The following is a 72,089-nucleotide window of genomic DNA, read 5'->3' as shown; positions in this document are numbered from 1 at the left end:
AAACCCATGCACATATGGTCACCTTACCTTTGATAAAGGAGGCAGGAATGTACAGTGGAGAAAGGACAGCCTCTTCAATAAGTGGTGCTGGGGAAACTGAACAGGTACATGTAAAAGTATGAGATTAGATCACTCCCTAACTCAGTACACAATAATAAGCTCAAAATGGATTAAAGACCTAAATGTAAGGCCAGAAACTATCAAACTCTTAGAGGAAAACATAGGCAGAACACTCTGTGACATAAATCACAGCAAGATCCTTTTTGACCCACCTCTTAGAGAAATGGAAATAAAAACAAAAATAAACAAATGGGACTTAATGAAACTTCAAAGCTTTTGCATAACAAAGGAAACCATAAACAAGACCAAAAGACAACCCTCAGAATGGGAGAAAATATTTGCAAATGAAGCAACTGACAAAGGATTAATTTCCAAAATTTACAAGCAGCTCATGCAGCTCAATAACAAAAAAACAAACAACCCAATCCAAAAATGGGCAGAAGACCTAAATAGCCATTTCTCCAAAGAAGATATACAGACTGCTAAAAAACACATGAAAGAATGCTCAACATCATTAATCATTAGAGAAATGCAAATCAAAGCTACAATGAGATATCATCTCACACCAGTCAGAATGGCCATCATCAAAAAATCTAGAAACAATAAATGTTGGAGAGGGTGTGGAGAAAAGGGCACACTCTTGCACTGCTGGTGTGAATGTGAATTGGTATAGCCGCTATGGAGAACAGTATGGAGGTTCCTTAAAAAACTACAAATAGAACTCCCATATGACCCAGCAATCCCACTACTGGGCATATACCCTGAGAAAACCATAATTCAAAAAGAGTCATGTACCAAAATGTTCATTGTAGCTCTCTTTATAATAGCCTGGAGATGGAAACAACCTAAGTGTCCATCATCAGATGAATGGATAAAGAAGATGTGGCACATATATACAATGGAATATTACTCAGCCATAAAAAGAAATGAAATTGAGCTATTTGTAATGAGGTGGATAGACCTAAAGTCTGTCATACAGAGTGAAGTACGTGAGAAAGAGAAAGACAAATACTGTATGCTGACACATATATATGGAATTTAAGAAAAAAAAATGTCATGAAGAACCTAGGGGTAAGACAGGAATAAAGACACAGACCTACTAGAGCATGGACTTGAGGATATGGGGAGGGGGAAGGGTGAGCTGTGACAAAGCGAGAGAGAGGCATGGACATATATACACTACCAAACGTAAAGTAGACAGCTAGTGGGAAGCAGCTGCATAGCACAGGGAGATCAACTCAGTGCTTTGTGACCGCCTGGAGGGGTGGGATAGGGAGGGTGGGAGGGAGGGAGATGCAAGAGGGAAGAGATATGGGAACATATGTATACGTATAACTGATTCACTTTGTTATAAATCAGAAACTAACACACAATTATAAAGCAATTATACCCCAATAAAATTGTTTAAAAAAAAAAAAGAATGTGAGGTGTTTATGTGAGTGTGTGTGAGCTAAGAGAGGGAGAAGAGAGAGAAAGAGAAAAAAAATATAAGATATACATCAAAATATTAATGGCAGTTATTTTTAGGTGATGGGATGTAGTAATTTTATTTTCTTCTTAAAAATAAACTTTTTAAAAACAGTCTGTTTTCAGTCCATCTTTGACTTCACAATTTATTTTTTATTTTGCATAACGATAGGGTGAAACTTTGTGTTACACAGGTCAAGCCAATGCTAAGTTCTGAATCCCCCTAGCTTCAGTTCTGACTTTCAGGCTTTCTATAGTCACCTGATTTCTGCATATCCTCACCATCATTATCATCATAATTTGCATTGCTTTATAGTTTACAAAGCTCTTCTTCTGTATTGTTTCATTTTTCCATTGGGAAAACAAAGGAAAAACTTTAATGACTTAACAAAATTTACGCTGTAAAAAACTTCCAACAATATTTAGAGCTTAACTCTTCACACAACATTGGTGTTCAGAGTTATAGTTTCTATAGGCAGTTAAATATATCTTAATGCTTTCCTTTAGTCGATAGTTTTCTATTGGGGGCATAAAATTTTAATTTTTTATTTATAAATTTTTAAAATTTTCTTTTGAACCAGATACATAGTAAACACTCAATAATGCTTGGTTTTGGATGTTGTAGTTTGATGCTCTTGATTACTGGTAGTGATTTTGAATATAATGATATTGACTGCTGTTTGAAATGATGACAGCCTTGATTTCAATTGTTATCTTGTTGCTCAACTTATTATGCTTCACTTTAACATCTTATCCACAATGTCTTTTGTGTAGTGTTTTCACCTCTGTTCTTGAAAAATGTTCTTTCTCACCAGTCTTTTAATGATTAGCTTCTCAAGATTACCTCCCAATGTTAAAAAAAATTCTATTGGAAAGGATGGAAACAAGAAAAATTCACAATAAAGAAGATAAAATAGCAGTTGGATCTACTTTGTTGGATGCTCAGAATTAAAAGATGAAATTAAACAGCTCAACTAGTAGTGTTGCTGTGTCAAATATAGGTCTCCTAGTAGCCATTCTCTCTTTTTTCCTAATAATTACAGAACTTTCTCTCCTGCCAAAAAAATTTCAGCAGGGCAAACGACTATCAAGTTAGAGTTGACATTTCCAAAGATGTAAGTGCAGTAATGTGTTTAATTTCCTTGTCAAATTATTAAAAGGAAATTGCTTGCTTTCACTTTCTCCTTTTCCTGATATTACCTTCTCCTTCTCCCTCTTCTTTCCTATTTCCTTTTTTCAAGACTATGAATGTGAGGATTTGGGCTACATATCCACCTTGGAATAATGAGGGAAAAGTCAAGCTCATCACAGAAACCTCAGTCCTAAGATTCTGGGCCATCAAACCTATGCCAGTATCTGCTTAACTAACACTTCTTGTTACATGAGAAAATTACCATCCAAAATGTGTTTAACCATTATATAGATAAATTTTCTGTTACTCATAGCTAAACACTATTCCTAACTGATTCATGAAAGAGCAAAGAGAAGGTAACTCTCACTGAGGAAAAAGAGACAAGATAAACTTCCTTCAGCAGAAACAGATTTTGCTACCTATTATTTATCTATTGGTATTATAAACATGCTGTATAACAAACGACAATAAAGCCTCAGTGGCATTAAATAGGAAACATTTATTGCTTATGAATCTGGAGCCTACTGGAAGTTGGCTAGGTGGCTCTGCTAATCTTGGTTGGGCTTGCTCACATATCCAAGAATGGGCTGTTTCTTGGCTGATCTAGTATGCCTCATATGGGTTGGCTTCGGTGAGTCTCTACCTGTTTACCATCCTCCAACACAATAGCGCTGGAATGTTCTCATGTTAGTTGCAGAGATACAAGAGCAAGGGTAAACTCAAGTGCTCAAGCACTTTTAAAGTCTCTATTTGCTAACAACTCATGAGCCTAAGCAAATCAAGTGGCCAGACCCAGATTCAAGGACTAAAATAGAATAGCCACGGACTTCCCTGGTGGTCTGGTGGTTAAGACTCCATGCTTTCACTGCAGGCGATGCAGGTTCAATCCCCTGGTCGGGAAACTAAGATCCCGCATGCCATGTGGTGCAGCCAAAATAAAAAAAGAATAGCCAGGACACAAATTACAGCACTATGTTAGGATAAAGAATTTGTTCACTTAGGAAAGAAGGTAGTAACTCAGGTTATCTCTACACTGGTTATTTTGGGGAAGTTAGGGATAGGTACTACTATCCCCCCTGAAGTTACTAACTGCCAGAAATTTTAAAACAGCTGAGATCAAACATCTACAAAGATAGATATGATCACCTTAGGACATGGCGATTAAGTTAAGACACTTTTGATTGCAATTATCAGAAATTCCACTTCCAATATCTTAATTAATAACACATTAAAGAAGTGGAAATATAGTAGAGTAGATAATCTGAAAGATCTTCTACCTAAAAACGTCTAGAAATGCCTAAATTCTAGATTAAAACAACATCTTTCAGATGCGTGACTGAGCTCAAAGAGAGGAAGAGGAAAAAAGCAGAGAAGGCAAAAACTAGGGGAGTGAGTGAATGCTGAAGTCACAGTCACCTTTGGGGCATTTACCAATCTCAGAAGACAAGACACTTGTTTTTTTGTTTGTTTTTTTTTGTGTTTTTTTGCGGTACGCGGGCCTCTCACTGCTGTGGCCTCTCCCGCCGCGGAGCACAGGCTCCGGACATGCAGGCCCAGCAGCCATGGCCCACGGGCCCAGCCGCTCCGCGGCACATGGGATCCTCCTGGACCAGGGCACAAACCCGTGTCCCCTACATCGGCAGGCGGACTCCCAACCACTGCGCCACCAGGGAAGCCCAACACTTGTTTCTAAATGGCTACATGAGACCAGGGAATAAAGCTTTGGGCTCAAATGCCGTATAGTTGAATTTAAGCCTCAGTTTAAAGCCGAGACCCTACATGTCCTATATGTTCAGTGAAAGAGTGGATTAGAAAATAGGTAATTCTGTCAAAAAGAGATAGCAAAGACTATCTGAGTGGAAAGTAGAGTAATCTAAAATTCCTAACCACAGCCTTTCATCAATCATGTGGTAGGTAGAATAATGTCTCCCCCAAACCCCCAAGATAGCCATGTCCTAATCCCTGAAACCTGTGAATATGTTACCTTAAATGGCAAAAGAGACTCTGCCGATGTGGTTAAGTTAAGGATCTTGAGGTGGAAAAATCCTCAATTATCCAGGTGGATCCAATGTAATCACAATTTCCTTATAAGGAGGAGACAGGAAGGAGCATCAGAGAGGTATTTGACATCTGGTTTGTTTCACTTAACATAATGCCCTCCAAGTCCATCCATGTTGTTGCAAATGGCAAAATTTCATTCTTTTTTATGGCTGAGTAATATTCCATTGTATGTGGAATCCACATCTTCTTCACCCATTCATCTGTTGATGGACACTTAGGTTGCTTCCATATCTTGGCAATTGTAAGTAATGCTACTGTGAACATCAGGATGTATGTATCTTTTTGAATTAGTGTTTTTGGTTTCTTTTTGGATACATACCCAGCATTGGAATTGCTGGATCATATGGTAGTTCTACTTTTAGTTTTTTGAGAAACCTCCATACTGCTTTCCATAATGACTCTACAAATTTATATTTCCCACCAACAGTGTGCAGTTTCCTTTTCCTCCACATCCTCATCAATATTTGTTATTTGTGATCTTTTTGATGATAGCCATTCTGACAGATGTGAGGTGATATATTTTTGTGGTTTTAATTTGCATTTATCTGATGATTAATGATGTTGAGCATCTTTTCATGTGCCTTTTGGCCATCTGTATGTCTTCTTTGGAAAAATGTCTATTCAGGTCTTCTGTCCATTTTTTAATCAGGATGTTTTTGTTTTTGTTTTCATTTGAGTTGTATGAACTGCTTATATATTTTGGATATTAACCCCTTATCAGATATAATGTTTGCAAATATCTTGTCCCATTCAGTAGATTGCTTTTTGTTTTGATGATTGCTTCCTTTGTTGTACAGAAGCTTTTTAGTTTGATTAAGTCCCATTTGTTTATTTTTGCTTTTATTTCCTTCACTTTAGGAGACAGATCCAAAGAAATATTGCTACAGTTTATGTCAGAGAGTGTTCTGCCTATGTTTTCTTCCAGGAGTTTTACAGTTTCTGGTTTTACATTTAAGTTTTTAATCCATTTTGTGTTTATTTTTGTACATGGTGTTTGTTAGAGAATGTTCTGATTTCATTCTTTTACATGTAGCTGTCCAGTTTTCCCAGCACCACTTATTGAAGAGACTGTCTTTTCTCCACTGTATATTCTTGCTTCCTGTGTTGTAGATTAATTGACCATAAGTGTGTGGGTTTATTTCTTGGGTCTCTGTTCTTTTCCATTGATATATGTGTCTGTTATTGTGCCAATACCATAATGCTTTGATTACTTTAGCTTTGTAGTATATCAGAAAAGCATGGAATATCTTTCCATTTATTTGTATTTATTTCTTCCATTTCTTTTATCAATTTGTATCTTCTTCCATATCTTCAGTGTAGAGGTCTTTCACTTATTTGGTTAAATTTGTTCCTAGGTATTTTATTCCTTTGATGCAAGTATAAATGGGATTGTTTTCTTATTTCCTCTTTGCAATAGTTCTTTTTAGTGTATAGACAAGCAACTTTTTTTTGTAAATTGATTTCATATCCTTCAATTTTACTGAATTTATTTATTAGTTCTAACAGGTTTTTTGTTTTGTTTTGTGTAGTGTCTTTAACGTTTTCTACCTATAATATCATGTCATCTGCAAACAGGGACAGTTTTACTTCTTCCTTTCAAATTTGGATGTCTTTTTTTTTTTTTCCCTTTTTGCCTAATTGCTCAGTCTAGGACTTCCAGTACTATGTTTAATAAAAGAGGCAAGAATGGGTATCCTTGCCAGGTTCCTTATCTTAGAGGAAAAACTTTTAGGTTTTCACTACTGAGCATGGTATTAGCTGTGGGCTTCTCATATATGGCCTTAATATGCTTAGTTACATTCCCGCTATACCCAGTTTTTTGGGAGTTTTTTTTTTTAATCAGGAGTGGATGTTGAATTTTGACAAATGCTTTTTCTGCATCTATTAAGACAACCATATAAATTTTATCTTTCATTTTGTTAATGTGGTATATCACGTTAATTGATTTGTGGATGTTGAACCATCCTTGCATCTCTGGAATAAATCCCACTTGATCATGGTATATGGTTCTTTTAAGTATTGTTTAGTTTAGTTTGTTAATATTTTAATAAATTTTTGCATCTAGGTTGATCAGAGATATTGGCCTGTAATTAAATTTTCTTGTACCGTCCTTGTCTGGCTTTGTTATCAAGTAATACTGGCCTTGTAAAATGAGATTGGAAGTGTTTCCTGGTCTTCATTTTTTTTGGAAGGGTTTGAAAATGATTAATATTAATTGTTCTTTAAATGTTTGGTAGAATTCACCAGTGAAGTCATCTGGTCATGGACTTCTATTTTCTGAGAGGTTTTGATTACTAACTCAATCTCCTTATTAGTAATTGGACTTTTAGATTTTCTACTTCTTTATGGTTTAATCTTGATATGTTGTACGTCTCTAGGAATTTGTTAATTTCTTCTAGGCTGTTCAATTTGTTTGTATATGATTGTTCAGAGTAATCTCTATAATCTTCAAACTTGTGGGGATCAATTATATTAATTTTCATTTATAATTTTATTTATTTGAGTTTTTCTTCTTTTTCTTGGTAAATCTATCAAAAGTTTGTCTACATTTTTAATCTTTTTTAAAAAATAACACTTAGTTTCCTTGATCTTTTCTATTATCTGTTTAGTCTCTATTTCCACTCTGATCTTTGTTATTTCCCTCCTGCTACTACTAACTTTGGGTTTAGTTTGTTCTTTTTCTAGTTCCTTGAGGTAGAATGGTAGTTTGTTTATTTAGGTTTTTTTTGTTAATGTAGGCATTTATTGCTATAAACTTCCCTCTTAGAACTTCTTTCATTGCATCCTAAAGTTTTGGTATGCTGTATTTTCATTTTCATATGCCTCAAGATAGTTTTAGCTTCTCTTTTATTTCTTCTTTGACTCATTGGTTATTCAGGAGCATGTTGTTTAATCTCTGCATATTTGTGAATTTTACAGTTTTCCTCTTGTAATTGATTTCTAGTTGCATACTGTTTTGGTCAGAAAAGGTGCTGGATATGACATCAATCTTAAATTTATTAAGATTTATTTTGTGGCCTAAAATATAATCTATCCTGGAAAATATTCCTTGTGTGCTTGTGAAGAATGTATATTCTGTTGCTGTTAGATATGATGGTCTGTAAATATCTTTTGGTCCATCTGATCTAAAGTGTAGTTTACTTATTTTAAATAAATTTATTTATTTATTTATTTTTGGCTGTGTTGAGTCTTCATTGCTTCACACGGACTTTCTCTAGTTGCAGTGAGCAGGGGCTACTCTTTGTTGCGGTGTGCATGCTTCTCACTGCAGTGGCTTACCTTGTTGTGGGGCATGGGTCCTAGGTGCATGGGCTTCAATAGTTGTGGCTCAGGGGATCTAGAGCACAGGCTCAGTAGTTGTGGTGCATGGGCTTAGTTGCTCCATGGCATGTGGGATCTTCCCAGACCAGGGCTTAAACCCGTGTTCCCTGCATTGGCAGGTGGATTCTTAACCACTGTGCCACGAGGGAAGTCCCTAAAATGTAGTTTAAACTCAATGTTTCCTTATTGATTTTTCTGTCTGGAAAAATTGATTTTTCTGTCTCTATTGTTGATAGCTACCTTCACTTTTTAAAATTCTTTTTTCTTTTTTCTCCTCTGATTGGATAATTCAACTGTCCTGTCTTCGAGTTTACTGATCCTTTCTTCTGCTTGATCTAGTCTTCTAGATCTAGTCTTCTATTGAACTCCTCTATTTAAATTTTCAATTCAGTTATCATATATTTCAGTTCTGTGATTTCTGTTTTGGTACTTTTAAATATTTTCTATCTCTTCATCAAAATTCTCACTTTGTTCATGTATTACTCTCCTGACCTAAGTGAGCAACTTTACAACTATTATTTTGAACTCTCTATCAGGTAAATTGCTTATCTCTGTTTCATTAAGATATATTTTTGTAGATTTATCTTGTTCTTTTATTTGGGATATATTTCTTTTTTTCCTTCATTTTCCTCAACTCTCTGTGTTGGTTTCTATACATCAGATAAAAACGCCACCTCTCCCCATCTCGACAGAGTGGTCCTGTGTAGGAGATGAACTTTGTCTATCAGTCCAGCCAAATCTCCTGATTACCTCTCAAATCTTTGATTGTCCAAGCTTATTCTTAGTACCTCCCCATACCCGAGGGTGTACCAAGACCCATTAGCATCCCAAAGGAAAGATTACATTCAGCACCTAGACGCAGGCTGATTGGAAATCACATCCTCTGACAGCAACTGAGAAAGTATATAGTTAAGCTCCTTCCAAGGAAGAAGAAATTGGGAGATAGTTGATTTTGTCTGTTTTCTCTGTGCTGGGTCCAAGTGTATAGCTGCAGAGGGGTTCTCCTGCACCTGTTAAGAACTGCTTCTTTGCTATAGTACTATGGGACTTGTGAATTCAAACCCCATTGGCTATGAGAGCCAGGCAATCCAGAGGCTCATCCCTCAGGCAGCAGCCACAAGATTTGAGGTGCCAGATATGTGTACAAGCTCTTTCCAGGGAGATACTTGTGACTTTGGAGTGGGATGGAGGGAAAAGTGTCCAGCATCTTCCACAGAAACTGGAGAGGACCATAGCCAGCTCCCAGATGCATGCTATATTAGAAGCCTGACCCATAGCCTCATGAGCTGCTTCTTTTTCCGGTAGTGGATCTTGGCCTTCTCCTTTCTCTTCTCCTCCAGTGTAGCCGTTACTGCCTGGTACTTCCAGCCAACCTCATGAGCCAGGCACCCTAGGTAGGCAAACTTCCGTGTAGGCTTCAGACGCACAACCTTGAGGGCGGCAGGAACCACCATCCACTTTTTCTTGTCATAGGGTGGCGGGATCCCATCAAACACTTTGAGGCAGTCCAGAGCGGCCTGGCCTCGCTTGGTCTTGTGGGGCAGCATGCCTCGCACTGTCCGCCAGAAGATGCGGCTGGGGGCTCGGAAGTGGTAGGGGCCACGGGAGGGGTTGGTGTTCATCCGCCTGCAGAGGAATGCCAGGTACTTCAACTTGTTTCTATAGAAATTGCCAGAAATGTTGATGCCCTCACAGCGCACAACCACCACTTTTCGACCCAGAAGCACCTGCTTAGCCACGATGGCCGCCAGGCGGCCCAGGAGATGGCCTCGGCCATCGAGAACCAGGACCTGCCCCTCCGCCATCTTCGGCAGCCGCCTGGGAAAAGTATTCAGATAGAACTTTCTCAGGGAAAGACTAGAAGCAATTTTGCCTGCTTCCTCTCTGTTGAACCCTGGGGAGACAGCCATGATGTGTGCCTGCACCTGCTAACAACTCTTTCTTTGCTATAGTTTTGTGGGTCTTGCAGATGCAAACCTTGTTGGCTTTCAGAGCTAGGTGTTTTGGGAGCCTGTCATTCAAGTTGGAGTCTTAAAAGTTGGGGCCCTAAATATGGGGTCCAAACTTTAATTCCTCAGGTAGAAGTTTGGAATTGGGCATTTCCTCCCAATTGTATGACACTGTGTTGAGCATGGGGCTTATGACAAACATGTCTCACTCTGCTTTCCTACCTGTTTTGCTATGGGTATTTTCTTATTCACCCAATATGTAGGAGTCACACAGCTTGCTTCTGGATTTCTTTCAGAGGTAGTTGCTCTCTGTGTAGTAGCAGAACATTCATTGTGTCCATGGGAGAAGTGGGATTAGGAGCCTCCTTTGTCATCATCTCGGCTGACCCCTCTTTCCCTCAGTCTTCTTTTAAAGTAGTTTTACTTATATCTCATTTTATTGACATTATCTGTTTGTACTCAACCTCCCTAACTGGACTCTAAATAACATGAAGGCAAGGAGTGTACCTTCATAATTTCCAGTCTGCATTACCAAATTAGCACAGAATACATAGTCAATAAATGAACAAAGACATAAACCAAATGGAACCAGGAAGCCTAGTAATTATGTAGGTAAATAGGTCCCTTCCTTCTGAACCTTCAGGCATGATATCTGGAAAACAGTTTGAGCAACACAAATTTGGAATGAGTGAATTAGAGCCATGGTTGCCAAGAAAGCCTTTTATGATTGGAAGGGAACCACCAAACAATTTATGTAGGCTCAAGGAGTCACTCTGAGAAATAGTTCTGTTTCTTCTTCCATTTTATAAGAAAAATAGTAGGAAATAAAGATGAAGAGGAACTTTGAAATAAAACCTTATAAAGCAAAAAGCGATGCCCCTCCCATCTTTTAACTATTGTTCACAAGTCACTTAAAAGTCCTAAGAAGGTAAATTAATATCTTCTCTTCTCACAGGTTATGAACAGGGAAGTAAGACTGGACTAGAGCCACCTATCAACAGACCCTGAAGCCCAGGTTCTGGAGCAGTCCACATTCCCCACAGTGCTTCTGGCCTTAAGCAAAAATTCACCTTGATATGAGGCTCAGACAATAAATAAAATAACCTATGAGGAACTGGAGCTGGAGTTTATATATATTTTTAAAATCTTTATCTTCACTTAAATTTTATTCAATGCAAGTAATTTATTTCTTTACTATTCACGTGTCTATTTTAAAATATGGCTAAGGAGTAGGATTGTGTGGTCAACATTTCCTCTGTCTGTGGTCTGCATGTGAAGAATCTTGACTGGTTAGTCATTGTTGAGAGTTTTGCTAGACTACTCGATAATATTGCTGCCTCACCATCCATTTTGTGTGGCCAAGCAGCCTGCAGGGGGCTTGAACGGACTGGCCCCCGTCCTGTGAGTGCATGCCCTAGATAACACCATTACAGTCATAAGTAAATGTAAGATCCTGATATGACTACCTCAGCCACCTTTGGATAATTACTCTCCCCTGCCTGCCAAGGCCTTCTCCTTGCACACCCCTTAAATAAGATGCCCCACAAAGCTCACCAAAATCCCACTCTTTTTGGTTTGAATTAACCAATCTGGACTTAGCCAGGGAACACCAACGTATTCCACCTGTAGACCCTAATAAAGGCATATGTCCCAGGTCCTGCCATGCTCTCTCTGCCTGTACCCTGCCTTGACCTCCTCTCATGGCCCCATGAGGCATGCAGTGCACCTCCTCCAGGACCTGTGAGTAATAAACTTCTCTATTTCAATTCCTTTTCTTGAACTATGGCTCAGCAACCAGATACGCAGGGCTCTACTTAACAAATGCTCACTTAACAAAGTCACAATAGTCACACAAATACCATTTTTCCCCTGAGGGCAAAGTCCCTAAAGAAAATAACCAGTCCCTAAAGGGGCTGAAAATCCAATCACTTAGAATAACTGCAAACTTCATGGTAACACTATAGATTTTTGTTTTCATTATTTCCTGCAAATAGTTATTATCTACTATGTGCCAGTTATTATCTACTGTGTAGAGACACACAGAGTATCTGCACTGGATATAGTAGCAGACAAGATAGAAACATCCCTGCTCTTGTAGGATTATAGTCTTAAGGGGGAGATGGTCAACAACCAAGTAAACAAGTAAAATGAAATAAAATAGTGATACCTGACACAAAGAAATAAAAACAGGGCATAGTCTAGACAGAGGCAACAATTACAAAGTCTCTGAGATAGAAGGCGGCTTGAGGTTCTTAAGGGCTGGGGACAAGGGAGTAAAAGAGAAGATGTAATAGGCAAACATACAGTGAACTTTCCATTATATCCACAAAGTCACCTTCCCAATCGTCTTGAATAACTGAACTTAACACATTAGGCTCAAACATGCTATTATTTTAACACTTTTTATTTTCTTTTTAGAAATTTTCATGTTTTTAGACTTACAGTATGTAGACATTATAATTTAAATTCTTCTTGAAGCCAAAGGAACAGAGTTATAATTGCTTGTTGCACTGTGGTATATGGCTTGAGAGTCCAAAGTGTTTAGCTGGACTATGTACCAGCTGCAGAACATATCTGAAGCTTGTATTCTTAAATAAATTTGCATCAGTGACTTGGTTTCCAAAAAATAAATATCTTTTCTTTTTAAGAGTAGAAAATGGTTTCACAACCTCTTAGAAATTGAGAAGTAGCCTTTCTGAAAAATAACTAATTGGCTTAATTACTGAATCAGGCTTCTCCTAAATGACTTTGCTCTAAATAAAATAATCTTTGCTTTTTTTTTTTAGGTATAATTTGCCATTAAAATTTTTTTAGCATCAGTAACTGCTTCCATTACCTAGTCAGCCTCAATTCAGGTTTTAGAGCCCTTCCTTTAACTTAACAGGGCTACAGTATCATTTTGTGAAGGTTGGAGGAAAGGGCTTGATAAAACAGCAAGAACACTTTATATGAAGTCAGATATTTGCTCACATATTTATTCATTCATTGATTTATAAATATTATTAGAAATCTTACTATGTGCCAGGCTCTGAGGTAGATAGAGTAATGGCTGAAATAGACATGCTCTGTCTTCATGGAGCTTTTAGTCCATTTCCAGTTCCCTCACATTCTTCTGGCTGGGTAATTCTGAACAAGTCATATCACCTCTAAAAGCCTCATGAGTAAAATAAGCAATATGTAAGAAGGGTTGTGAGGAATATAGATAATAGCGTAGGCTTAGCACAATGTCTGGCATATGGTGGTTACTTAGTAGATTTCAATAAGGACATCCTACCCAGAGGCCTCATGTTTTCAGATAGTTTTCAGATAGTTCATTAGAGGAAAATATTTCAGTTCTAAAGAACAAATGAGGTAGTTTCAATTCATTGATTATTTTATTACTGTTTCATTTGTTACACTTATTGGATAGCGGTATTAATATGTTAGTTTGAGCTAATAGCTCTCCAGTTTGTTAATGTCTATCAGTAAATGATAACTTTAATTCCATAAGGTTTCCACTCACAAATGTACACTTCCCAGAACAGGACTAGCCTTGCTTACTATTTTTAATCAATAACAAGAATCCAAGACGACACAAATTCTTTAGAATCCTAATTAATGGCTTTGGTGATAAATGTTTACTATCACAGATACTTGCTTCAGTTTCCACCAAATCTACACAATAAAGATGTACACAGTAATTTTTCTTCCTGAGGATAGAAAAAAATTGAATATTTCCTTCAAAATGTTACTTTAATCCATTCTACCAAAACATAACATAATGATACATTTTCAATAGCTCTTTACAAAAGTCATATAAATACAGAGTCATTATTAAAGTAGAAGCTTAACACAAAGCAAGGGGAAAAATATATTTCCTCTAAGGTAACTTGGTTTCATATTATTTCCAAAATAACAACAATTCCCCACAAATGTCACTTGGGAAATGCCCATGAGCACCAATATCAGAGGAGGTTATGGCTTTGCCCACAGAGGGACGTAAGTTTACACAGAGGAAGGAGGTTGAAAGATGGGGCCAAAAGTCAACTGGCCTCCTAAGGTTCATGTGGAAAGACATCTCCAACTTTGTTTTTGTCAATTGCACAGGGAGGTGTATTTTTGGATAAAAGCAGGATTCCAGCTGTCTAGCCCAGTTCTATGAATCAAGGGGAGATTTACATGCATTGTCTCTGTGGCCTGACTCCCCAGATTTGATGTGGACCCCTCTGAGGCACTGACAGGTAGAGCTTATCTATTCTGCTGGTGTATACTTCAGTTTTCCCTGTTTTAAATCTGTCCTTTACGAGATGAGGTCAGAGATACAATTCCCTGGCATACTAAATCAGTTATCAGTTTAGTGAGAAAAATCAAATTATTTGTCTGTCTGGTAGACCAACTGTTCAGCTGAATTAACCAGCAGCTGGCAAGAGACAACAGCCCTTATCAATAAGCCAAATGTTGGCTGACTTGATTGGTTAATTTATTGACCACTGAATTCAGCTAAGAGAATGGCTCCTTTTCAGATAGCACCTGAGTCATTTCATGTCTTTCCTTGATTTTTTTTAATGGAAGATATAAAACCTCTGATTATTTACTGAGTATTTGTGTTTTTACTTTGCTTTGTGATAAGTCTCTTCTCTTTCCCACAAGCTTGCTTTATGTGTGTGTCCTGAGGGAATGGAATGTGTCCCAATTAGGAAAAACATTCAAGTTTGGAAGGGATGTTAAAAATCATCAAATCCAAATAACTCTCCAGTGCTTTAGTCTCTTTGTCTTTATAATTTGTCCTCTCAATATCTCCAATGAAGGGAAGAGATGCTTTTCTTTTAGCATGAGAGCTCATCTACCTATAGATAGCACTAAATGGGCTGGCATACTTGGGAGGAAGGAGGGAGTGGAAGAGAAAGAGATGAAGAAGCGAGGAGGGGTGGAATGCGCTACAATTTATTGAGCCCTTATTCTGGACCCAGCTCTGTGCAGACATGAATCACAGACATATCATGTGATTTGGGGTTGTGGCTCTAGAGTCCAGCAGTGTTCATGAGCAGAGTTAATACAGGAGCGTGTTAGCAGAGTCCACATCTCTACCTTTTTTAATAATATCCTTTTTTGATTTCCTCGCTTCTGTGAGGGAGATAGAGGGAGAGATAGTAGTTGTATATTAGGGTCAGAGGTGGGGGATTAGTATCATCAACCTCTCTGCTGCCCTTAAAAGCTTCATCTTCTCAGACCTAGAGGCAGCAGAGTTGCTCTTCCCTTAAAGGTTATAAAATGGTTTCGCTCACATATATTCGTGGTTGAGCAGGAATTTGAATCTAGGCCAGTTTAATTTTAGAGGCTGTGCTCTTAACCAGGCTCCACTGCCTTTCTAGTCAGTTATCTCTTTCCTTTCACCTGCTTTCTATTCTCTATCATGCCTTCCTGTACTGCATCAAGATAGGGCAGCAGCCCTATAATTGCCTGGTAGAGGGAAAGTAGTAATTTCCCATGCACATATCCAAACAATGTTAGATTTATTTTTAAGGTAATAAGGAAAGGACATAAAAGTAGTAGTGTGAAAGCAAGTACAGGAGACAGGTAGAGAAGGATGTCAGAGTTTGTAACCCTTTATGGAATTGTTCCCTCACCAACTGACAAAGCAAGTCTCACCTTCCCTGAAGTTAAAACTTGGATGAGAGGCTTCCTTGTGGAACCATTCCCCTTCCCACTTCTGTGAGATAATGCAAACTAGCCATGTACCCAAGCCCCGTGAGAGGCAGTGTTCATGGTTAGGAGTGAGGGATCCAGAGCAAGTCTGAATCTCGCCTCTTCCACTTTCTAGCTGATGACCATGGTTAAGTTATTCAGCCTCTCTGTGACTCCATCTGGAAAGTAAAGATAATAAGAATACTCACTACATAGGGTTGTTGTGACGATTAAGTGGGTTACGTATTTTCAGCACTTAGGACCGTACCTGGGATCGAGTCCTATCATCATCATTAGCAGCAACAAGCAGTAACATCCTGGAGTTTGGCTGTATTCTGTCAGACCGAAGCCTTCTCTCTGAGATCTCAGGTTGTTATTTGCACTTTGCAGGGGATTGAGAGAAGTTCTCTCTTTGTGCCTTCTCCATGCTCCACTGAATGGGCTCAGTCTGAATCGTCAGTTGCTGGACATCTTCTGGGCACCAGGAATTTTGGTCAGCACAGATTCCAGGTTAGTTCTGTGAGCCCCTTTGAAAAGCTGGAACCAGATCTCCACAAAATGGTACCTAGGACACTGGGTCAATTTTAAAATGGGATTAATGTATTGTATGATACATTTTGTATCATATGCTTTTGTATGATAAGAGATAGCAGGACGAGCTTAACTACTCACACGATTACATGCTCACACACTGCAGGATGTGGCAAAAGAAATGGCCACATTTCTCTGCTGCTTCCTTCTCACAGCAATCACGATGGTCCTACTGTCTAGACTAACCTTCTGTGAACCCAATGAAATTGATCACTTCTTTTGTGACTTCACCCCTCTGGTCCATCTCTCCTGCATGGACACTTCACTGACCGAGACCATGGCCTATGCCACCTCTTCTGCAGTGACTCTGATCCCATTTCCTCTCATCACAACCTCCTACTCCTTCATTCTTGCTGCTGTCCTAAGAATTCCATCTGGCACAGGCTGGCAAAAGGCCTTCTCCACCTGCTCCTCTCACCTCACCATGATCATGGTGTTCTATGGGACACTGATTGCCACATACCTCATGCCCTCAGCCAACTCTTCCCAACTCTTGCACAAAGGATTTTCTCTACTTTATACCATCCTAGCACCCATGTTCAACCCCATCATCTATAGCCGAGAAACAGAGACATCCATGAAGCCCTGAAGAAGTGTTTGAGTAAGAAGCCAGGTTTCCTTAGATGATGCAAAAAGGAAAAAAACTATATTTGTTCAATGGTTCATAAACTGGATTGAGTAATTTAGAGTCAACATAAAAGGCAATTACCTAAACTATTAGCTACCAAAGACTGATGACCAGATGCCTATGAGTATGGCTGTGGACACTGCTGAATTCTGACAGTGAATTGGTGTCCCAGGAATGGTCTAAGCAGGTCAGATTCTGCTCCATTCTGCTCCAGAATCCTTGTGTAGAAGCTCATCTCCAAAATGAACTGGTAATGCTGGCCACTCATTTGCTCTAATACTCATTGAGGGTCTACTATGTCCAAGGCATTGTACAAAATATAAGTGAAAAATAAACAAAAACAGAGGAAGTCCCTGCTCTCACTAAATTCACAGTCATGGGGGAAGACAAATGTTAATCAAATAACTAGTGTAAAACTACACATATAAAATTACACTTGTGATTCAAAATTAAAAATAAGATGACTACTACACACCTATTAGAATGGCCAAAGTCCAGAATACTGACAACACCAAATGCTGGTGAGGATACGGAGCAACAGAAACTCATTCATTGCTAGTGGGAATGCAAAACAGTACAAATGCTTTGGAAGACATTTTGGGCATTTCTTACAAAATTGAACATACTTTTACCATATGTTTGAGCAATCACACCCCTTAGTATTTACCCAAATGAGTTGAGAACGTATGTTCACACAAAAAACTGCACCTATTTATAGCAATTGTATTTATAATTGCCAAAACTTGGAAGCAACCAAGATGTCCTTCAGCTGATGAATGGAAAAATAAAATGTGATACACAGACAATGGGATGTTATTCAGCATTAAAAAGAAATGAGCTATCAAGCCATAAAAATACATGGAGGAAACTTACATGCATATTACTAAGTGAAAGAAGTCAATCTGAAAATGATATATAGTGTTTTATCCCAATTATATGATGTTCTGGAAAAGGCAAAACTTTGGAGTCAGTAAAAAGATCAGTGGTTGTCAGTCTTGCACTCAAGACTTAGAAGTGGGAAACAAAGATTTGGGGAAATGAGGGCTAGGCAGAGGACCCATGATGAATCTATGATGCTCTATCTCCCCTGCTATTATGGTAGCAGGCTCAGTTGGAAGCTGGGACATCGTATTTATTGAGTTCCACCTCTTCCTGCCAGGCCCTCTACCAGGCTCTTGCCTGCACTTGCTCCCTCTCCTACTGGCACATGTTCTTAGTAAGTTAGAGCATAGGGTGTGGTGGGCATGTGTTTTTTGCTCTTTGCAACTCTAAAGAGCTGAGTTGACTTCTGAGTAGAAAAGCTGAGGTCAGCATTGCACACTCAGATGCTGCCTGACTTCTTTTCTGGCTCCTACAAATTATGCGCCCCTAGTGCTGAGGTTAGGATTATCTCTTGCCTAAACTTTCTTCTGAAACATTCTTCTTTTTTTGAGTTAAGCAAAGAGATTATGTTCACCATGCGTGGGGGTTACTCAGAACCTTGGATTGGAAACAGCACATACGAGACTATGCTGGGTATCTGAAAACATTCTTAGACCTTGCTTTATGAAGAGAGAATTGCCCTCTTCTTGCTCCTCTTGTAAACTAGGAAAATATTGTGTGATCATCTTAGGGTACTCCCAGTAAAAGTAAAACTTGTCAGCTTTCATTTATCCACGGGTGGCTCATTGGGAGCCAGGGTTAATGTCAGACTAGCTCTGCAGGAAACTGGATAGAAGAGCAGGCTTTTGTGTCATGGGAAAGTTTTTAATTTTAGCTCTGCCACTTTCTTGTAATATGCTTTGGGAAAGTTACCTAAACTCACCAATTTTAGTCTTTCTCATCTGTAAAGGAGGACATGCCATGCCCATCTCACACTGTCCCTAAGTGAGAACATGCACTGTCTGTCTGGCCCATAGCAAGTGCTCAGTAAATGGTAGCTCTTGTACTTCTTCTTCTAGGTTCCACCTTCTGTACCAAATCCCAGCTAAAACTATTATGTAGTCAAATTTCATTTTGACATTACAAAGTAATAAATATTCAGAATGTTTAAGGCCCAGAGAGAATGTATGGATTACACAACATCTTCTTTACAAGAAGTGATCCCCTAAGGGATTAAGTGGACTTTCCCCAGGTAACACAGACTAGAATCCAGAAATTCTATATATGAGTCCTGTCCTCTCTCCCCTATACCACACCACCTACCAACTCAGTAAATTTTCTCCTTGCCTAGGGACACATAAGGAACATTCCTGTATATGCCTGCATCACTGTTTGGTTATACTTGGCTAGGAGAGAGTGTAGTGTATCACAGCACATGCCGGAGCCATGGAACTCTCCCTCCAGCCCCAAGTCTTACATTCCATCTCCTACAAGCCTGCAGCTCCACTCAGGTAACAAAGCCTCAGAATGTTTGTGGCCAGCACAATTGCCATCAACTGGGAGAAACTTCTCCACTACTCCTTCTGCAGAAAGCCACAGCTCTCAACCTCTCAAATGGGGAAGGGGACATGTTGCGGTTAGAACTGGCTTCCTATTTCCACTGAGACATGGTAATGAAACATGAAGGCTGGGGAGTCTCTTCCAAGTTAGTGAGGGCTGCAGGAATGGAGCAGCCACAGCCCTGCTCCCACAACTGAAAATAAGCCCCAATACTGCCAAAGAACCCAGGAGTCTCATCTCACCCAAACCAGTGGTTTTCTGACCTTAGAGTTGGGCAAATGTGCTTGAGAAGCCACCAAAGGTGAGGAAGAGGTTGAGCAGTCTCTGAGCCCCATCCCTGCACTCACTGAGCAATTCTGTTTTGATGTATCTTATTTATTCCATTTAAAACTTCATTTGAATAAAGACTTTTGCTGCCAAATATGTGTACACACACACACACACACACACAAACACACACTTTTTTTTTTTTACTAGACCTTTCCTTCCATTATAGCTTCCCTTATTTTCCCTGCTGAAAACATACAAAAACATGAAGGTCATGTTTGGATTAGTTTATGTCCCATAAAGTCAAGGACAGTTGGTGTACCCTGACTAAGAGGACAAGACAGAGAAAGTATTTAGAGAAGACCACAGCTTCTAGGATGATGATTTCTGCAGGAAATTTTGTATGTCAATTACCTGCACTGTATTTTTTAAGCCTCTGAATCTCTGTAACTGACTTCTACCAGGTTGAAGCAACACTTGTCAGTGACTTTCCCAGGTTTATCAGGGATGCCTGTCCTTGGGGGACACTGGACACCTCCAGGTAGCATGACCACACCCTGACATATTTGTGCCTTTAGGCTCAGGAGTGGGTTGGTCTGCAAAAAAGCCTTTTGTCACTCACAGACTTAGATTCCTTCTGAGGAGAAGTGAAAGGAAGGTTACACGATGACCTGTAAACTTCTGATTCTTGTCCCAGGGCTGTGCAGGCCTTTACTGGTAGGTGAGAGGGATATAGATGTACAACCAACTAGATGGAGTCAGAAGAGAAGGTCATAGCCACTCCTGCCATCATAAGGAGTAGCTGTGTTTCCACAGAGACCTGCCACCCTGCTCTCTCTGATCTCAGGCAGGAGGGCAAGAAAGCCCACATACAATCTTGGTGGTTTCTCACTGGTCCACACCTGCTCAAGCTCAAAGAATTTGGGACCTTAGTAAGAGAGAGTCACAAATTTCAGGCAGAAATCAAGAGTCTTCAGAACAAGAGGTCTACTCCTTGTGCATGCTCCTGGGGTCTGACCACACCCCTAACCACTGAAAGAGTAGAGGGTTGTGGTATCTGCTTAGTTCTTTCTTAGCTGAGGGACCTGAGGCAAGTCTCTTCAGCACTTTAGGTTTTAGGCTCTGAATCTGAAAAATTGGGAAGATTGGCTAAATGTTTTCTAAGGAATATGCTGAGGATAACAAGTAACATTCATATCATACTTTAAATTTTATAAAGCTCTTTCACATAGTTTCTCATTTGGTCCTCATTTAGCTATAAAGTAGAAACAATCCCCACAGCACAGATGAAGAAACTAAGATTCAAAGATGTTGAATGACTTCCTTAAAGTATCTCTCTGAATGCCTTTTGGTTTCCAACCCTCTGTTATTTCGTTTACAGTGTACTCCTAGCTCTGAGTTCCATAATTCAGTTCTTCTCTTCTGGGTATGTGCTATAAACTGAAAGTGTTCCCCAAATTTATATGTTGAAACCTAATCCTCAATGTGATGGTATTAGTAGGTGGGGCCTTTGGGAAATAATTAGGTCATAAGGGTGGAGCACTCATGAATGGAATCAGTGCCCTTATAAAAGAGACCCCAGAGCTCTCCATCTCTCCTCTGTGCCTTGTGAGGACACAGCAAGAAAACGACCTTCTATCAACCAGGAAGCAAGCTGTCACCAGACACCAAACCTGCTGGCACCTTGATCTCAGACTTCCCAGTCTCCAGAACCACAAGAAATTAATTTCTGTTGTTTATAATCTACCTAATCTATGGTATTTTTGTCATAGCAGACTGAACATACTAAGACAGTACTTTTTAATTTTTTTAAATTTATTTTTTATTGAGATAACATTGGTTTATAACACTATAAGTTTCAGTGTACAGCACTGTATTTCTACTTCTACAGCCCGTATCACTCCTAGGCCCTAAATCAGGTAGGCATAATATATCATAGACATTATGTTAAAAAGTGCCAGGCACTTCCCTGGTGGCACAGTGGTTAAAAATCCTCCTGCCAACACAGGGGACACGGGTTTGAGCCTTGGTCTGTGAAGATCCCATATGCCGTGGGGCAACTAAGCCCGTGGGTAACTGAGCCTGCGCTCTAGAGCCCACAAGCCACAGCTACTGAGCCTGCATGCCACAACCACTGAAGCCCACGTGCCTAAAGCCCATGCTCTGCAACAAGAGAAGTCACCACAATGAGCAGCCTGTGCACCGCAATGAAGAGTAATCTCCGCTCGCCACAACTAGAGAAAGCCCGCATGCAGCAACGAAGACTCAACGCAGCCAAAAAAAAAAAAGTGCCTAAATTTTTGGCAGTATGGCATCTGGGACAATGATGCGAGTAGGGAGCTGCTTTGGATGCAGGTTTCCCAATCCCAATGTCACATTGGATTATGCCTTAAAAGCAAGGCAGTATCATTGTTGGTTATTATAGCTGGAATTTAAAAAAAAAATGCTCTCTACCCTCAGCTTGGAATTTTATTTGTATTCTTCTCATATTTCAATATTTTCCAATAATAAAAACAGACTCACTCATCTTAAAAAAAAAAAAAAAAAAAAAAAAGAAGGCCTAAATGGGAACCCAGTGATTTCTCCATGTCTATGTGAGGTTTTGTCCATTCAGGAGGCATTTTGGCAGGTACTACTGCATGATAATGCAGCATCAATATTCTGTGTTCCCATTCCTTATCTGGCCAACTTCAGGTCTCCTAAACACCCAGATTCTGTTATCACCTACCATGCTTGATCAATAACATGCACTGAGAAAACCAAACCATGGGTCTGACCTTCTGCTATATCCTTTTTCTAATTTAGTTTTTCTCATAGTTTTTGAGCTTTCTTCTGGATTATTCAACAACATGGGCTGCCCTGACATTGTCTTATTCTCCATTTTTTTTCTTGTTCCTCCAAATGGATTGTAAATATCTAATGGTCAGAAACAACATTAAGTTCTCAATGAAATCTTGTAGGTTTGGGTCTGAATGGGTACAGAGTTCTCTACCCTTCCCTGACTCCCAGGACACAGCTGCCTCTGGTTGTCAAGCACTTGGATCAGCACTTGGGATGAAGGAGAGGAGTACATTAAATAAAACATTTTCTCCATCAAAATGATCATTCACTTCTGCTATGAGGAACTCTTGTCTTGAGATATTCTTCCTGATATTCCTAAAATCCTCTCTCTAATAACCACTTCTCTCTCCACAGATGTTCACTCTACTTATCTCTCTATCCTTCTCTTATTTTCTCCTCCCTTCCCAAATCTCCAGTTCTCCTAAGTTTCAGGCCTGAAGTTATTCAAACATTTATAGAGCACCTCTTATGTTCCAGACACAATTGTTCAACATACACATAGCAACACAGAGGTTTACAGAGCTTTGAGTCTACAGGTGAGAGAATATTCCAAAGACAAGAGGGGAGGGAAGGAGGGAGAGTGAGAGAGAGAGAGAGAGAAAGAGAGAGAACTAGAGTGATTTGTTCAAGCAATTAAAAGGAATTCAATAACCAGTATGGCAGTACAGTGGGGGTGGGTGTGGGGAAGGACTGGCCAGCTGAGTGTGAGGAGTTAATAGGACCTGCTTAAAACCTATGGGAAGCCATTGAAGAGTTTGATTTTTTTTTTAACATCTTTATTGGAGTATAATTGCTTTACAATGGTGTGTTAGTTTCTGCTTTACAACAAAGTGAATCAGTTATACATATACATATGTTCCCATATCTCTTCCCTCTTGCGTCTCCCTCCTTCCCACCCTCCCTATCCCACCCCTCTAGATGGTCACAAACAATGTAGCTGATCTCCCTGTGCCATGCAGCTGCTTCCCACTAGCTATCCTCCCTATGTTTGGTAGTGTATATATGTGCATACCACTCTCTCACTTTGTCACAGCTTACCCTTCCCCTTCCCCATATCCTCAAGTCCATGCTCTAGTAGGTCTGTGTCTTTATCCCCATCTTGCCCCTAGGTTCTTCATGACATTTTTTTTCTTAGATTCCATATATATGTGTTAGCGTACGGTATTTGTGTTTCTCCTTCTGACTTACTTCACTCTGTATGACAGACTCCAGGTCCATCCACCTCACTACAAATAACTCAATTTCGTTTCTTTTTATGGCTGAATAATATTCCATTGTATATATGTGCCACATCTTCTTTATCCATTCATCTGTTGATGGACACTTAGGTTGCTTCCATGTCCTGGCTATTGTAAACAGAGCTGCAATGAACATTTTGGTACATGACTCTTTTTGAACTATGGTTTTCTCAGGGTATATGCCCAGTAGTGAGATTGCTGGGTCGTATGGTAGTTCTATTTGTAGTTTTTTAAGGAACCTCCATACAGTTCTCCATAGTGGCTGTATCAATTTACATTCCCAGCAACAGTGCAAGAGTGTTCCCTTTTCTTCACACCCTCTCCAGCATTTATTGTTTGTAGATTTTTTGATGATGGCCATTCTGACCAGTGTGAGGTGATATCTCATTGTAGCTTTGATTTGCCTTTCTCTAATGATTAATGATGTTGAGCATTCTTTTTCTGTTTGTTTTTATGTTTTTTATTCTTTATTTTTAAAATATGGGTGAAAATATATATTTAGAATTAGTCATCTGGACTCAGTTTAGATGATCCCAATTTTGTTGGCAATATTCAAGGCACCATAGTCAGGAGCCAGTGGAACCTATGCCTTCTTCTTTCTTTTAGGCCTGATGAGAGTGTTGACCTTGGCCACATCAGTGTCACAGAGCTTCTTCACAGCCTGTTTGATCTGGTGCTTGTTGACCTTGACATCCACAATGAACACAAGTGTGTGTTATCTTCTATCTTCTTTATAGCTGACTCAGTGGTCAGGGTGACCTTGATGATGGTGTAATGGTGGAGCTTGTTTCTCCTGAGTGTGGTCATCTGAGGGTATTTGGGAGCTTTTTTTTTTTTAAGTATTTATTTATTTATTTATTTTTACATCTTTATTGGAGTATAATTCCTTTACAATGGTGTGTTAGTTTCTGCTTTATAACAAAGTAAATCACACATATACATATGTTCCCATATCTCTTCCCTCTTGTGTCTCCCTCCCTCCCACCCTCCCTATCCCACCCCTCCAGGCTCACAAAGCACCGAGCTGATCATCCTGTGAAATGCAGTTGCTTCCCACTAGCTATCTACGTTACGTTTGGTAGTGTATATATGTCCATGCCTCTCTCTCGCTTTGTCACAGCTTGCCCTTCCCCCTCTCCATATCCTCAAGTCCATTCTCTAGTGGGTCTGTGTCTTTATTCCTGTCTTACCCCTATGTTCTTCATGACATTTTTTTTCTTAAATTCCATATATATGTGTTAGCATACAGTATTTGTCTTTCTCTTTGTGAATTACTTCACTCTGTATGACAGACTCTAGGTCTATCCACCTCATTACAAATAGCTCAATTCTATTGATTTGAGGCCTCTCCCTTTTTTTCTTCATGAGTCTGGCTAATGGTTTATCTATTTTGTTTATCTTCCCAAAGAACCAGCTTTCAGTTTCATTGATCTTTGCTATCGTTTCCTTCATTTCTTTTTCATTTATTTCTGATCTGATTTTTATGATTTCTTTCCTTCCGCTAACTTTGGGGGTTTTTTGTGCTTCTTTCTCTAATTTCTTTAGGTGCAAGGTTAGGTTGTTTATTCATGTTTCCTGTTTCTTAAGGTGGGCTTGTATTGCTATAAACTTCCCTCTTAGAACTGCTTTTGCTGCATCCCATAGGTTTTGGGTCATCGTGTCTCCATTGTCATTTGTTTCTAGGTATTTTTTTATTTCCTCTTTGATTTCTTCAGTGGTCACTTTGTTATTAAGTAGTGTATTGTTTACTCTCCATGTGTTTGTATTTTTTATAGATCTTTTCCTGTAATTGATATCTAGTCTCATAGTGTTTTTGTCGGACAGATACTTGATATGATTTCAATTTTCTTAAATTTACCAAGGCTAGATTTGTGACCTAAGATATGATCTATCCTAGAGACTGTTCCAGGAGCACTTGAGAAAAATATGTATTCTGTTGTTTTTGGATGGAATGTCCTATAAATATCAATTAAGTCCATCTTGTTTAATGTATCATTTAAAGCTTGTTTTCCCTTGTTTATTTTCATTTTGGATGATCTGTCCATTGGTGAAAGTGGTTTGTTAAAGTCCCCTACTATGAATGTGTTACTGTCGATTTCCCCTTTTATGGCTGTTAGTATTTGCCTTATGTATTGAGGTGCTCCTATGTTGGGTGCATAAATATTTGCAATTGTTATATTTCTTCTTGGATCGATCTCTTGATCATTATGTAATGTCTTTTTTGTCTCTTGTCATAGTCTTTTTTTTAAAGTCTATTTTGTCTGATATGAGAATTGCTACTCCAGCTTTCTTTTGGTTTCCATTTACATGGAATATCTTTTTCCATCCCCTCACTTTCAGTCTGTATGTGTCCCTAGGTCTGAAGTGGGTCTCTTGTAGACAGCATATATGTGGGTCTTGTTTTTGTATCCATTCAGCCAGTCTGTGTTTTTTGGTGGGAGCATTTAATCCATTTACATTTAAGGTAATTATTGATATGTATGTTCCTATTCCCATTTACTTAATTGTTTTGGGTTTGTTATTGAAGGTCTTTTCCTTCTCTTGTGTTTCTTGCCTAGTGAAGTTCCTTTAGCATTTCTTGTAAAGCTGGTTTGGTGGTGCTGAACTCTCTCAGCTTTTGCTTGACTATAAAGGTTTTAATTTCTCCATTAGATCTGAATGAGATCCTTGCTGGGTACAATAATCTTGGTTGTAGGTTTTTCTGCTTCATCACTTTAAATATGTCCTGCCAATCCCTTCTGGCTTGCAGAGTTTCTGCTGAGAGATCAGCTGTTAACCTTATGGGGATTCCCTTGTGTGTTATTTGTTGTTTTTCCCTTGCTGCTTTTAATGTGCTTTCTTTGTATTTAATTTTTGATAGTTTGATTAATATGTGTCTTGGCATGTTTCTCGTCGGATTTATACTGTATGGGACTCTCTGTGCTTCCTGGACTTGATTAACTATTTCCTTTCCTATATTAGGGAAGTTTTCAACTATAATCTCTTCAAATATTTTCTCAGGCCCTTTCTTTTTCTCTTCTTTTCTGGGACCCCTATAATTCGAATGTTGGTGTGTTTAATGTTGTCCCAGAAGTCTCTGAGATTGTCCTCAGTTCTTTTCATTCTTTTCTCTTTATTCTGCTCTGCAGTAGTTATTTCCACTATTTTATCTTCCAGGTCACTTATCCGTTCTTCTGCCTCAGTTATTCTGCTATTGATCCCTTTTAGAGTATTTTTAATTTCATTTATTGTGTTGTTCGTCATTGCTTGTTTCATCTTTATTTCTTCTAGGCCCTTGTTAAATGTTTCTTGCATTTTCTCTATTTTATTTCCAATATTTTGGATCATCTTCACTATCATTATTCTGAATTATTTTTCAGGTAGACTGCCTATTTTCTCTTCATTTGTTAGGTCTGGTGGGTTTTTAACTTACTCCTTCATCAGCTGTGTGTTTTTCTGTCTTTTCATTTTGCTTAACTTACTGTGTTTGGGGTCTCCTTTTTTCAGGTTGCAGTTTCTTAGTTCCCTTTGTTTTTGGTGTCTGTCCCAAGTGGCTAAGGTTGGTTCAGTTGGTTGTGTAGGTTTCCTGGTGGAGGGGACTAGTGCCTGTGTTCTCATGGATGAGGCTGAATATTGTCTTTCTGGTGGGCCAGTCCACGTCTGGTGGTGTGTTTTGGGGTGTCTGCAGCCTTATTATGATTTTAGGCAGCCTCTCTGCTAATGGATGGGGCTGTGTTCCTGTCTTGCTAGTTGTTTGGCATAGGGTGTCCAGCACTGTAGCTTGCTGGTCATTGAGTGAAGCTGGGTCTTGGCGTTGAAATGGAGATATCTGGGAGATTTTAGCCATTTGATATTATGTGGAGCTGGGATGTTTCTTGTGGACCGATGTCCTGAAGTTGGCTCTCCCACCTCAGAGACACAGCACTGACTTCTGGCTGGAGCACCAAGAGCCTTTCATCTACACTGTGTTCTTTAGGATTTCTTGGGTATATTTTTCTTTGCTTTCTTTCTTTCAGGTATCTTTTTTTCCTTACTTAGTTGCAGTGAAATTTCCAGGAATGAAGCAATAGGCAGGCGAATGGTCTCCAATTCAAAGCCAGGCGTTTGTCAAGCTCTTGTTAGTTCTTTTCCTTGTTTCTCTGGAGGGAGAACCAGGAGGTGGTTCCAGGCTCTGTCCCTACTGCTTCCCCATGCGGACCGGTGCACACACGTCCTCTCGCTGCCTCTGCTCTTGGAGGGGCAGCTTTCTGAGAGATAAGAAGTGCTTGCAGACACCAGAACTCCAGGCTAAGATCAGAGGAACAGGACAGATTGCTTACATTTCTCCTGAAATGGCTGCTAGTGTTGGAGGGTCTCCTGCAGAGGCCGGGAGTGGCTCTGTTTCACTGTAGGGACAAGGACACTGGCAGCAGAAGTTCTGGGATGTACTCCTTGGTGTGAGCCCTCCCAGAGTCTGTCCCATTGAAGAGTTTTAAAGTGGGGAGTGACATGATTAAATATGCATTTTTAAAAGCGCTCTTCAGGACTGAGGCAGAAAACATCCAAGCTGATCTTGAAGGAGGCTGGTAGCCAGTGACCCAGGAGAGAGATAAGGATTAGTGTAATGGCCATGGAGTGATAAGAAGTAGCCTGATTTGAAAAACATTTAGGCAAAGGTATAATTTAAAACACTTTTTGGTTGATAACATTGACATAACTCTTTAGGCCCAGGATGGAGCTGCTCCTGCCCCAGGTGCCATGTCAGCAAACTGAAATTTTTTATAACTTTTGTGTCCTTGTAAATGCTTTGCTTGACTGGTCAACACATCAACTCTAGGCTCTATACTTATTTCCTTGTTCCTTCTCACCCCAAGCAAGTTTGACTATGTGGCCCCAGTCAACCAGATATTTTTCTCTTTTTCTCTTCTTTGCTCTTTATTTTCTATTCTATAAAAGCTTCCTGCTTTCTGCCCCACTTTGCAGTTCTCTGAATGGAGACCGTCTACTTCAAGAAGTGTTAAATAAAATTTGCTCCTGTCACCAAAATTGTCTTCTTTAATCATTTTTTAGCAATAATATGTGGTAGTGTGGGAGAAAGAGTAGCCTAAAAGGATGCTTTGAATCTGACTTGGGCAACTGAGAGTTTAGTCAATCTTTCCCTGAGATGGTAATGGGGGTGAGGGGGTGGAAATCAGGCTGAGTGGGAGGAAGCTGAGTTTACTAAGCTGAATTTTGGATACTGTACTTGAGGTGCCTGTGTGGCGCTCAAGTGAGAGATCAGGTTGCGCATAGAGATGTGAATCTTTGACACAGAGAGATAGTAATCAAACTCGTCAAGAAGTCTTTCCTCAATTACTCCACTTCAGCAGCCTGTCAGTGTGACAGCAGCCTCGGTGAGGGGCAATGATTTCTCAGATGTGATGGCAGCTGAAGAGAGGAGAGTTTATAACAGCATTTCCTGAAGTATAGTTACACTGAAAAATTGTTCCCTGAGAAATACCTCACACACACACACACACACACACACACACATTGTTCTATGATCTAACAAGTTTGGGAAACGCTACATATTTAGGGAATGTAAGAGAATATTAAGGACTGACACAGCACAGTCTGCAGTAAAGAACATTTTCTTCTTTGTTTAACTCAGCTTTCCCCACGAGCCAACCCTGGCCAGAAGTTATTCCAGAATCTTAATGTCTCAGGGCAAAGGAAGATAGTAGAATTATTATTGGATGTTACTATTAATAAACTGAAGCTGAGAGGTTGAGAGTTTCTCAGTATCTCACAGCTAACAGAAATAAAGCTGAGACGGAAACCCAGATGTTGGGACTCTAAACCTGGAGCTCCCTCTACTAACCAAATCATTTCTACTAGTGCCCGCTGGATTGTGCCTTGGAGTTTGCTCCTGACAGTACCCTTACATAAGGACAGTCCAGCTTTTGAGACATGGAAATCTGAAAATAGTGACCTAATCAAACTGGAGACTACAGATCTTCTGGAAGATAGTTGGAGGGAGGGTGGAGAGAAGGTGGAGTGGCTTAAGAGACATTCCTAAGTCTCAGTCCTAGAAAACTTCTTAAAATATTGATTCTTGGGTTCCACTCCAGTCTGTCTACCTGAATGGGACTGGAGAAGTATGGTGGGGTCAGGCCTACTTATCCTTGAACAGATCCACAGGTAATTCTGAGATGTCACCTTGATTGAGAAGCACTGCCCTTTTCTAGACAAAAAACAATATCAAAATCTCCCCAGAACTCACCAGTTCTTACAGATTCCTGCCTGAACCAACTTGGTCGTTGAGATTTTCCTGAGTTGCAGAGAAACTGGTTTAGACATTTGGGTGGGTTGTGGAGTAAGCTTCTAAAAAGCCTCGGGGGAAGGATTATATCTTTGAGGCTAAAGAGGGCGGGCCCAGCCCCACTTCCTCTGTCTCCTCATCTGGGCTTCCTGTCATCACAGTGTGATCACATTTATTCCCCCTTCACTTCTCCTTTTACACAAATAGCCCCAACATCCGTGTTACCAGCCTTGTCTTGGCGCCTCATTGATAATCACCAATTCTGCCTAAAGGACTGAGGAAAAGAGCCTGCAAAAGGTAAGATTGGTGATATTTTAATCTTGTTTGAGAGCAGAGACCTGAACCATATTATGTGGGCTAGGGTATCTTCTTAGGAGTCTCTATATACCTCTCTAGTAACTACAATTTCCTGAAACTTTTGCAAATATTTACTGCAGGTAGTAAAATTATGAACAAGATTCTAGTGACCCTCAAAAGGCAATCAGGATGGAAGGAGTTTCAATTAACTGGATTCCCATTATCTGATATCTCTTTGGGTCAGGGCATTTGCTTAAATTGCTTCAGAACTTGAATTTGGGTCTGGTCATTTCTGTTGACCAGAGCCATCTGTACAAGATGAAGCTGGGGAGATTTCCTACATGTGCTGATCTTCAGAAGATTTGTCTTGTGATTTTAAAGTGAGCAGAGAACCAACAGTCATAGTTATTTTAAAAGGTAGCTGGGAGACGCAGATCTTCTTCATCTGAGAAATTTTCAAAAGTAAAGTTAGTGACTCCCACTGTGATTCCTCAGAGACACTAAACAGAAGGACTGATATAAATCACAATACCCAACTCAGAGTCAAGGACACAGGACATGCTCAGAACCTGTATTTCGAGAAGTAAAAGCTAGACACCACTAAGAGATGCTTAGATTTGTTGTTTTTAAAGGGCAGGAAGACCACTGTGATCCTCAGGTTTCCCCCAAATAAAATTATCCTTAGTATTCAAAACAAGAATATTGATAAATATAATATGACGTGCACCAACTCTGCATGACTTGCAAAACAAACTTGATATTGCAATGATTTCTAATTCAGGTCCTATAACTAATAACTGAGGTCTTATGGACTCAGAAAGTGATAGCTAAGCTTTGGTCCTGGCTTTCTGTAACCACTATAGTCACTGGGGGTAAGGTTACCACAGGGAACTCTAGATGAAAGCTTTCTCCTTCCAATATTTGCAAGGATCTTACTGGGAATGGAGAGTAAAGTCCCCTAGAACCACACTCACCCACCTAACAATGAGGCATGGGAATGGGGAAAAGGGCTCTAGATTCCCAAAGCACCTCAGGGACTATTGTGCTTTGAATTTAAAAAATAATCAGATGTTAAGTACCTCCTAGGGCCAGGCACTGTGCCTGGGAGGAAGGGGCAAAGTAGAAGGAAGATATTTGTCCAAAAAACAATCTTGCCCTTAAGGAACTCCCTTGGGAGATAAGAAATATCAGATATGTATGCAAAGGCTTTGGAAGAGAACTGAACAAAAGCAGAATCTTAGCTGCTGGCTAAACAAAGAAGTTTTGCTTTCTCAATCTCTACCAGAATCTGCACTATTTTGAAATTGTGGTTGAATTAGAGCAAAGGCTGAACTGAAACATGATTTCCTGTGATGTTTCCTGTGTAGGCCAGTTAGAGTATTTAACCTTTAAATGAAAGGAGTGGACACCTTTATACCAGCAAGGAATGATTCAAAGCCCAGCCTTTTACATCTACTACTATCTAAGTGACCTTGTGTTTGGTAATTGACAAGAGACACTCGCTGGAAACCTCAAACTCTGTTGGTCTTTAGTTTCTTATGTCCTCAGGTTGACTTCTGACCGTGCAGAGGGCTTCAGACTAGGACCTGAGGTCTGTTTAAACTTCCTCACTCCTACTTTGCAACATGCCAGCAGCTAGACATATGCTAAACACCGGAGACCCAAGGATAACTGATGTGGTTATCAATTTCAAAGCATTTGTAGAGTAACATGAAGGACAGACACAGCAATACAAAAATATGACACAATGTGAACTTTTCTATAATGGAGCAAGTGTGTGCACAAAATGTAGGAGTTCAGGAGTGTGCCAAAGACTCCCTGGGAGAGGTGACTGCTTGGGTTCATTTTCAGGGAAGGATGAGTTTGCTATGGAGACTGGGGGTAATGGCATTTCAGACAAGACACAGTATATGCAAACTCAAAGAAATGTGAACACCCAGGCATGCTAGAAATGAGAGTAAGAAAATGAGATTGGACTATAACAAACCATGGTTGCACTGAAAGTGGAAGGCAAGATCTCTAACCAGGAGGGTCCCAAGCCCAGCCCTGGATGGAGCTATGCCTGAAAACTCCACTTGACAGGCTTGATGGAATGTGGCTTGAAATGAGGGTGAGAGTCAGATTTCTTCTTCTTCAACCTAGGTTTTCCCCCTAGATTTAAGTGAAAGGTGGAGCTTTTTGCAAGGTTACAGACATTCTCTTTCTCTCAGCTTCTGTTTCCGGAAATGCTGTGTTGATTTAGTCATGGTGGTTTGGTTTATGTTCCTGAAATAGTCAGCCTACAGTACTTCCTGTACCGAGTGAGCATCCAATGTGTGCAGATCACCATGGGCCTAGAGACTGGACACTTGCCTTCAGGAACCTCCAGGACCCAGCTGCCACTGCAGGTGCAGAGCACTGAACGTCTAATGCAGAGACATTAGACAGCTCTGCAGAGTGGGTCTCCAGGGTGGCTGCTGGGACAGAGGAGGAGAGGATTGCAACTGGTGCTTGGGTGGTCAGTTTGGGAAGGCCGTCTGGAAGTAGGCCTTCTGAAAGAGGAAGATAACATTTTTCCAAAGCCAGTGGGTGAGCCCTCAGGCCACCCATCTCTGTGTTGGGATATAGAGGCAATTCCTCTATTCATTTCCCATTTCACAGTAGAGTTCCTACCCAAGCAGTAGCAACAATACATCCTAGCTATGGCCAAAAGTTGTTCAGCCACAAGGATATATTTCCACAAACATTTAAAATAAATGCACTATATTCCAAGTGTTAGAATGTTGACACTTAAAGGGAACTTAGAGATTATTTAAGCTTAAATAAATTGTCCAACTCATAGTGGGAGCCCTGTTTTGCTATTATAACATTCTAATCTGTATATTTTTAGGTCAGGTGACTTGTCCAAAGTCATAAAATTACTTAACTAGTTATCTAGAATGTTTCCTGAGTCTCTGTGAAATGTTCTTTTCTCCACACTACACTATACACCTTTTCTTATAGACTTCTTTTTAAGTAGGCATCATTAAACTGTGTTATTTGTTCACATAAAGAAGTTTCCAGTGCTTTTTAACATAGGTACACATGAAAATACAACTTAACTATAAATCCAGATGATCTGAAATCAATATGCTAACAAATCAAGTATTTAGTATTTATTTAATTTGTCAAACTTTTGTTTGACATTTTATATTTCAGGAGAACTAAAGAATAAAGGTGAGAAATGATTTTGATAACTCACATCTTTTAAAATTTGTTCAAGTAAATTTGAACTCATGGCTTAATATTTACTCTATATTAGGAACAAATAGAGGCCTTAAAGAATTATCCCATGGTTTATTCTTCTAAACATAGTTATTGTAGAATCACAGTATTTATACCATGAGGGACTTAAATCGTAATGATTTCAAGATAGGTATCCTTCAGATCATTTACTTATGTTCAACTTTTTTTTTTTTTTACTTTTTATTTTGACAAAAATTTGTACTTACAGAAAAGTTACAAAAACAATACCAAGAATTTCTGAACCCCCTTCATTTGGATTTCTCAAATATTAACATTTTATCACGTTTTCTTTATCCTTCTCCAGCTTTCTCATTTGAGAGTAATTGCTGACGTGATATCTTTTCCCCTTAAGTGTTTTAGTGTGTATTTTCTACAAACGAAAACATCCTTTTATATATCCACTTTACAATGATCAAAATCAAGATTTTAACACTGATACAATACTATTACCACTCTATAGATTTTATTCAGATTCCACCAATTGCCTACTAATATATTTTACACCCAAGAGAAATCTCTGATCATACATTGTTTTACACCATCGTCTCTCTAGTCTCCTATCTGGAACCGTTCCTGAGTCTTTCTTTGTGTTTCATGATGCTGATATTCTTGAAGAGTACAGGCAAGTATTTTCTAGACTGTCTCTCCATTTTGGTATTTTTGATGTTTCCTTGTGACTAGATTCAGGCTATTCCAACTTTTGTTAGGAATATCACAGAAACGGCTTTCATTATCCCACAGAGAGCCTTGTCCACTGTGGGCATAGCTTGCCTGAACACACCATGGACAGGTCTCTAGGACAGGGACCCTCAACAGCAAAATTCTACATATTTTATGCTAAGGAAAGAGAACCACTAGTCCACTGACTCTGGAACAATGGTAACTGTTTTATGTAACTGTTCCTGATTTACAGAGAGCCCTTGTTATATAAGTCCCTGTCTCAGCTCAGCTGCTAGGAGCATCTATGATTTTTCTGTTGAGTGATGATCTTCCTAAGCTCCCAAATGGAGGAAAATGAGACCCCCAAGATCATCTGGATTTGTTTTTCCTCATTTCTTCTCTTCTCTTTGCTTCTTCCTTCTTTCTCTCTTTTATAAATCACCAATTCCTCTCCCTTGAGGACAGCCTTGAAAGGAAATTTTCACCTGAACACAATTTCAGGGAAGAATAAGATGACAGACACATTCCTTTGACAAAGTGATGGAGAGGTGAGAGGAAACTAATACATGAAAGTTGATGGTTTGATTTGGTTTAATTTTAGTATCACCCTTTCCCCTGTAACTACTTATTACTCCATGAATAGACAGAAATGCAAAACCCACATCCTACCTCAGCCACTGCTCACAGGGGTTCAGACTGAAAGATGGAAGGAGTCCTCCTGGAGGCTCATCACATTGTAGTGGGGGGAGTTGAGTTGGGAAGTGGGAGGTAAGAACTCAGAACCTGGGACAATGAAAGGAATGCAGGCTTGGGAGACTGAAAGACCTTGGCCTGTGCCCTGTCGTTGTTGATTATTAGCTGGGTGATCTTGTGCCAGTTACATAGGCTGTCTGAGTCTTGGACTTCCTGTTTGAAAAGTGGGGCTATTGACACCTAAGTTACGAGGTTGATATGAGGATTATAAATAAAATTTATTTATGAAGAGCTTGGCATTTTGAAGAGTTCAGTGAACTATATCATTTATCTAAATTTATTTTGTCAAGACGGCCATAATTTGGGAGCCCTCATGGAGAGCAGATTTCCTTTCCTATTTAGAAAAAAACTTATGTTAATAATGGCCCCAATATTGTTCAGTGATGAATTAAAGACCTCCACAGACTCTGTGTAGGAATAAATGGGAAGCCAATACTTACCTTGCTGGATGTAAGAACATTACATGTTCTTCTATATAAATTAGCAAATAGATCTGTATATGAAGAAATGTCTGGAAAGATGTTCACCAAAAATGTTAATGGTGGTTATCTCTGGGATGTGGAGTTTCAGAAGATTTTATGCTTTCTTCTTTGTACTCTCTTTATGGTTTAAATTTTTTCACAAGAACACACAAAACTTTTTTAAAAAGATATTTACAAAAAATGAAACAAGCAAAGGATTACTAAAAAGGTGTTCTGGCACCTAAAGTATTTTATTCCTGAAAATCTAGCAGAAATTTCAGAGTCACCCTTAAGAATTGACTGTTAGGGAAGCTCTGAACTTGATCTTTTCCTCAGTTTTCACTGAACCAGGCACTCTGATACTGAACCATTCAGGAAATATTATCTCATTTAACTCTCAGAACAACCTATGAGGTATGTATTAACGTATCACCATTTTAAAGATGAGGAAATTGGAAAAGTTAGAGAGATTAAGGAAGTTGCCTAGGGCTATACTTCTGGTATGTACCACTGCTAGAATTCAGAACTAAACTTGCCCGCATCCATTACTAGTGTTTGTCAAACTGTGTTCCGTGGAACACTATGTTCTCTGAGCTGTTAATAAGTAACCTGTAATATATGAATAGGTTTGTAGTTATATAAGTAGACTTTTCTCTTAAACACCCACAATGTACATTAGTACATATCAGTTTTCACAGAAGTCACTCATTAAAAAAACTGTTCATTATTTTATGTTTTATTTTTATTTAATCTCACTTCCAAAATTGTTGACCATGGATTCCTCTCATTCCCTATGGTTTTGTTTGTTTTTGTTTGTTTGTTTGAGGAATATTTATTAACATCTCATAAATCTAATAGTCCGTGTAACACCAAAGCTGTCTTGCTATGGCTCCAAATCTAAAATTGGATCAGATAAGGCTGGAGAGCAAGAATTGATAGTTTCTTGAAAGTTCTGTCCAACTTTAGCCACTTCTAAGCTTGATTACCTTCAAGACTGTATTAGATGACCTGCAAGTATGGGTTAAAGAAAAGAAAGAGATTGAACTAGAAATCCATGAGACAGCTTATCAGCCTGAGCTCTTTGCTTGGAGGAAGATTAGTAAAGGGTGAACTTCCTCCCTGGCCTCCACATTGGGTGTGGGAGGTGCTGCAATTAACTGCAGTTCAGTCACGGAGGTTTCCTGGAAACTGACGTCAGGGGCTTTCTTCACAGGGCCACATCAGTCACAGATTTTGACTGCAGAGGGGTGTCAGTTTTTCCAGTGGGGTTGGAAGGGGTGGAAACTCAATAACTGACCAGCTACAGTGAAGAAAGGAAAGGGGAATTCTCTCTTGATTTATGTAAAAACTGGGTTCATTGTTGCATATGGTAAAAGTAGTAATGATCTTCACAAAATGGGCGGCTTTTCTCCTTCCGTTTGGTGCAAGTCTAAGTGGAAAATCAGGAAGGAGAAAGAGGTTCTTTTTCCTGTCTGTGAAGGAAAGAATCAGTGGGGATATCCGCAGGTTTGTGGGCACCTCATTAGTTGGTGCTCTGTGGACAATTATATTACAGGGTACTGAAGCAGCTGTCACAGGATCTGAAGATATTGGACATGAGATGACTCTAGGAGGCATCTGGCCCAGTCTTCTTCTGGGTCGGTTATTTTCAATGTCTAAAAGATTAGATTAATGGCACAATAAATCTCAAGCCCAAAGCTCCTCACTCTGCAGTGTCATGTTCATTCCACTACACAAGATAATTTAGAGTTAATGAACAAATTTCCAGTCATTTGTTCATTCAACCATCTTACTTTTTTAGTGTAATTAGGTACTGTGTTAGGCCTTGAGGATTCAAAGATGAATCCCTCAAGGAGCTGACAGTCTAGTGAGCTGAGACTCAGGATGATTAGTAGCTAACCTAATTAAGGGGTCACAGGGAAAGAAAGGGGCAAATTCCAGCAAAGGACTGCTGAGCAAAGGTAAGGAAGGAAGAATGGAGAAAAGTATTCAATGTTACTTGCTAGATTTTAAAGTATAAGACCAAGAACGTTGCTATGAATTTGGAGAGATGGACAGGAGCAAATTAGGAAGGACCTTTTAACATATGTATACATGCATAAAACCATAACTACAAACACTGTAAATTAACAATACTTTAATACAAAAAATAAATAAATAAATAAATAAAGTTGTAAATTTTCCTCTAAAAAAAAAAACTGAAGAGGAACAGTCAGCTCTACCCACCACCAGTACCTCCCATCAGGAAACCTACACAAGCTTCTTAGATAGACTCATCTACCAGAGGGAAGAAGCAGAAGGAAGAATAACTACAATCCTGCAGCCTGTGAAACAAAAACCACATTCAGAGAAAGATAGACAAGATGAAAAGGCACAGGTCTATGTACCAGATGAAGGAACAAGATAAAACCCCAGAAAAACAACCAAATGAAGCAGAGATAGGCAACCTTCCAGAAAAAGAATTCAGAATAATGATAGTTAAGATGATCCAGGACCTCGGAAAAAGAATGGAGGCAAAGATCGAGAAGATGCAAGAAATGTTTAACAAAGACATAGAAGAATTAAAGAACAAACAAACAGAGATGAATAATAAAATAACTGAAATGAAAACTACACTAGAAGGAATCAATAGCAGAATAACTGAGGCAGAAGAATGGAAAAGTGACCTGGAAGATAGAATGGTGGAATTCACTGCTGAGAAACAGAATAAAGAAAAAAGAATGAAAAGAAATGAAGACAGCATAAGAGACCTCTGGGACAGCATTAAATGCAACATTTGCATTATAGGGGCCCCAGAAGGAGAAGAGAGAGAGAAAGGATCAGAGAAAACATTTGCAGAGATTATAGTCGTAAACTTCCCTAACATAGGAAAGGAAATAGCCACCCAAGTCCAGGAGGCACAGCAAGTCCAATACAGGATAAACCCAAGGAGAAACACGCTGACACACATAGTAATCAACTTGGCAAAAATTAAAAACAAAGAAAAATGATTGAAAGCAGCAATAGATAAATGACAAATAACATACAAGGGAACTCCTATAAGGTTAACAGCTTATTTCTCAGCAGAAACTCTACAAGCCAGAAGGGGGTGACATGATATACTTAGTGATGAAAGGGAAAAGCCTACAACCAAGATTACTCTACCTGGCAAGGATCTCATTCAGATTCGATGGAGAAATCAAAAGCTTTACAGACAAGCAACAGCTAAGAGAATTCAGCACCACCAAACCAGCTCTACAACAAATGCTAAAGGAACTTCTGTAAGTGGGAAACACAAGAGAAGAAAAAGACCTACAAAAACAAACCCAAAACAATTAAGCAAATGGTCATAGGAACATACATATTGATAATTACCTTAAACGTGAATGGATTAAATGCTCCAACCAAAAGACACAGGCTTGCTGAATGGATACAAAAACGAGACCCATATATATGCTGTCTACAAGAGACCCACTTCAGACCTAGGGACACATACAGACTGAAAGTGAGGGGATGGAAAAAAGATATTCCATGCAAACGGAAATCAAAAGAGAGCTGGAGTAGCAATACTCATATCAGATAAAATAGACTTTAAAATAATGAATGTTACAAGAGACAAGGAAGGACACTACATATTGATCAAGGGATCAATCCAAGAAGAAGATATAACAATTATAAATATATATGCACCCAACATAGGAGCACCTTAATACATAAGACAACTGCTAACAACTGTTAGAGGAAATCGACAGTAACACAATAATAGTGGGGCACTTTAACACCTCACTTACACCAATGGACAGATCACCCAAAATGAAAATAAATAAGGAAACAGAAGCTTTAAATGACACAATAGACCAGATAGATTTAATTGATATTTATAGGACATTCCATCCAAAAACAGCAGATTACACTTTCTTCTCAAGTGTGCACAGAATATTCTCCAGGATAGATCACATCTTGGGTCACAAATCCAGCCTCAGTAAATTTAAGAAAATAGAAATCATATCAAGCATCTTTTCTGACCACAATGCTATGAAATTGAAAATGAATTACAGGGGGAAAAAACATAAAAAACACAAACAGATGGATGCTAAAAACTCTGCTACTAAATAACAAGGATATCACTGAAGAAATCAAAGAGGAAATCAAAAAATACCTAGAGACAACTGACAATGAAAACATGACAATCCAAAACCTATGGGATGCAGCAAAAGCAGTTCTAAGAGGGAAGTTTATAGCTATACAAACCAGCTCAAGGAAAAAGAAAAATCTCAAACAAACAGTCCAACCTTACACATAAAGGAACTAGAGAAAGAAGAAAAAACAAAACCCAAAGTTAGCAGAAGGAAAGAAATCATAAAGATCAAAGCAGAAATAAATGAAATAGAAACAAAGAAAACAATAGCAAAGATCAATAAAACTAAAAGGTGGTTCTTTGAAAAGATAAACAAAATTGATAAACCATTAGCAAGACTCATCAAGAAAAAGAGGGAGAGGACTCAAATCAATAAAATCAGAAATGAAAAAGAAGTTACAACAAACACTGGAGAAATACAAAGCATCCTAAGAGACTACTACAAGCAAATCTATGCCAATAAAATGGACAACCTGGAAGAAATGGACAAATTCTTAGAAAGTTATAACCTTCCAAGACTGAACCAGGAAGAAAGAGAAAATATGAACAGACCAATCACAAGTAATGAAATTGAAACTGTGATTAAAAATCTTCCAACAAACAAAAGTCCAGGACAAGATGGCTTCACAGGTGAATTCTATCAAACATATAGAGAAGAGCTAACACCCATCCTTCTCAAACTCTTCCAAAAAATTGCAGAGGAAGGCACACTCCCAAACTCATTCTATGAGGCCACCATCACCCTGATACCAAAACCAGACAAAGATACTACAAAAAAGAAAATTACAGACCAATATCAGTGATGAATATAGATGCAAAAATCCTCAACAAAATTATAGCAAGCAGAATCCAACAACACATTAAAAGGATGATACACCATGATCAAGTGGGATTTATCCCAGAGATGCAAGGATTCTTCAATATACACAAATCAGTCAATGTGATACACCACATTAACAAATTGAAGAATAAAAATATATGATCATCTCAATAGATGCAGAAAAAGCTTTTGACAAAATTCAACACCCATTTATGATAAAAACTCTCCAGAAAGTGGGCATAGAGGGAACCTACTTCAACATAATAAAGGCCATATATGACAAACCCACAGCAAACATCTTTCTGAATGGTGAAAAACTGAAAGCATTTCTTCTAAGATCAGGAAATAGACAAGGATGTCCACTCTCACCACTATTATTCAACATAGTTTTGGAAGTCCTAGCCATGGCAATCAGAGAAGAAAAAGAAATAAAAGGAATACAAATTGGAAAAGAAGAAGTAAAACTGTCACTGTTTGCAGATGACATGATACTATACATATAGAATCCTAAAGATGCCACCAGAAAACTACTAGAGGTAATCAATGAATTTGGTAAAGTTGCAGGATACAAAATTAATGCACAGAAGTCTCTTGCATTCCTATACACTAATGCTGACAAATCTAAAAAGGAAATTAAGGAAACACTTCCATTTACCATTGTGACAAAAAGAATAAAATATCTAGGAATAAACCTTCCTAGGGAGAAAATAGACCTGTATGCAGAAAACTATAAGACACTGATGAAAGAAATTAAAGATGATACCAACAGATGGAGAGATGTACCATGTCCTTGGATTGGAAGAATCAATATTGTGAAAATGACTATACTACCCAAAGCAATCTACAGATTCAGTGCAATCCCTATCAAATTACCAATGGCATTTTTTAGGAACTAGAACAAAAAATCTTAAAATGTGTATGGAGACACAAAAGACTCTGAATAGCCAAAGCAGTCTTGAGGGAAAAAAATGGAGCTGGAGGAATCGGACTCCCTGACTTCAGACTATACTACAAAGCTACAGTAATCAATACAATAGGGTACTGGCACAAAAACAGAAATATAGATCAATGGAACAAGATAGAAAGCCTAGATTTAAACCCACGCACCTATGGTCAACTAATCTATGACAAAGGATGCAAGGATAGACAATGGAGAAAAAACAGTCTCTTCAACAAGTGGTGCTGGGAAAACTGGACAGCTACATTAAAAGAATGAAGTTAGAACACTCCCTAACACCATACACAAAAATAAACTCAAAATGGATTAGAAACCTAAACGTAAGACCGGACACTATAAAACCCTTAGAGGAAAACATAGGAAGAACACTCTGACATAAATCACAGCAAGATCTTTTTTGATCCACCTCTTACAGTAATGGAAATAAAAACAAAACTAAACAAATGGGACCTAATGAAACTTAAAAGCTTTTGCACAGCAAAGGAAACCACAAACAAGATGAGAAGACAACCATCAGTATGGGAGAAAATATTTGCAAATGAATCAATGGACAAAGGATTAATTTCCAAAATATATAACCAGCTCATGCAGCTCAATATTAAAAAAAACAAACAACCCAATCCAAAAATGGGCAGAAGAACTAAATAGACATTTCTCCAAAGAAAACATACAGATGGCCAAGAAGCACATGAAAATCTGCTCAACATCACTAATTATTACAGAAATGCAAATCAAAACTGCAATGAGGTATCACCTCACACCAGTTAGAATTGGCTTCATCAGAAAATCTACAACCAACAAATGCTGGAGAGGGTGTGGAGAAAAGGGAACCCTCTTGCACTGTTGGTGGGAATGTGAATTGATACAGCCACTATGGAGAACAGTATGGAGGCTCCTTAAACAACTAAAAATAGAATTACCATAGCAATCCCACTACTGGGCATATACCCAGAGAAAACCACAATTCAAAAAGACACATGCACCCCAATGTTCACTGCAGCACTAGTTACAATAACCAGGTCATGGAAGCAACCTAAATGCCCATCAACAGACGAATGGGTAAAGAAATGTGGTACATATATACAATGGAATATTACTCAGCCATAAAAATGAACAAAATTGGGTCATTTGTTGAGACATGGATGGATCTAGAGACTGTCATACAGAGTGAAGTAAGTCAGAAAGAGAAAAACAAATATTGTATATTAATGCATATATGTGGAACCTAGAAAAAATGGTACAGATGAACCAGTTTTCAGGGCAGAAATTGAGACACAGATATAGAGAACAAACAGATGGACACCAAGGGGGAAAGCCACGGGTGGGTGGGTGTGGTGGTGTGATGAATTGGGCAATTGGGATTGACATGTATACACTGATGTGTATAAAATTGATCACTAATAAGAACCTGCTGTATAAAAAGATAAAATAAAAATTAAAAGAAAGATGCTAAGCTGTGACAGCAATAGGAAAAGAATACCAACCGCACGCAGTAGCTACCTAAAAAAATAAAATAAAATAACCGTCACTACAGTCAAAGTAACAAACATATTCATCACTCACAAAATATTGTTCATGGTCTTTTGTGATCTCCTCTTCTTGTCCTTCCCTGCTACCCCTCTATTTACCCCATGCCATACTCCTCTACCCCAGTCCCCAGGCAATCATCCATCTGCTTTCTTTTGCTATAGTTTTCATTTTCTAAAATGTTATATAACTGTAATCACACATTAGGTACTCCTGTTTTGTCTCACTTCTTTCACTCACCTTAATCATTTGGAGATTCATCTATGCTCTAGAGTGTACCAACAGTTCATTCCTTTTTATCCCTGAGTAGTATACCATTATATATTTATACCACTGTTTATTTATCCATTCACCTGTTGTTAGAGCTCTAGGTTGTAAATTAGCTTCCTGGACCTAATTCCAACATATGTGTGTGAGGCGGCTTCCCCACACTAACAAGCAATTCTTGGAGACAAGCAGAGTGTCCAAGAATTCAACTCAATTCTGACACTGTCTACCCAGAGATAGAATCATATTCTATGAGTAAAGGGCTCAGTCCCACAAGACTTCCTTCCATTTAAGATACCAGTCCCAAGCCCAGGTTGTAACCTGTGCTTCTGACCTACTTCCTATAGGTCAGAGGTTCCCATAACTTCTTTTTGGAATCTGGATAGAAACCCTTTATCTCATATGTGATTTGGAAATATTTTCTCCTCATCTGTGGCTTGTCTTTTCTTTCTCTTAACAGTATCTTTTGAAGACCAGAATTTTTAAAAAATTTTATAGAAGTCTAATTTATCAGTTATTTTATGGATTGTGCTTTTGGTGACTTATCGGAGAATTCTTTGCCTATCGAGGTTGCAAATATTTTCTCCTATATTTTCTTCTGGAGTATTATAGTTGTAGGTTTTATATTTAGGTCTATGACCTATTTTTTACTTAATTTTTGAGATATATGTATCCAAATTCATTTTTTTGCATATTTGCAATATCCAATTTTTCCAGTATCATGTTGAAAAAAATATCCTTTCTCTGTTGTATTAACTTTTTATCTTTGTTGCAAATCAATTGTTCACATATGTCTAGTTCTCTATTCTGTTCCATTAATCTATTTGTTTATTTTTATGCCAATACTGTGCCTTCTTTATTGTTGTAACTTCATAGAAAGTAGCAAAATCAGGTAGTGCTTGTCCTCCACCTTTGTTCTTTATCAAATTTGTTTTTGCTATTCTAAGACCTTTGCATTCCCAAGTGAATTTTAGAATCAATATTCAAATGTCTACAAAGAAATCTGCTGTGACATTGATTGCAATTACAATGAATCTACTGATAAATTTGGGAAGAATTGACATTTTAACAGCACTGTCTCTTAGCCCATGTACATGGTATATCTCTCCATTTATTTATATCTTTTTCAATTTCTCTCAGCAATATTTTTTTGTTTATTTATGTTTGGTTTTTAGTTTTCAGTGTGTAGATGTTTCACATCTTTTGTAAGATTAATTCTTAAATATTTCATAGTTTGATGCTATTGTAAATGTATTTTTTAAAAATTGAGTTCTGAATATTTGTTGCTAATATGCAGAAGAACTATGGATTTTCTTTCTTTATTTAAGTATAGTTGGTTTATAATATTGTGTTATTTCAGGTGTACAGCATAGTGATTCAGTATTTTTGCAGATTATACTCATTATAGGTTATTACAAGATGATGCATATAATTCCCTGTGCTATGCAGTATATCCTTGCTGCTTATGTATTTTATATATAGTCATTTGTATCTGTTATCCCATACCTTTAATTTGTTCCTCCATCTTCCCTCTCCCATTTGGTAAACACAAGTTTATTTTCTATATCTATGAATCTGTTTCTGTTCTGCATATTCATTTATTTTTATTATATTTTAGATTCCACATGTAAGCGATATCATATAGTATTTGACTTTCTCTGACTTATTTAACTATGCACAATATTCTCTAGGTCCATGCACATTGTTGCAAATGGCAGTATTTCATTCTTTTTATGGCTAATATATATATTATATATATATATATTTCTTTATTCAATTCAATATCTTCTTTATTCAATTGTCTGTTGATAGGCACTTGGGTTGCTTCCATGTCTTGGCTATTTTCAATAGCCAATAGGCTATGAACTTTAGGGTGCAATTATCTTTTTGGATTAGAGTTTTTGGTTTTTCTCAGTATATAATCATGAGTAGAACTGCTAGATAATATGGTAGTTCTATTTTTAGTTTTTTGAGGAAACTCCATAGTTCCTTAGTGGTTGCACCAATTTACATTCCCACCAACAGTGTACAAGGATTCCCTTTTCTCCACATCCTCACCAACATTTGTTATTTGTAGACTTTTTGATGACAGCCATTCTGACAGATGTGAGGTGATACCTCACTGTGGTTTTGATTTGCATTTCTCTAATAATTAATGATGCTGAGTATCTTTTCATGTGCCTGTTAGCCATCTATCTGCATGTCTTCTTTGGAAAAATGTCTGTTCAAGTCTTCTGCCCGTTTTTGATTGGATTATCTGGTTTTTTGATATTGAGTTGTATGAGCTGTTTATATATTTTGGATACTAACCCCTTGTTGGTTGCATAATTTGCAAATATTTTCTCCCATCCCATAGGTTGTTTTTTTATTTTGTTGATGGTTTCCTTTGCTGTGCAAAAACTTTTAACTTTAATTAGGTCTCATTTGTTTATCTTTGCTTTTATTTCTTTTGCCTTAGGAGACTGATGCAAGAAAATATTGCTATGATTTATGTTGAGAGTGTTCAGCCTATGTTCTCCTCTAGGAGTTTTATAGTTTCTGGTCTTACATTTAGGTATTTAAACCATTTTGCATTTATTTTTGTATATGGTGTGAGAGAATGTTCTAACCTCTCTGTTTTACATGTGGCTGTCCAGTTTTCCCAGCACAACTTTTTGAAGAGACTGTCTTTTCTCCATTGTGTATTCTTGCCTCTTTTGCCATAGATTAATTGATCATAGGTGCATAGATTTATTTCTGGGCTCTCTATTCAGTTCCATTGATCTATGTATCTGTTTTGGGGCTGATACCATGTTGTTTTGATTACTGTAACTTTGTATTGATCTTATGGATAAAATCTTATAGAAAAGCCCGCAAGAACTTTTTGGCCAACGCAATAGTACGTGTGAAGTCTGGGAGGGTTATAATCCCAGCTTTGTTCTTTTTTCTCTGTACATTGACCAAATATCTCCCAGACTAAGATATATCTATAGATAAATTATTGTTTAACTAGAATTTTAATTAATTTAACTCTTAAGATGTAAAATTTACCAGTCCTTATCTCCAAATTTTTGAGATTCCTTACAATAGCCCTTTGCACAGGCAATAACAGGTAATGAAATAGAATGAAATAGACTTGAATATGTCAAGTCCCAAAGAACAGTACTAACTGCCATGGAAATACAAAGATTTTCAGCTGGATTGACGAAGGAGGTGACATTCAAATAAACACATTCAAATGAGTGTAGTCTTTTTGAGCAGCTAACTCTTGACTATGAGGCCTGGGAAATACTCAAATCCATCTAACTAAACATGGGTTCCATTTATTGAGTACTGGTCATACATCAGTCTCTTTGGTAAGATGATTTAACCTTTACTTCTACCCTATAATGTATAAGTATTACCTCATTTTACACAGGGATAAATTGTAACTGGAAATGTTAAGTAGGTTTACAAATCTCACACACCTGTTCAGTGACGTAGGTGAAACTTGACTTCAACTTTGACTTCAAAGCCTATGTAATAAATCATTATACTTTTATTTTTTTACCTCTTGAGCATTTCCAAATAAAATTAAAATCTACCTTTATTTTAACTTGGTTAAAGTAATTATTAACAATTAAGAATAATTCTGAAGGTCAAGATAAGAAGGAAGGGAAAAGAGAAGGACAAAATAAAGAAATAGGAAAATGGTATGAGATAGATATAAGTATTTGACCTTTTTAACAGAGAAGATTACTCTATTATGTAACATAAGTAGCTCATCAGGCTTATTTATAGCCTGAATGAACTATCACTTAAGACCATCTGATTTCTGGGTATCTTGACACTGCAATGAGGGTATGATGGATTATAAAAGCAATCTATGCACTAGAAAAAGCATAGTTCTAATGGGAGAAAAAACAAAAATTGACTTTATTGCTTTGTATATCAGTCTTATGTGCAGTTTTAAAATATGAGTCACTATACAGAAACTCATTACTTCTGAGAGAAAATTCAAAACTGTGTATCTGGATCTCTAGAATTGAGGACCAGACTGTGGATACTGATGTCCTCACTGAAAAATGAAATTATATTTTTAAAAATTTCAAGCTCTCATTGTAATCTCTTTTTGTTTCTTCACTGGATATTTGTTGCTCAATGTTATCTCTGCTGTAAGGTTGACATTTTCTGGAGGGTTGCTATTGCTTAGTCATGTTTATATCTCCCACAGCACTTAGAACAGAAAACACCATATATGTTTCTTCAGTAGAAGGATGAATGAGGCATAGATATGTTCCCCACATTTTCATGTGGAGAAGTTCATAGACCAAATGTAGAGTGTATATGCATCTCAGAGTATATAAGAAACTGGTGGATCAAGTCACTGACCTTCTCCACAGCTGATTGACCAGCCTATTCCTGATCCCAGGGCTTCCTTCAGTCCCTGAGCACTGACATGGTATGTGTCACTGACTCAGCCTCCTCTAAGAATGGCTCTATTGCTTACTTCTAGAGTGCTTAATTTAATGTTAAGCATCTTTAGCTTGCTGAATTGAAACAAACATGGTGTCCAAGATGAACCAATTGGTTCCTCAGTTCAGAGACTAAAAGAGCAAGAAGTTTGGGGAAACTTTCCAGAAAAGATTCACAGCTCAAACCCAAGGTGATGCTGGAGATCCTTGAACCCTGGACATATGTGTCCTCTGATCTCTGGTGCCACTTTGCAGAGCCAGGTCACTTATGTCCTCTTTTTTTCCTTCTACATTTTAGGGCAAGAATATCTCAGCATGGGCATGAGTAGCTTGAAATTGCTGAAGTATGTCCTGTTTTTCTTCAATTTGATCTTCTGGGTAAGTCTGTCTCTTCTGAGCATGGTTGAACTCACCTCTTCCTAGCTACACTCTACTTCTCTCTCCTCTCCTGAAGAGCCTGGTGTGGAGTGGAACCCACACATGCCCAGGTCAGGTGCAGTATACACAGCCTAATAAGAAGGGGATGATAATTTTCTCCCCTCTTTCCATCCTGCCATAATATAAGCCTGCAAAATTGAAAGATACCAGTGCAGTAGAGGATACTGTTTCTCTGGGAGCTTTAGGCTATTACTGCTCACTGCTGACATCTATGGGTCAGAAACCTAAGACTCTACATTCCCTGTATTTAATGGCTCTTTTCTTCTTGCTCCCCCGATGCCCAAACCTAACCCCTTGGAAAGAATAGATGATTGAAAAGGAAGTCACCTTTTCTGGCGAGGTGTCACTATACCAGATTAAGCAATTGAATTTCAGACATAGGATAGGTTGGTACTCATGTTTCTATGAGAAGATCCTTAAGAGTTTGGCTTCTCTAGTTTTCTGCCAAGAAAGATGAACTTCTCAACCAGGGTATTCCCTTTACATGGTTGTGGTTTCCAAAGGGAAGACCATATATAAGTAGTTGAGGGAACAAGGAGTAGGGATCTGAATCATGAAGATCTGGAAGCAAGAGTGGGAATCTGAAGCATGAAGATACTGTGTTACCCATAGGAATGAGCTTTCCCTGGTATCTGATATGGGTAGGATGAGGCATGAGTGGGACAGCACAGGAGATGATAACTTTTTTTCTAAGGGCATGGGGAAATCTGGGTAAAGAGTTTGTTGTGTAGAACCAATAGAAAAAGGTGATTATAATCTCATGTAAGTGAGTATGAGGAGATATTCAAGGACCACATTTTATTTCAGAATGTTATGTGATTCTTCCTTTCAGCTCTGTGGCTGTTGCATTTTGGGCTTTGGGATCTACCTCCTGATCCATAACAACTTTGGAGTGCTCTTCCATAACCTCCCCTCTCTCACGCTGGGCAATGTGCTTGTCATCGTGGGTTCCATTATCATGGTGGTTGCCTTCCTGGGCTGCATGGGATCCATCAAGGAGAATAAGTGCCTGCTTATGTCGGTGAGTTACTCTCACAGTTGATGTGGTGCCCTAAGTGGGGCGACATGATGCCTTGGCTTAAGCCACAAGCAAGATATTTTCTGGCAACTCACCTATTAGTGCAGGGAAATCATAGGAACATAAAATTGGCACCTCAGGTCAGTCCACTCTGTCTAGACCAGTAGTATTTTGTTCTTGACTGTGGTCCTAGGGATAGATAAGAGAGGGCATCGCTATCCTCCTTGACATCCATTTTACACTGTTAATGACGACCTTATCATAATAATTTGCCTTCATAACTTTTATTTCTTCTTTCTTTTTCCTATAGATTTCATCATTTATTTTATTTTTAAAATTTTTATTGGAGTATAGTTGATTAACAATGTTGTGTTGGTTTCCAGTGTACAGCAAAGTGAATCTATTATACATAAACATATATCCACTCTTTTTTTGTTTTTAGCTTCTTTTCCCATGTAGGCCATTACAGAGTATTGAGTAGAGTTCCCTGTGCTATACAGCAGGTTCTTATTAGCTATCTATTTTATATATAGTAGGGTTTCTATGTCAATCCCAATTTCCCAATTTATCTCCCCCCATTTCTTATTTATATCTGGTTGAAATCAACTGTCATCCATCTGCCTAAATCCTCCTCACATTAGTATATATTTCCAGGATCTGACTCAGAGTCACTAACTGATGGAAAATATAGTCTCTAGATTCTTCTGAGTGCTGTAACCCTCCTAAAATGGCAGAGGATGCTTACCTATCTGATATCTGCACTAGATACACCATAGTTTGAGTGACCCAAATGGGTGAAGGCCTAGGCTGCAGCTGTTGAGGTCTAACATGAGAGATGCTAGAGCTTTTCACTTGCTCCCTGTCAGTTACCTATCCTAAGGAACACCTTTAGACTTAGGTTTTTCCTCTAAGATCTATGGAGGAAGAGCTCTTCATTCCTCTGGTGTGCTCAGAACAGAGCTCGGTATAACAGTGCCACTCTATCCATAAATATGGGTTCCCAGTCACCTTTCTTTTTCCTCAAGTCATGTGGTTAATCTTCTTTCCATTATGGGTGGACTGTTAAACTGGAGTCAAGAGATAGAATAAGAGGGCTTCCCTGGTGACACAGTGGTTAAGAATCCACCTGCCAATGCAGGCGACATGGCTTCGAGCCCTGCTCCAGGAAGGTCCCACATGTCGCAGAGCAACTAAGCCCATGTGCCACAACTACGGAGCCTGCACTGTAGAGCCCTGTGAACCACGACTACTGAAGCCCATGTGCCTAGAGCCCATGCTCTGCAACAAGAGAAGCCACCGCAATGAGAAGCCGGCGCACAGCAACGAAGACCCAACACAGCCAAAAATAAATTAATTAATTAAAAAAGAAAAAAAAAAGGGGGATAGAATAAGAAAGTCCTTGTTCTCAGATAGTTCCCAGACTAGTGGCAAAAGATGGAAGATTATAGACTTGGGAAAAAGGTTTTAAGTAGTCAAAATTTGTGTTGGGGTAAAAAATGAAGGAAAGTGAATAAGTGAAAATGTGTTTTCTGTTAATTGTGATTGGCATAAGCACCTAGAGTTGGAGATAAATATGAGTTAAGATCATGATTAGAGCGCCTTTTCTCCCCATCTGTACAGGGCTCCTCTCAACCTCTACCATTACCTTCCTCCACCCTAAAATAGCCCTTTGCTTGCAGAAAGGACCAGGCCCCAAATTCTAAAGACACATGGTTCAGTTTACTAGTTTTTGCTCAGTTGTTTCAATAGGCTGATGCTAAAACTTCTTCATTGATTCAACAAATGGTGTTGCCTATTCATTATGCACATGGAGCTCAGTGGGCACAATGGGTAGAAGCACAATGGGAAGAAGAGAACAAAGTTAAAAGACAGCTGATCTGCCCTCTAGAGTCTTAGAATATAGTTGTAGGAAAAGAACAAATATTCCTCACAAAACAAGAGAAAGCTTATGAAGGCTCAAACAGGCAGGAGCAGAACCTCCTGCACATGTGCAGAGACATGCCTGGATGCTCCCAGGGTGGAGTAGAGGTGGGGGAGGAATGAGGATCAGTGCTGTGAGCATCTCTCTTCTTTGCCCCAGTTCTTTGTCCTGCTGCTGATTATCCTCCTTGCTGAGGTGACCTTGGCCATCCTGCTCTTCGTGTATGAACAGAAGGTACGTTATAGAGAATCAGACTCATTGTTGTATTGCTAAGAGTGGGTAGTGTGCAGTGGAGAAGAAATTGGCACAAAATAAGTCCTATAATAGAGTTAGAATCAAAGTAGAAGGACGAAGGAAAGAGGGATTAATTGCAATTGGGGAGAGAAAAAAAATCATGAAGGAGATTGCATTTGAGTGGTGTTTTGAAGGATGAATAGGAAGAACGGTAAAAAAGCAAGTTTATCTTCCTCCTATTTACCTATTTACTTTTCTCCATGTGTTTGGCAGTACAGAATATCTGTCTCAGTGCCTAAGAGAACTCATGCTTTGATTGTCCGTTTTCCTCCTTTGTAAAACCAGAGTTCTGGAAGGACAAGAGACCACTGTGTACTTCTTCCTTCAATGCCATCTCATCCTCAGCATTTCTTCCTATATATAAGCTCCCTCCCCTCACTTCCTAGTTCTGAGGAGACCATTTGGAAGGGAGGAGCAGATGGAACCATTTTATTAGCCTACATTAGAAATTCCTTGTTCCTTGAACTCACTTGCTTTTTACAATGTCTTCTCTGCTGGAATGTGCCCCACCCAGCTGAATGACTATGTGGCTGAGGGTCTGACTGACAGCATCCAGCAATATTACTCAGACAACAGCACCAAGGCGGCATGGGACTCCATCCAGTCATTTGTGAGTACAAGTGGAATTCTCCTCAGCTCAGCCCAGACATAATTTTCCAACCTCAGTCCCTGGGGACTAGACGGGTCTTCCTTTCATGAAAGTTTCAGAATCTAAGGTCCACAGCTCCTAGGTTAAGAATAATGTTTGGCTATCACAAACAGGAGAGCACAGGAATCAGCTTGATTGGTACAAAGTTGTCTACATTCTCTTTTACCCTTCATCCACTCGGGCTCATTTTTTAAGCCCTACTGAGATGTAAGAAAGACCCAGACATGTTATACTGGATTCGTTTATGTATTTTCCAAAATTTTTCTGAAAACAGAAATTGTTTAATGCAAGAAATCTCTTTTGAAGTCCTGAGTAGCCCAAATCATTCTTGTTATCTAGCTCACCAGCACCCCATTCCTCATACCCTAACCCACCAACAAACATACATATTAACTCCTGCCTTGGTGTGTTGGGGTCGGGGGCCAGCATGACACTGGCACAGCTTGTGTCTCAGACAATACCATTATGACCACATGGAGCCGCCTGTGGCCCTGCTATGCCTGCTTAGTGTGGAGTAAAAGAAATAGCACAGGGCTCCCCTGGTGGCGCAGTGGTTGAGAGTCCGCCTGCCGATGCAGGGGACACGGGTTCGTGCCCCAGTCTGGAAAGATCCCACATGTTGCAGAGCGGCTGGGCCCGTGAGCCATGGCCGCTGAGCCTGCGCGTCCGGAGCCTGTGCTCCGCAACGGGAGAGGCCACAACAGTGAAAGGCCCGCGTGCCGCAAAAAAAAAAGAAAAAGAAATAGCACAGGAATTAAAGCCCAGAGACCAGGATTGGGTAGTCTTGGAAAAGTCACTTAACCTTTCTGGATCCCCAATTCTTTCTTTTTCTTTCTTTTTTTTTTTTTTTTTAAATCCTGTTTAGAAGCCTTCTTATTATAGAATTTCTAAACTTATACAAAAGAAAAGAGAATAATAGAAAAATGTATCTCTGGGTACATATCACCCAGCTTCAATAGTCAACATTTTGCCAATATTGTTTTAGCTAACCCTCTATACTTTTTTTGTTAGTATTTATTAAAGCAAATAATAGATATTATATCATTTAAAATTAAATATAAAGATAATAACTTCCTTTTTAACAAACACTTTATTTATTTGTTTATTATTATTATTTTTGTTTGTGGTACGTGGGCCTCTCACCGCTGCGGCCTCTCCCACTGCGGAGCACAGGCTCCGGACGCGCAGACTCAGCGGCCATGGCTCATGGGCCCAGCCGCTCCGCGGCATGTGGGATATTCCTGGACTGGGACACGAACCCGCGTCCCCTGCATCGGCAGGCGGACTCTCAACCACCGATCCACCAGGGGAGCCCCAAACACTTTATATTTTTAGAGCAGTCTTAGGTTTACAACAGAACTGAGAGGGAGGTACAGAGATTTCTCATATACTCCCACAAATGCATAGCCTCCCCCATTATCAACATCACTCACTAGAATGGTACATTTTTTTAGATGAAGGATGAGCCTACATTGACACATAATTATCATCCAAAGTCCATAGTTAACATTAGGGTTCACTCTTGGTGTTGCACATTCTATGCATTTGAACAAACTTATAATGACATATGTGCATCATTATAATATCATACAGAGTAGTTTCCCTGCCCTAAAAATCCTCTGTGCTCTGCCTATTTATACCTCCTCCTACCCTCATCCTTGGCAACCACTGATCTTTTTATTGTCTCCATAGTTTTGCCTTTTCCAGAATGTCGTATAGTTGAAGTCATACTGTATATAATCATTTCAAGCTGGCTTCTTCCACTTACTAATATACTTTTAAGATCCCTCCATGTCTTTTCATGGCTTGATAGCTCATTTACTTTTAATGTTAATATTCCATTTTCTGGATATACCACAGTTTACTTATTTATTCACCTATTGAAGGACATCTTGGTTGCTTCCAAGTTTTGGCAATTATGAATAAAGCTGCTATAATCATCCATGAGCAGTTTTTTTTCTGTGGACATAACTTTTCAACTCCTTTGGATAAATACTGAGGAACATGATTGCTGGTTCATTTGGTGAAAGTATGTATAATTTGTAAAAAGCCTCCAAATGGTCTTCCAAAGCATCTGTACCATTTCTCATTCCCACCAGCAATGTATGGGTGTTCCTGTTGCTCCACATCTCATGAGTATTTAGTGTCAGTGTTCCAGATTTTGACCACCTTCATAGGTGTGTACTGGTAGCTCATTGTTTTAATTTTCATTTCCTTGATGACGTATAATGCGGATTTTCATATGTTTATTTGCCATCTGTATATCTTCTGTGGTGAGGTGTCTGTTAAGGTCATTGGTTCATTTTTTAATCAGGTTGGTTGTTTTCTTATTGTTGAGTTTTAAGAGGTTTTTTTTTTTAAATATTTAGGCAAAAATCCTTTATCAGATGTGTCTTTTGCAAATATTTTCTCCCAGTCTGTGGCTTGTCTTCTAATTCTCCTGATATTGTCTTTTGCAGAATATAAGTTTTTAATTTTAACTGAGTCCAGCTTATCAATTATTTCTTTCATGGGTCATACCTTTGGTGTTTCTTCTAAAAATATATCTTCATAATCAAGGTCATGTAGGTTTTCTCCTGTATTATCTTCTAAGATTTTTATAGTTTTGTGTTTTACTTTTAGGTCTATGATCTATTTGGAGTTAATTTTTGTGAAGGGTGTAAGGTCTCAGTCTAGATATTTTCTTTCTTTCTTTCTTTCTTTCTTTTTTTTTTTTTTGCATGTGAATATCCAGTTGTTCCAGCACCATTTGTTAAACAGACTATCTTTTTTCCATTGTATCACCTTTGCTCCTTTGTCAAAGATCATTTGACTACATTTTTGCAGGCCTGTTTCTGGGCTCTCTAAATCTATTTGTCTATTCTTTCACCAATACCGTACTGTCTTGATTACTGTAGCTTTATAGTAAGCCTTGAAGCTGGGTAGCATCAGTCCTCCAACTTTGTTCATGTTCTTCAATATTGTATTGACTATTCTCAGTCTTTTGCCTCTCTATATAAACTTTAGAATCAGTTGGTTCATATTCATAAAATAACTGGCTGGGATTTTGATTGGGGTAGCACTGAATCTATAGATCAAGTTGGGAAGAACTGATACCTTAACATTGAGTCTTCCTATCCACGAACATGGCATATCTCCCCACTTACTTGGTTCTTCTTCGATTTTGTTCATCAGGGTTTTATGAGTTTTTTCCTCATACAGATCTTGTACATATTTTGTTAGATTTATATTGAATACCTAAGTATTTCATTTTGGGGGATGCTAGTGTAAATGGTATTGTGTTTTTAATTTCAAATTCCACTTATTCATTGTTGTAATATAGGAAATCAATTGACTTTTGTATATTAACTTTATATTCTGCAACCTTGTTATAATTGCTTGTTAGTCCCAGGATTTTTTTATGTCAATTCTTTCAGATTCTCTTCATAGATGATCATATCACCTGTGAACAAAAACAGTTTTATGTCTTCCTTCCCACTCCGTATACTCTTTCTTTCTTTCTTTTTTATATTTTTGTGTTCCCCTCTAAAGTTTTCACTGTGTACATCTCTTATTTTCCCTAATTCAGTTAACATTTTTATTACCAATATTTTGAATTCTTTATCTGTAAATTATTTCTATTGCATTATTTATTTATTCAGAGGTTTTCTTTTGCTCTTTCAATTGAGAGCAGGTGCTCTGCCTTTTCATTTTGCTTAACTTTCTCTGCCTCTATTAATCTAGGTGAAAGAGTTACCTATTGCAGTCTTGAAGGGGTATTGTTATGTGGGAGTGTCCCTGTATAGACTATGCATGCCCAAAGCCTTTGGTGGGAGCTGGATTTGATGTGGATGCAAGTCACATCTTTCCTTAGTGTGTGCTGACAGCTATCACCTTGGTGGTGAGTGGGGCTAGAGATGGAAGGACTAGATCTAGACCCAGATGTAAGGTGGAACTTCCCCTCTGCTCAGTGATCATCACTGCCCTATCAGTGGCAGGGTCTAATCCAAGTTGCTGGAGCCAAAGCCCTAAGAGTCAGACCTGAACTGGCTCTGTTCCCTTTAAGTGTGTGTTTTCCCCTCTGCCTGCACTGGGGCCCTTGACCCAGAAAGAGGAAGTGCTGAAGCAAGTGGGACCCCTGTGGGCTCTTGGCTCATGTCAGCTGAAGACAGACATCTGAGCTGTCTTTGATGTGCTGCTTCACAGACACCTGCAATTGTTTCCCTCATTCTGCTCAGAAGCAGCCTTGGGTGCAAATCCCCTTGTCCCTCACAGCCAATCACTGCCCCCAGCCTCTGCTTCCCCTGCCCTGTTGTGGAGCCACACCTCAGGGCAGGTGGGGCCCGCATGAACTCTCAGTGTATGGCGGACGGGGGGAAGGTGGTGGAACAGCCTCCATCAGAGATCTAGGATGTTTCTGATGCACTGCTTGAGTAAACACCAACAATGGCAGCTGCTGCTCCACCCAGGCTCCGCCCCGATACTGGGTCACCTCTGAGTTCCATGGTTTCCATCTTCTCCTTGGTCATGGTCACCCCAGATCAAGTGCTGCACTGTGACATGGGGCCAGAGCATTTGCTTGGCTTGGGTTAGGGCATGTGAGTAGGTGGTTGCAAGAAATCTGGCAGCTGTTAAAGCAAACATCTCTCCACCCTGTCTTGGAGGCAAGCCAGCATGCATGCGCTCCTCACGAGTGGAGTCCAGGCTTCCACGGCCCTCCTGTTGATCCAACCAGTACTCCAGTCAGACAAGGTACCTTTTCTCCCAAGCATAGGAACCCACGACTGGGGCTCCAAATTTGGGATTCTCACCACTCACTCCCCAGCATCGGTATCCCACCCATGCATTCTCCCTTTTACTCTGAGTTCCCTCCCAGGGGCACAGGTCCTGACCTAATCACATTTTTCCCCTTCCTACCCAATTATATGTGTATTTTTTTTCAGCCTTGGTTGTACAGGATTCCTTCAGCCAGTTTTTAGTTAGTTTTCAGTGAGATTTTTTTTTTTTTTTTTTTGCGGTATGCACGCCTCTCACTGTTGTGGCCTCTTCCCTTGCGGAGCACAGGCTCCGGACACGCAGGCTCAGCAGCCATGGCTCACGGGCCAGCCGCTCTGTGGCATGTGGGATCTTCCGGGACCGGGGCACGAACCCATGTCCCCTGCATCAGCAGGTGAACTCTCAACCACTGCGCCACCAGGGAAGCCCTCAGTGAGAATTTTTCCACATGTAGATGTATTTTTGATGTGTTCATAGGGGGAGGTGAGCTTCCCGTCCTCATACTCCACCATCTTGATCAATCTCTCCAGGCCACCTTTTAATTTTGATGATTTTCTCTATTGATTTCCTATTTTCAATTTCATTGATTTCTGCTTTAATTCTCATTTATTTTTCTTCTTACTTTGAACTTAATTTGCTCTTTTTCTAGTTTTCTAAGATATACACTGAGATTATTGATTTTTTGATCTTTCTTCTTTTCTAATATTTTTATTCAGTGTATCAATTTCCCTCTAAGCACTGCTTTTGCTGCATCCCATATATTTTTATAAGTTGTGTTTTCACATGTGTTTTCATTTTTGTATACATTTTCCAATATTTTTAAATTTCTCTTGAGATTTCTTCTCTGATCGTGTGTTATTTAGAAGTGTGTTGCTTAATCTTCTTGTAAAATAAGGTCTATTTAATACACCTAAAATTTTACAATAATTCTTTAATATCATTAATAAATGTCTATAATCATTTATCAAAAAATATTATTTTTAATTGGTTTCTTCCAACCAAGATCCAAACAAGGTCCACATATTATATTTGGATAATATGTCTCTAAATCTCTTTTAATTTATGACAGTATCTCTCTGTGTTCATGCTATTTACTTGTGGAAAGAAATTAGGTTGTTTTTCCTATAGAATTCCCCAATTTCTGGATTTGGCTATTTGCTTCTCAAAGGATTTTAGCATCAGGGAGTCTCTGTCTCCCATACTTGTGAATCTGGAGGCTTGATAAAGGTTCCATTTGTGGTGAGACTAACATAGATATTTCCTACAGCATCACATAAGCAGGCACAGAATATCTGATTGTCCTACTTTTTGTGATCTTAAGACTTGTTGGTGAGTGTCAGAGGACAGAGGGAACAAAAACTGCCCAACAAACTGAGAAGGCATCTTGAGACCAAAAAGCGAGGCATGCAGCTCCATATAATCAATGGATCAGCTTATTACAGGGTAACTTACAGAGTGGGATTGGGAGTGGGCAGATAATTTGGAGGCATTTGCAGATGCATTCCACACTGCCAAGGGGCCATTGAGATGGTCTTATAGGTAACCTAGGGTATGGGGGTAGATACTTGGAAACAGGACGTGCATCCCTAAGTCAAGATTAACCATCTTACATTCCATCACTTCAATATGTTCTTCCTCTTGTTGTATTTTCTTTGACATAATGTCCTAAGTTGCAGGAGATGCCATCCAGACAGTCCCCTCTAGTGCCAGCGCCTCTTTAGTCTTCTCTAGTTCCCAGGTGAACTGTAATTCCTTTTCTGTGCTAATATTTAGAGTACATAACAGAGGCCATGCAACAGCTGCAATAGCTTGCTCACTTTTTTTTCACCCCACTTTCGCTTTGCTACCTCTTCAGTTAATACATCTAGTATGCCCTTTGGTGTTTTCAGGGTATCCCTCTACTCTTGCACCAACCTGAAGTGTTCCATAAATATAACCAGATCACCCCACATGGAAATGGCTGGCCAGCCTGGGATTTCCCCCACAGACAACAAGTTTTCCCTGTTTGGCCCCTTCACCCATTCCTGTATTATTTTCAGTCTCCTGCCTGGCTTGCCAATTGTCCAAGGATGGAGGGAACGAAAAGTGCCCAGTGAACTGAGTAGGCATCTTGAGACCAAAAAACAAGGCAGGCAGCTCCATATAATCACTGGGTCAGTTTATTATAGGGTAACTTACTCACAGGGTAGTATTAGGATCTGGAGGACAACGATCAGGAAGCATTCGCAGCTACACTCCACACTGCCAAGGAGCCATTGGGACAATTTTATAGTTAACTTAGGGTATGGAGGTAGATGCTTGGAAACAGGACATACATTCCTAAGTCAGAATGAATGGTAACTAGCCTTGTGGGCACTGGGAGTACATCAGCAAATGTTATCATCATTGTTTGGGGACTAACAGAGCATAGAGGCCACAATATCTATTAATTACAAAGCTCTTTATGACATAGAAGTGATTTACCGTACCCTGGGTAGGGTCAGCGGTATGATAGGAGAAACTGTAAGGGCCCAAAATAGCATCAGCTATGCTAACAGCCATACAGTGGGTCTAGGTGTGGTCAGCCTGATCCCTCCATTATAAAGTCTCCTGTGTGCCTAATTTTTTATTTGTAAATGTGAATAAATTAAATATGCCCTCTCTACTTCAAGAAGTTTTGTGTGAAGGAAATGGTATCACAGGTTTGAAAGTACTTAGTTCTAAGGAGCCATACTAGTCAGGCCAATTCTGGATTTTCTGCTACAGAGTCAGATCTGAAGAGCCTACCATTTCTCCAAGGCCCATGGTTTTCTTTCTGTTATATTACTAACCATCACTTGTTTGGGGTTTGGCTTTCAGCTGCAATGTTGTGGTGTAAATGGCACGAGTGATTGGATGGGCAGCGCACCAGCATCTTGCCCCTCAGACCCACAAGTTAAGGTAATTTATTTTTAGAAACTTTTCTGCTATTGGCCACTGTGGTTAAATTTTTAATTACCTTAGAAACTCCAGTCATACAGGACCTAGTCCTCCCAGCCAGAAACAGGAAACCTTAAACAAAAGAGAGACCAGGGAAACAACTCATATAACTAGACAAATAAGAAAAACAAACAAGAAAAAGAATAAGTTCATCTAGATTAGAGATGCCATGAAGAATCTTGCTACTCTAAAGTATTACATTAGAGGAGAAAATTTATGTGATAGTGGCAGAAGACTATGTCTAGATTTTTCTTGAGCAAGAATTAGGTCTTCTTATGGTTGAAGGTGAAATTGTAAGGTTGAAGCAGAAAAGCTTCTCTCTACCTGTTTCCCTGGTCTCCTTCCTTGGAGATGGCAGCATCCAACCCTTTAGCAGAATGTATCATAAGTGAAGGAGTGAGGAGTTGGGGAAGAGAGAGTTGACAGAACTTCTGACTAGACCCAGAGAAGAAGCCCAAATCAACTTTCAAATAGACTAAGTCCCTAAGGTCCTGTTACTCACTTGAGGTTGTTTGGAAATCTCTGGAATTTGGGAGGGTCTGTGAAGAAAGACTGGGACACCTACCAACCAGCAACTGCCCTGCAGCTTGGCAGGCCTATTATGTTTACTGGCTTTTGAAGCAGAAGCTGAAATGCAACCAGTCCTAGGATTGCATAGCCTATATTCCCATTTGTCAATCCCAAGACACTAATGAATATTCAAAAAACACAAAGACATATGTTGTTGACCTGCCTCTTAGGATCTAGTTTAACTCAGTGTGTAAAGATCTAAGACTTCTACTTTAGATGACACTGTAATGATAATAATACCAGAAAAGTCTCTAGTTTAATATTTTCTATTTTATGCCCATTTCTTCATCCATATAAAAATAATAAAAATATAATGCCTGGCCTAAGTCTCTTGGCATAAGGCAAAATACAAACTATCTTCCCAAATAAGCCTCCTGATAAAGTTGAGTAATATAGTAGCGTCATTTGTACTTGTAATTTTTTCTAGGGTTGCTATGTAAAAGCAAAACTGTGGTTTCACTCCAATTTCCTGTATATCGGAATCATCACTATCTGTGTATGTGTGATCCAGGTAAGAGCTTAACCGGAGGATTACTTTGAGGATTAAATGAGATGTCATGTAATTTTTAGAATGGTACCAGGTACAAAAATATGAGCTCCCCCAGTAAAGTAGAAAATGATGTTATTACCAGTTTAAGGCATATAGAAAATATGCTGTAAGATCTATCTGGTCAATTTATCCCTAAGAGAAATGAGTGTTTCATTGTCAAATTAAAAGCCACCAAGCAGAACCTTACTTTGGTCCCTCACAGAGCTGGTCTGGAAAAGCCTGTGATGAATAAAGCATTCCGCTTGAAAAATCGGCCTTGTGTGCTAAGCAGGAGTTGGTGATGAAAACTGTAATCAATTTCCTCATTGCTTCTCTGCTTAGTTTGACAAGTCAGGGGTGAACGGGTGATAGTTTTTTGGGTTTTTTTATTATGTGATATTTCTACCATTTTTATACCCAAGTTTCTTGAGTATATCACAGATTAGCTAAGACCTAATCAGGAATCTCAGAGAGAAATGATTTTTCTCTACTTGAAAACCAAGGAGGCCTAAGGCAAGGGTAGAGATCACTCACTGCACAAAGTATTGACCTGTGCAGAGCTTGATTATACCAGCAGCAGGACTTCTGTGATTTATTAAGGAGACAAAAGATGTCCCAACACTTTATACTCTACTGTCTTGCCATCATTACCCCCACTTGTCTCCCCACTGCCATTCTAAAGCTAAAGGAGAAAACTCCTGAGAAAGAATTAGAAGTGAGAGTAGGAAGGGTAGTCTCAGTGTGATGGACAATTTCTTTTTCTCTGAGACTGATCCCAGGGACTGTGGGTGAGATGTTTCCACCTGTAAAGACCTCACACTTTCCCAACTGTTTCCTCAGGTATTGGGGATGTCCTTTGCACTGACGTTGAACTGCCAGATTGACAAAACCAGCCAGGTCCTAGGATTATGACCTGTGGCTGCCTTGTGCGGGAAAGACTTGTTTCATCACTGGAAATCCAAAACCACTTGTAACATGAAGCTCTAAATGACCACCTCCTGAACTGGTGTCTGTGTCCCCCTCCCACCTCTTCCCTGTTGAGTCCCTGTCTCATACAACCAGAGAAGAGGGTGTTGGTCAGGCACTTCCCATCTCAGATAGCAAGACAATCCTTTATCATTCATGGCAGCAGCCTTGTCACTCATTAATAACTGAGCATTTGTCAGACATGAAAGTCCAAGAGAACCTGTGGTACTAATGGCTCAAGATCAAAGGATGGGTCTGCAGCTTGAGTTTTTGCATCTTCCCATTGTCAAACAAGTCTCTGGTCTCTAAATCATGCCCAGTCCACTCTCCAAAGTCAACCAAGAAATAAGCTTAAGGGAGCTCTGGGTCCAGATTCACTGGATCATTGTCACAATCCTCTGTTTCCTTTTGACTGGGGGCCTTGGCTACAGGAATGACAGAGTACCCTTTCTCCAAATGTTAGGTTTCATTTCAATTTCTTTATTAAAGGGTCTTATTGATTCATCTAAGTCTTTCCAAAATAAACTATCCAATGACTCACACCGTGATTTCAGACAATCTCTTAGCCTTTGATTTACATAACTATGAAGGAATTCAGCAGGATAGGTATTTCTGGTTGTTTAGGTAATAATTACATTCAAAAGAGTTCTGGTGTTATTTCTCTTTCAGATAAGGTTTTGTTAATGTACTATTTTAATTCTTCAATAAATAAAATAGCTTATGCTCTGTCAATCACTACATTCTCATTCCTTTGTCTCAAATATAATTTCCATGACTCAACCTAATTGCCCTGCCAGCAAGTTAGGGATATTAGTTATCTACTGCTGCATAATGAATTACTCCAAAACTTGTTGCTGAGAACAATGAACATTTATTATCTGACAGTTTTTGTTGATCATGAATCTGGGAGCGGCTTTATTGGGTGATTATGGCTCGTGATCGCTCACATGACTACAATCAAGATGTCAGCTGCAGTCATCTCAAGTCTCAAATAGAAGAGGATACACTTCCAAGTTCTCATATGGCTCCTGATAGGCATCAATTCTTTGCCACATGCACCTTTCCATAGCACTGCCTTATGACATGGAAGCTGATTCTCCCCATAGCAAGGTATTCAAGAGACAGCATGAAATACAGCACCCAAAACAAGCCATACACTCCTTTTATAACCTAACTCAGAAGTGCCATCACATCAGTCCTGCTGTATACTATTCCTTAGAAGTAAGTTGAAAAGATCACACTCAAGGGGAAGAAATTACACAAGTGTGTAGATACTATGGGGTGGAGATCACTGGGGGCCATCTTAGAGGTGGTCAACTACACAGTGTTTGTTGGGTCAGGAGAAGCTAAATTTAATTGTCTATATGATAACCATACTTTGAAAGCAAAAGATCAGAGCACATCTAATACAGAGTCAAATGTAGAGAAGTTAAAGAAAGGGGTGACAGAATTGCTTTCTATTCTCAAAGATTTGTGTAGGATCTCCAACTTTCTTTTAGGAAAATTGGTCAAATTCATAGTAGTTTATAGGGAAATGTATATCTTTTGCACTTTCCTGAGGCAAAGGAGCAGAGGAGACATTCTCATGATTATCACAAGTATCAAACATGTCTCACATTCAACATGCACAAAATAAAACTTATTATATCTTCCAAGCCTGTTTCTCGTCTTTGTTCCCCCATATCAGTGAGTGATAAGACCACCTTCTGGTTGCCATAGCCAGAAACCTGGGCTTTGTCCTAACTCTAGCCTGCCCTTCACTCCCAACATCCAGTCAGTCATAAAGGTCTAAGGATTCAGCTACAAAATACCTAATTCATCCACTCTCCCCATTTCATTTCTTACCTATATTCCTTCAGTTGTCTACTATCTGTTCTCCTAGTACCCACTATTGACCCCATCTAAGCTATTCTCCATACAGTAGCCAAAATAATATTTCTAAAACATAAATATAATCAGGAGACTTTCGAACCCTGGGTCAAGATGGCAGAGTAGGAGAAAGTGGAGTTTGCATCTCCTCACAGGTACAGCAGGGATGCATCAGAACAGTTCTCTCCGAGCACCTTCTAGGCATTGATGGGGAACCTTGGACACCTGGGGGATGGGGGGGGGGTCCCTGTGCAGCTGGGTGGGACATGGGAGGGAAGGAGAGAGGGAAGGAGGGAGGGAAGAGTGATGGAGACGGGAGAGGGCTGGCACCCCTAAGGGGAGGGGCTGGGGGAGAAGAGAGGTTTCAGCACTCAGGGGGACACACTAGTGGCAGGGGGATCAGCAGGGACGGGGGGACCTTCAAGGGGCGGGAGGTCAGAGGGCTGCCCTGCAAAGGTCTGTGGGGGTAGGGACGGGGTGGGGCCTGTGTGTGTGGTCTGTGCCAGGCCCCTACACACCCCAGCCTGGGTTGTGTGTCCCCTGGTGGGGAGAAGGGCTGGGTGCTGGACAGTGGGGTTTGGAGGGTGGACCCAGGGAGGGGACCACTGTGGGAGGTGGGGAGATGACCTGGGGTGGCAGGGGGGAAGTGTTCCACAGCCAGGAAGGTTGGTGGAGGAGGCCCAGGCCACCAGGAAAGTGGGGCGCAATTGTTGAGTGATGCACAGAGGACAAGGCCACCATTGCAACACACTTCTCTGCCCACCAGCCTGGCCTCCTTGGGCAGTGGCAGGGGCACACTCCTAAGCAGACTCAACCATCCCTCAAACCAGGGTTTCCCCCCACCACTGAGGCCCCAGCAAGCCTGCTAGGGTGCTGGGCCTGAGCCTTAACCTCATGGAGATCTCTTCAGGCCATATAGGTCCCATGCCTGAGCCCTGCCCCTGCTGAGGCCTCCTCTGGCTTCTCAGGTCCCAATGGACCCAAGTACAACACCCCCCAGGACTTCTGGGGGCTTCTTGGGTCCTGGTGGACCTGAGGACTGTCCCCCACAAAGCCTACAAAGGCTGCGCAGGTCCTGGTGGCCCATGTGCCGCCCCCGACAAAGCCCCTCCTAGGGCTATGAGGGTCCAGGCAGGTCGAGCACCACCATTCTCCAAAGCCTCCTCAAGCCATGATGGCCCCTGTGGACACACCCATGGAAACCTGCCCCCAAGCTGGCTTGCATGAGCACATGTGCTCTGGGTCAGCTTCAGGAGCAGACACTGGTGAAAGAAATACACGCAGAGGTGGGGCTGACACAGAGGGTACAGATAACTACCTAAAGGTGTTGGAGGGGGGTTGGATGTAGCTCACTGTGGGGGCAATGAAACTGATAGCAGACGCACCAGGGAATTTTAATTTTTTAATTAAAAAAAACTTTTTTTTCAAAACCAACTTTATTCATGACACATATTAAAAAAAACTCCCACCCCCTGGAAATGAGCTAAAAAAAAGCCAAAATCCACCTCCCACCTCCATGTCCCCACTTCCTCCCATTCCCTCCAAACAAAAGGGAAAAAAAGGCAAAGGAAAACACAGCAAAACAAAAAAACCCCCCAAACCCCCCAAAACAAGGTAGTGCATTTCCCCAGGGGAAAGGGGAAATTACACTGGAGCCGCTGGGAGCGGATAGGAGATCCTCTGGCTACAGAATCCTGCAAAGAAAGACAGACACTCAAAACAGAAAAAGAAACACAAAAGGAAACAAAATAGATCACCAGGCAATCTGGAGGGGCAGGGAGCCAGAAAAGAGGGGTGAGGTGGGTGGTAGACCTGGCAGGACAGGAACAGGCAGGAGGGGACTATGAAAGCTAGGGGGAAGATGGAGGGAAGGTAACAAGCAGAAGAGTTTGGTGTCCTTCCAGAGCCCTGGGTAAAAAAAACACCTCCTACCACCCATGCCCACCTACCCTTGAGCAGCCCGCAAGGGGGCAAAGGGGGACAGGGAAACAGGGGGAGCAGCTTGTGTGGTTGAGACGTGTCCATGGCGAATCCCCAGAGTGAATGAGCAGCCCCCTGCCCCACTCCCTGGGCCTTCCCTTACTCCCCAAAGCAGGTCCCTCCTCAGCAGTTAGAGTTATGGGATTCTCCCCCCTTCCACAGTATATCTTTTTTTTTTTTTTTTTTGCAGTACGCGGGCCTCTCACTGTTGTGGCCTCTCCTATTGTGGAGCACAGGCTCCGGATGCGCAGGCTCAGCGGCCATGGCTCACGGGCCCAGCCGCTCCACGGCATGTGGGATCTTCCCGGACCGGGCACAAACCTGTGTCCCCTGCATCAGCAGGCGGACTGTCAACCACTGCGCCACCAGGGAAGCCCCATCTTTTTTTTTTTAATTTTTTTTTCTATCAAGGTCATCTTCTGCTTTTCTTTTTTTTCTTAATTCTTTTTTTTTCCTTCTTTTCTCTTTTTTTCCTCTCTCTCCTCCTAATACACACTTTTTTTAGTAAGGGGAATACCATGATGTCGCTCTAGCCCTGCCCCTGTAGACATGACCCCAGGGCCTGCTGTTAAAACCACTGCAGAATCGAGAGTGGGAACTGCTGTAGTTGGTGGTCCGGGCACGGTATCAGGCTCGTGGGAAACCCCGGTCTGTTGTGCTGATGCCTGGTCTGTTGGTTTGTTTTGGGATCACCTTGACTTGTCTTCCTCTAAATAGGGACTCATCTAAGGCCAAGGAAGTCCTCACTGACTCTTTGTCTGAGAACTCTATATATGCAAACCCTTTGGGATGGCCACTAAATTTGTCACATAGTATAGTAACACAGTTGACTGAACCACAGCCATGAAAGTGTGCTTCCAGCTCTTCTGCTGTTGCACCATAGTCCACATTGCCAACATAGATGGAACGGGAATCAGCCTCCATCTTCTCCTCAGTGGACATGATCACTGGGCCAGCATTGTCTGCAGGTAGACTCATATTCATCTGCTTCTCTACCTCGTTCTGTAGCTCCTTTAGCTTCTCAGTTTCTTCCTCCATCTCCCTGACTCAAGCCTTGATCACTTCCAGCTCTGGGTCCTCAATGGCGCCATCCCTCAAGTCACCCTCGACCAGTCCCGGCTTCTCCTCCTCCTGGCTGCTGGGGGCTCCCGAGCCAGGCCCAGGGCCTGGAGCTCCCAGGGGGGCATGGGACCAGGGCGGCTCCTCTTCGGGCTCGGGCTCTGGCTCAGGCTCCAGCAGCAGATCCTCAGGCTCCAGTTCCTCAGACTTCAAGCCATTCCCGTAGTACCCTGTGCCCCCCGGGACCCCCTCCCTGGCCTCCCCACCAGCCCCGGGCACAAGATGGTGCCACCGCTCCAGCCCAGAGTCCCAACCGCCCGCAGCCTCCACTGCTGCTGCCACCGCCACCACCACCACCATCACCCTAAAGTTAAAAAAATTTTTTTGGCTGCTGTGTTTTGTTGTTTCATTTTTATTTTTATTTTTCATAATATATTTTTTATTTTTCTAATTTTATTTTATTTTTTATTCTTTGTTATTGTTCTGCTCTTTTTTGCTTGTTGTCTTTTTTTGTTTCTTTTTGCTGCACCTCATGGCTTGTGGGATCTTAGTTTCCAGGCTGGAGGTTGAGCCTGAGCCCCTGTGGTGGCAGCATTGAACTAACAGAGAACTTCAGACACCAGAGAACATTAATCTCTGTGAGCTCTCACAGAGATCCTCACCTTGGCACCAAGACCCAGCTCCACCCAACTGCCTGCAAACTCCAGTGTTGGATGCCACAAGCCAAACAAGCAGCAAGACAGGAATATAACCCCACCCAACAATAAAAATGAGATGACAGAGAAATATGTTACAGATAGAGGAGCAAGGCAAAAGCCTGCAAGACCAAATAAATGAAGAGGAAATAGGCAATTTACTTGAAAAAGAATTCAGAGTAATGATAGTAAACATGATCCAAAATCTCAGATATAGAATGGAGGCATGGGTCTAGAAAATACAAGAAATGTTTAACAAGGACCTAGAAGAACTAAAGAACAAACAATCAGTGATGAACAACACAATAATTGAAATGAAAAATACACTAGAGGGAATGAATAGCAGAATAATTGAGGGAGAAGAATGAATGAGTGAGCTGGAAGACAGAATGGTGGAAATAACTGTCTAGGAGCAGAAAAAAGAAAAAAGAATGAAAAGAAATGAGGACAGTCACAGAGACTTCTGCAACAACATTAAATGCACCAACATTCGAATTATAGGGGTCCCAGAAGAAGAAGAAAGAGAGAAAAGACCTGAGAAAATACTTGAAGAGATTATATTCGAAAACTTCCTTAACATAGGAAAGGAAATAACCACCCAAGTCCAGGAAGGGTAGAGAATCCCACACAGGATAAATCCAGGGAGAAACATGTCGAGACACCTATTAATCAAACTAACAAAAATTAAATTCAAAGAAATATTAAAAGCAGCAAGGGAAAAGCAACAAATAACAGACAAGGGAAACCCCATAAGGTTATCAACTGATTTTTCAGCAGAAATTCTTCAGTCCAGAATAGAGTGGCAGGATGTATTTAAAGTGATGAAAGGGAAGAAACTACAACCAAGATTACTCTACCCAGCAAGGATCTCATTCAGATTCGACAGAGAAATAAAAAGCTTTATAGACAAGCAAAAGCTAAGAGAATTCAGCACCACAAAACTAGCTATACAACAAATGCTAAAGGATCTTCTCTAAGTGGGAAACACAAGAGAAGAAAAGGACTTACAAAAACAAACCCAAAACAATTAGGAAAATTGTACTAGGAACATACATATTGATAATTACCTTAAATGTGAATGGATTAAATGCTCCAACCAAAAGACACAGACTCTCTGAATGGATACAAACACAGGACCTGTATATATGCTGTGTACAAGAGTCCCACTTCAGACCTAAGGACACATACAGACTGAAAGTGAAGGGATGGAAAAAGGTATTCCATGCAAATAGAAATCAAAAGAAAGCTGGAGTAACAATACTCATATCAGGCAAAAGAGACTTTAAAATAAAGACTATTACAAGAGACAAAGAAGGACACTACATAATGATCAAGGGATCAATCCAAGAAGAAAATATAGCAATTTTAAATATATATGCTCCCAACATAGGAGCACCTCAATACATAAGGCAACTGCTAACAGCTATAAAAGAGGAGATTGACAGTAACACAGTAATAGTGGGGGACTTTAACACCTCACTTACACCAATGGACAGATCATCTGAACAGAATATGAATAAGGAAACACAAGCTTTAAATGACACAATAGACCAGATTGATTTAATTGATATTTATGGGCCATTCCATCCAAAAACAGCAGATTACACTTTCTTCTCAAGTGCACACAGACCATTCTCCAGGATAGATCACACCTTGGGTCACAAATCCAGCCTCAGTAAATTTAAGAAAATTGAAATCTTATCAAGCATCTTTACTGACCACAATGCTATGAGATTAGAAATCAATTACAGGGAGGAAAAAATGCTTAAAAAACACAAACACTTGGAGGCTAAACAATACGTTACTAACTAACCAAGAGATCACTGAAGAAATCAAAGAGGAAACAAAAAATACCTAGAGACAAATGACAAAAAAACCACAACCATCCAAAACCTCTGGGATGCAGCAAAAGCAGTCCTAAGAGGGAAGTCTATAGCAATACAATGCTACCTCAAGATATGAGAAAAATCTCAAATAAACAATCTAACCTTACACCTAAAGGAACTAGAGAAAGAAGAAAAAACAAAACCCAAAGTTAGTAGAAGGAAAGAAATCATAAAAATTAGGAGAGAAATAAATGAAATAGAAACAAAGGAAGCAATAGCAAAGATCAATGAAACTAAAAGCTGGTTCTTTGAGAAGATAAACAAAATTTATAAACCTTTAACAAGACTCATCAAGAAAAAAAGGGAGAAGACTCAGAAAAATAGAATTAGAAATGAAAAAGAAGTAACAATTGACACTGCAGAAATACAAAGCCTCATGAGAGATTACTACAAGCAACTATATGCCAATAAAATGGACAACCTGGAAGAAATGGAAAAATTCACAGAAAAACACAAACTTCCAAGACTGAACCAGGAAGAAATAGAAAATATAAACAGACCAATCACAAGCACTGAAATTGAGACTGTGATTAAAAATCTTCCAGCAAACAAAAGCCCAGGAACAGATGGCTTCACAGGAGAATTCTATCAAACATTTAGAGAAGACCTAGCACCTATCCTTCTCAAACTCTTCCAAAATATAGCAGAGGGAGGAACACTCCCAAACTCAAACTACGAGGCCACCGTCACCCTGATACCAAAACCAGACAAAGATACTACAAAAAAAGAAAATTACAGACCAATATCACTGATGAATATAGATGCAAAAATCCTCAACAAAATACTAGCAAACAGAATCCAGCAGCACATTAAAAGGATCATACACCATGATCAAGTAGGGTTTATCCCAGGAATGCAAGGATTCTTCACTATATGCAAATCAAACAATGTATACACCATATTAACAAATTGAAGGATAAAAACCATATGATAATCTCAATCGATGCAGAAAAACTTTTGACAAAATTCAACACCCATTTATGATAAAAACTCACCAGAAAGTGGGCATAGTGGGAACCTACCTCAACATAATAAAGGCCATATACAACAAACCCACAGCAAACATCATTCTCAATGGTGAAAAATTGAAAGCATTTCCTCTAAGGTCAGGAACAAGACAAGGATGTCCACTCTTGACACTGTTATTCAACATAGTTTTGGAAACCCTAGCCATGGCAAACAGAGAAGAAAAAGAAATAAAAGGAATACAAATTGGAAAAGAAGTAAAATGTCACTGTTTGCAGATGACATGATACTATACACAGAAAATCCTAATGATGCCACCGAAAACTACTGATGCTAGTCCATGAATTTGGTTAAGTTGCAGGATACAAAATTAATGCACAGAAATCTCTTGCATTCCTATACACTGGCAATGAATTAGCAGAAATATAAATCAAGGAAACAATCCCATTTACCATTGCAACAAAAAGAGTAAAATAGCTAGGAATAAAATTACCTAAGGAGGCAAAAGACCTGTATGCAGAAAACTATAAGACACTGCTGAAAGAAATCAAAAATGACACAAACAGATGGAGAGATATACGATGTTCTTAGATTGGAAGAAACAAGTTTGTCAAAATGATTATATTACCCAAAGCAGTCTACAGATTCAATGCAATCCCTATCAAATTACCAATGGTATTTTTCACAGAACCAGAACAAAAAATTTTACAATTTGTATGGAAACACAAAAGACCCCAAATAGCCAAAGCAATCTTGAGAAAAACACAAAACAGAACAAAACAAACAAACAAACATGGCGGTGAAGGAATCAGACTCCTCGACTTAAGACAATAATACAAAGCTACAGTAATCAAGACAGTATGGTACTGGCACAAAAACAGAAATATAGATCAATGGAACAGGATAGAAAGCCCAGAGAGAAACCAACGCACATATGGTTACCTTATCTTTGACAAAGGAGGCAGGAATATACAGTGGAGAAAAGACAGCCTCTACAATAAGTGGTGCTGGGAAAACTGGACAGCTACATGTAAAAGAATGAAATTAGGACACTCTCTAACACCATACACAAAAATAAACCCAAAATGGATTAAAGACATAAAGGTAAGACCAGACACTACAGAACTCTTAGAGGAAAACATAGGCAGAACATTCTTTGACATAAATTACAAGATCTTTTTGACCACCTCCTAGAATAATGAAAATAAAAACAATAATAAACAAATGGGACCTAATGAAACTTAAAATCTTTTGCACAGCAAAGGAAACCATAAATGAGATGAAAAAACAACCCTCAGAATGAGAGAAAGTATATGCAAACGAAGCAGCTGTGAAGGGATTAATGTCCAAAATATACAAATAACACATGCAGCTCAATATCAAATAAACAAACAACCCAATCAAAAATTGTGTGGAAGTGCTAAACAGACATTTCTCCAAAGAAGACATACAGATGGCCAAGAGGCACATGAAAAGATTCTCAACATCACTAATTATTAGAGAAATGCAAATCACAACTACAATGAAGTATCACCTTACACCGGTCAAAATGGCCATCATCAAAAATTCTACAAACAATAAGTGCTGGAGAGGGTGTGGAGAAAGGGAAGCCTCTTACACTGTTGGTGGGAATGCAAACTGATACAGCCACTATGGAGAACAGTATGGAGGTTCCTTAAAAATCTAAAAATAGAACTGCCATATGACCCAGCAATCCCACTCCTGGGTGTATACCCAGAGAAAACCATAATTCCAAAAGATGCATGCACCCCAATATTCATTGCAGCTCTATTTACAATTGCCAGGACATGGAAGCAACCTAAATATCCATCAACAGTGGAATGGATAAAGAAGTTGTGGTACATATATACAATGGAATATTTTTCAGCCATAAAAAGGAATAAAATTGTGCCATATGCAGAGACATGGATGGACCTAGATACTGTCATACAGGGTGAAGTAAGTCAGCAAGAGAAAAACAAATATCGTATTAACACATATATGTGGAATTTAGAAAAATAGTAAAGATGAACCTATTTGCAAAGCAGAAATAGAGACAGAGACATAAAGAACAAACCTA

At 39.6% G+C, this 72,089-nt stretch overlaps 3 protein-coding genes and 1 pseudogene across 3 annotated transcripts; 2 read left to right on the top strand and 2 right to left on the bottom strand.

The window, feature by feature from the left end:
* Positions 1-9,294: 9,294 nt before the first annotated feature.
* LOC114897915 (60S ribosomal protein L13a-like) lies at positions 9,295-9,862 on the bottom strand. Its single transcript, XM_029226971.1, has one exon. It carries the CDS (start codon positions 9,844-9,846, stop codon positions 9,295-9,297), a length of 552 nt encoding a protein of 183 aa, XP_029082804.1. The 5' UTR covers positions 9,847-9,862.
* A 6,504-nt stretch (positions 9,863-16,366) lies between these two features.
* On the top strand, positions 16,367-16,872 carry LOC114897914 (olfactory receptor 11A1-like). The gene is given in 2 exon segments (XM_029226970.1): positions 16,367-16,802; positions 16,805-16,872. Coding segments are annotated over 2 exon segments (504 nt in total).
* A 13,122-nt stretch (positions 16,873-29,994) lies between these two features.
* CD53 (CD53 molecule) lies at positions 29,995-62,286 on the top strand. The gene is made up of 8 exons (XM_029229398.1): positions 29,995-30,196; positions 47,755-47,834; positions 48,727-48,915; positions 50,993-51,067; positions 51,642-51,737; positions 59,370-59,450; positions 60,487-60,570; positions 61,429-62,286. The coding sequence occupies exons 2-8, from the start codon at positions 47,772-47,774 to the stop codon at positions 61,498-61,500; spliced, it is 660 nt and encodes a 219-aa protein (XP_029085231.1). The 5' UTR covers positions 29,995-30,196; positions 47,755-47,771; the 3' UTR covers positions 61,501-62,286.
* A 3,545-nt stretch (positions 62,287-65,831) lies between these two features.
* On the bottom strand, positions 65,832-66,822 carry LOC114897913 (annotated as a pseudogene).
* Positions 66,823-72,089: the final 5,267 nt, after the last annotated feature.

This window comes from Monodon monoceros, unplaced genomic scaffold, assembly GCF_005190385.1.
Source record: "Monodon monoceros isolate NGI ecotype Baffin Bay Population unplaced genomic scaffold, NGI_Narwhal_1 Super_Scaffold_18, whole genome shotgun sequence".
Classification (NCBI taxonomy): domain Eukaryota; kingdom Metazoa; phylum Chordata; class Mammalia; order Artiodactyla; family Monodontidae; genus Monodon; species Monodon monoceros.
The sequence above is the reverse complement of the archived record's forward strand: the minus strand, read 5'-3'. Positions and strand labels throughout refer to the sequence as shown.

Coding starts and splice junctions, on each gene's coding strand:
- LOC114897915 (XM_029226971.1), bottom strand. CDS start 9,846: ATGGCGGAGGGGCAGGTCCTGGTTCTCGATGGCCGAGGCCATCTCCTG.
- CD53 (XM_029229398.1), top strand. CDS start 47,772: ATGGGCATGAGTAGCTTGAAATTGCTGAAGTATGTCCTGTTTTTCTTC. Junction 47,835..48,726: donor TCTTCAATTTGATCTTCTGG/GTAAGTCTGTCT, acceptor TCTTCCTTTCAG/CTCTGTGGCTGTTGCATTTT. Junction 51,738..59,369: donor GGGACTCCATCCAGTCATTT/GTGAGTACAAGT, acceptor TTTGGCTTTCAG/CTGCAATGTTGTGGTGTAAA.